The sequence below is a fragment of the Henckelia pumila genome, chromosome 1, assembly GCF_033568475.1.
Source record: "Henckelia pumila isolate YLH828 chromosome 1, ASM3356847v2, whole genome shotgun sequence".
In the NCBI taxonomy this organism is placed as follows: Eukaryota; Viridiplantae; Streptophyta; class Magnoliopsida; order Lamiales; family Gesneriaceae; genus Henckelia; species Henckelia pumila.
The window spans coordinates 124,590,902-124,662,990 of NC_133120.1; the positions used below are offsets into that span (position 1 = coordinate 124,590,902).

The 72,089-nt window shown below is 34.2% G+C and overlaps 5 protein-coding genes, 1 long non-coding RNA gene and 1 pseudogene across 6 annotated transcripts; 4 read left to right on the forward strand and 3 right to left on the reverse strand.

The window, feature by feature from the left end:
* Nucleotides 1-6,491: 6,491 nt before the first annotated feature.
* Nucleotides 6,492-9,880, forward strand: LOC140877183 (probable WRKY transcription factor 3). Its single transcript, XM_073280716.1, has 4 exons — nucleotides 6,492-7,045; nucleotides 7,998-8,614; nucleotides 8,700-8,858; nucleotides 9,249-9,880. The coding sequence occupies exons 1-4, from the start codon at nucleotides 6,605-6,607 to the stop codon at nucleotides 9,526-9,528; spliced, it is 1,497 nt and encodes a 498-aa protein (XP_073136817.1). The 5' UTR covers nucleotides 6,492-6,604; the 3' UTR covers nucleotides 9,529-9,880.
* A 462-nt stretch (nucleotides 9,881-10,342) lies between these two features.
* On the forward strand, nucleotides 10,343-16,757 carry LOC140875387 (uncharacterized). Its single transcript, XR_012148427.1, has 2 exons — nucleotides 10,343-11,194; nucleotides 15,981-16,757. It is a non-coding gene; the product is annotated as an uncharacterized lncRNA (long non-coding RNA).
* A 4,992-nt stretch (nucleotides 16,758-21,749) lies between these two features.
* Nucleotides 21,750-22,493, reverse strand: LOC140873936 (uncharacterized). The gene has a single exon (XM_073277218.1). The coding sequence runs from the start codon at nucleotides 22,491-22,493 to the stop codon at nucleotides 21,750-21,752; it is 744 nt and encodes a 247-aa protein (XP_073133319.1).
* Nucleotides 22,494-22,543: 50 nt separating this feature from the next.
* On the reverse strand, nucleotides 22,544-25,146 carry LOC140873937 (uncharacterized). The gene is made up of 3 exons (XM_073277220.1): nucleotides 24,559-25,146; nucleotides 23,363-23,832; nucleotides 22,544-22,985 (listed from the first exon to the last, which is right to left on the reverse strand). The coding sequence occupies exons 1-3, from the start codon at nucleotides 25,144-25,146 to the stop codon at nucleotides 22,544-22,546; spliced, it is 1,500 nt and encodes a 499-aa protein (XP_073133321.1).
* Nucleotides 25,147-36,316: 11,170 nt separating this feature from the next.
* Nucleotides 36,317-37,027, reverse strand: LOC140873938 (uncharacterized). Its single transcript, XM_073277221.1, has one exon. It carries the CDS (start codon nucleotides 37,025-37,027, stop codon nucleotides 36,317-36,319), a length of 711 nt encoding a protein of 236 aa, XP_073133322.1.
* A 3,098-nt stretch (nucleotides 37,028-40,125) lies between these two features.
* Nucleotides 40,126-43,990, forward strand: LOC140887169 (PTI1-like tyrosine-protein kinase 1; annotated as a pseudogene).
* A 3,076-nt stretch (nucleotides 43,991-47,066) lies between these two features.
* LOC140889647 (uncharacterized) lies at nucleotides 47,067-49,773 on the forward strand. The gene is made up of 4 exons (XM_073297385.1): nucleotides 47,067-47,280; nucleotides 47,733-47,973; nucleotides 48,503-48,680; nucleotides 49,058-49,773. The coding sequence occupies exons 1-4, from the start codon at nucleotides 47,082-47,084 to the stop codon at nucleotides 49,475-49,477; spliced, it is 1,038 nt and encodes a 345-aa protein (XP_073153486.1). The 5' UTR covers nucleotides 47,067-47,081; the 3' UTR covers nucleotides 49,478-49,773.
* Nucleotides 49,774-72,089: the final 22,316 nt, after the last annotated feature.

Here is a 72,089-nt window from a genome sequence, read left to right on the forward strand (position 1 = left end):
TGTTTTTCTCGCATGATTATTGTGCAGGATTTTTGAAAAAGAGATTACAAAAAAACTAACCGTTGGATTGATTCAATATTTATACCATATGTTCATAACATCTAGACACTCATACTGAATGGTAGATATCATGATCGGTTGCTGTTTTTATTCATTTATTTGGTTAAAAAATAGAATATGATGTCTTGCCATATATCCAAAGTCATGTCATCGACAAAATGAGAGATAAGTATTTCAATTACTCTTATCTTGAAATTAAATTATCAAAGTTTTTATTTTATAAAATTTATTATCTCTTCTAAAACCTCTCATACTATCAAAGTTCTATGTTTGTTTTTTTATGATTAGATTTATTGGACTTCTATTGTTTGATATTTTTGTTTGGGTTACTTTACATATACATGCAATCCCGCTGTAAGACCCTATTTTACATCCACGGGCATGCAATCTTGTTGTAAGGCTCTGTTTTACATCCATTGACATGCAATCTCGCTATAAGGCCTAATTATATTATATCGAGTATGCAATCTAGTAATAAGACCCACTCTACGACTTGACACTTTATAAGCCCAACAACGCCGCTGGGCAAATTACAAAAAACCCGACCACTTCGGTAACGTGTAAGCCCACTCCACTAGTGGCCTCCCTCAAAAGCCCGACTAGTTCGGCAACGTGTAAACCCACGCCACTCGTGGCCTCCCTCAAAAGCCCCACCAGTTTGGCATAATGTAGTTCAATGCCACTCGTGGTTATCTCAAAAGCTCGATCAGTTCGGCACCATATAAATCCACGCCACTCGTGGTCATCCTAAAAGCCCGACATCGTGAACGCTCAAAGAAAATTGCAATCAACCAGAATATTTTCTTACATGCTCTAAAATATAAATTCAACCACTTCAAAGTTTCTCCCCATTTCACTTGTCGTCACTTCTCTCTGGGATGTAGTATTGATGATATGATAAAAAATCCAATTATATATTTATTTATATTTTAAAGATATATTAGAATATTGCATGGATCTTGTTACCTTATGCATTAAAAATTCTATATGGACTGAACTCTCTTCCTATAAATAAGGGGTATCTAACCCTTATTACGGAATGTATTTTTATGTTTTTACATGCTTAAATACGCCTCTCAGACCTTTTTGACACATCTTACATATGTTTTTTACACTCTTCCATACGCCTCCCATGTGGTTTTACACGTTTTTTATACGTCTCTTACACATTTTATATATGTCTTTTCTATACATCTCATATATGTCCTTTTCATACCTTTATCTTGCAATTTCCATACTTTTTCTATTGAATCCTATACTGACTTGAGTGTCGGAGTGGCTTCGCTTCCGGACGAGCCATCTCATATATTTTCTTTGATATACAGAAATATTTTGGGATCATTCGACTCGGTTTATTGAAAAAATTGGTTCGTTGATTACCGGTTCAAGGTAATTTATTTGATGTGAAATTTTTGAACACTTCAAATTGATTACTAGTTTAATGTGCCAAATGAATTATGATTATTATTTTTGATAAATTGGATTAACATGTGGTTAGACTCTTTTTTTCTTTTTGAATTTTGGATAACGTGTCTATATTATATATTATATATATATAATTTTTCATCCATATAAAATATTTTCTCTCGTTAAACACTTTTTTAAAAATAATTCTAAAAACTGCCTAGATGTATTGGGTGAGAGACAAAAAGTTAGGCAAATAAGACGAACGAAAGCATGAAGTACTGAAACTAAAATTAATATTCATTATACGACGTCGTGCACGGTGGTGGGCAAAAGCAACTAATTACCTAGTTGGGAGGGATGTCAATAACCCAGTTTGAGAGGGCTATAATCGTCCATTCAGTTATATTTTGACATTTATATTATATTTGTTTAATTAAATATCAAAGCTGCCCCTCTCAACTCCTGTCCTGTGGGTGGTTTTCTAATTAATGTAAATCAGTACGCATGCCCAACTACTCTCGACGTGACTACGTTGGGATTTTATGTTGTCCAAAATAAGCGTGTTCACAATTTTACCGCTAGTTAAATGCTACATGTGACTTGTGAGGATACTGTTTTGACATACATTTAATAATTGACATTTATAAATATATGTGAGATTCATTAGTTTTTAGTGGATCCATATGTATTAATGAATGATCACCTTTAGTTCTATAATGGAGGTAGTGCATTTGTAGGCAGAAAGAAATATTCCCAATTTTACGGTTGTTTTATAAGGAATTAAACCCGAATTTCATGTGTGGTCGGTTAGTTTTTTTTTTTTTTTAAATATTGTGATTTTACATATATAATTAGATTTTAGGATTTCGAACTATTGGAGTTGGTTTGCGGTTTTTTTTTAAAAAAAAAATATTGGAAGTTGGGGTTGTCAAGTCTTGAACCCAAGACCTCTCTCATTTATGGGAGCATGGTGCCACTTAGGTTAGAAGCCTTATGCGGTTTGCGGTTTTTGGGTGCATGATCAAGTGAAATTCAAAATATTATACATATATTCAAACTAATTCGAAAACAATACCAAAAAAAAAAAAAACAAATCAAAATTCAAACCCAAGTTAATCAATTATAGTATGTTTGGGCACATTGAGACACTTACTGAAAAATGACATTTGGATTATGATATCATTTTTTTCAGTTCAAACTTCAAATAAAACATTTGTAGTAAAAGGGATAATTATTCTAACAAATTATTATAATCATAGATCAAATACTATGAAAAATGGTTTAAACAAGGTGATTTAATTTGGTATTGTTGTCGACAGAAAAATAACTGCACTTTATATACGATGGTTTATGATTAATCACGATTTTTTTTTAAAAAAAACGATGTGTTGAAATTTGGTTTGAGTGGTTAATAAAAAAGAAGGATGACCTATGTCCCTATCCCTTGCAATTCTTAAACATCAAAGGAGAGGTAACAATTTTGAATGTTCCTTATATCTACATGTCGAATGAATTATATTTACTAATTATCGACGCACACGCGCTGCGTGTGTACAATAAATGAATAAATCGACATTAATCTATTTAATACGTGTAAAGATGAGAAGACATAGTGATGTAATGGTTTTTTTTTCTTTCAAAAATTTTAAAATATAGAAGTTTTTCAAACAGTGTACAATGGATTCTCAATTGAAAAAATTTGCAAATGAGAAGTGCAAATTGGGAAACAAAATTTTGGTGTGTCCAAGCCATACCAAAAATAGTTTTTCTAATACCCTCAACTCTTATAAAATAGTAAAGATTTTGAGTAGGCGGTGAGACGGGTCGACTCGATCAAAATTGTTGCTATGAAAATAATGATACTTTTTCACGAGTCAGGTCAAAACTTTGTCACACAATATTGGTCCGTGAGACAATTTCATAAGAGTTTAAATGAGTTAGAGTAAGTTTTCTGTGAGACAGTCTCACGAATTTATGTTCGTGAGACGGGCCGACTCGATCGATACAGTAAAAAATAATATTATTGACATAAAAATGATACTTCTTTCATGAGTTTGGTCATAGATCTGTGTCACAAAATTACTATGTGAAATGATCTCATAAAAATTCTTAGTGACTAGCGTCCATTGCACGCGATGCATGCATATACATAATTTTTTTTATGTTAATTAGTTTTCATATTATTTTTAGAACTCATATGATGAATTAAATATTAAAAGTTTTAATGCTGATAATTATATAATCTAAATATTCCAAAAAAATATCTAATCTAAAAATTTAAAAATATAAACAAATATAGCGATTATCATTTTGGTAAATAATATTGTTTCTAGTGGCTAAAAAAATAAGAGATTATATAAAATAATTTATCAAATAATTTTGGTTTCATTGGAATTAAATAGGATATAATCGTGATTTCATCTCAAGCTTCACCAATTAATTGAAATTTAGTTAATTACAGGGTCTTTACTATAATAATAATAATATATATAGTAAGATATTACATTGTATGCAAAATTAAATTTGGAATATATATCCTATATCTGTTTATTTTTTTGTAAAATCAATACATATCTTATATCGATATTTCATTTATATTTTGTTACGAATTCGCTACTTTAAGATCTTATCAATTGTGACGGGTTTTGGATAGATTCAACAAAAAATATGTTAAATCTGTCAGTGGAGGAGGATTACCTGTTGTTTTGGAGTAGGCCTGAGGTGGCTATTCGGTCTGTCAAGATCCGTTTTGCGAAATGGACACCGGAATTTAAATTTGAGGAGGAGTCCTCGGTTGTTCCGGTCTGGGTCAAGTTCACTGATTTGCCTTTACATCTTTATGACAAGCAAAGTCTCTATCCGTTAGCTAAGATCCTTGGTAAGCCAGTTAAGATGGATGATATCACTTTTCAGGGTTCCCGGGGTTCTTTCGCTAGAGTCTGTGTTGAGATGGACGTTCTCCTGGCTTGTCCGGAGCAGATCTGGGTTGGTTGGGGAGATTTTTGTCAGATCGTTACTGTGGTGTATGAGAATGCACCACATTTCTGCACGCACTGCAAGTTGCTGGTCATTCCCTAGAGTTTTGCTCTCGGAATGGCCCATCTCGCCGTAGGAGACGACCTAGAGGTAAAGGTAAGTCTACTCAGGTTCCACAGGCTTCTGCCCCGCCTTCTGGGGGCCAGTCACAGGGTAGTCAGCAGGACTTGGTTCCTCCCTCCACCGGTGGCTCTTCGACTGATGTGGATGGGTGGTCTTTGCAGAAGGGTAGGCAGCGACGTCCTCAGGTACATGGTCGTGTGCTACCCCAGTCTTTGAAGAACCCATTTGAGGCCCTCCGGGACTTGAATCCTCACTTGGGTCAGAGTTCTTCTGCGGCTGCTACCACTTCTGTTCCGGATTCGCAGCTGATTATTGACGAAGGGTCTGGACAGTTAGATGGAGTTCCGCCTCAGATAGATATTTGCTGGGAGGACCAGGGTTCTGATACTAGAGTTGGTCAGTTGCCCTTGGCGGTCCCTCCTCACCATGTCTCATCTTCTGTTGTTACTGCTGTTACTGTCAGCTCCTCTCCGGACTCTAGTCTTACTGAGCGTTTGGATGCGTTTGAGAGAGAGCTGTTGAGAGTGAATTCCTTTTCTTCACTTCGGCATCATGATCCTGATACGGTTGATGTTCCTTCAGCGAGAGAGATTTGGAGACAGCAGACTGCGCAGGCTCGCCGACCTCCGACTTGTCGCCCGAATCCGAAGTCGCGTCTGCTACTGTCGGTCGGCCCCCTTGACTTGGGGAACATTGCTGATGCTCTCCCTGTGGCGCAGTGGCGGTATTTGATGGGAGTTACTTCAGGTGGGCGCTTACTGCAGGCTTCTCCTTGCCCACTGGTGTTTTGATATGTTGTATTTTGGACCTTTATGGTCGATTATGCTCTTTTGCTTTACTGTTTTGATGCTTTGATGTATAGACATTAGCCTTAGGGAAGGTCTTGGTCTAGTCTCCTCCTTCTTTAAGTTTTTTTGTATTTTGCGTTTATGTTTATATATTGGTAGGGGTCTGTCTAACCCCGCTTCTGGCGGTGTTTTCTTTTAAAAAAAAATATGTTAAAATCCTGGAAACTTCTCTTAAATAGGAAAAAAAATATATATGACAAAATGCCAATTCCCATATGTTTCATCCTAAATTTAAAGCATTCCCATAACAGTTGATCCAATGGTGAAACATATACCATCTGAATTTTCAGATTGTCGAAATTATAATGAGCAATAAAAAAAAACATGCGATTTATTATAAAGAGTTAGATCAGATTTTAAGATATTATCTTAAGAATGCGATTTAACTAACTTTAGGATGAATTATATATATATAAATATATGTAATACTACTGTGATTATTTCAATGTATCATATATTTTTTAGAATATAATTACAATATGAAATCAGAATACAACGAAAATAAGAAAACTATTTGTATAATCGACGAGACTTGAACATGAATTATAATACGATCTAACTAACTTTAGGATGAAATAAATATATATATATATATATATATATATATATATATATATATATATGTAATACTACTGAGATTATGTCAATGTATCATATTTTTGTTTGAGAGCAGAGTTACAATCTAGAATTAGAGTATAACGAAAATAAGGGAACTACTTGCACAACTGAGGAAACTTGAGCATGAATTCGAAACTTGCTTATATCGAACAAAAAAATTATAAATAAACTACTAAATCTACTTACAAATAACGAAAATCGAACTTGAGACCATATGACTCAGAGTAAGGAGTTTTATACTACTCAATCTATCAATATGATCACGCAATCAAATGTATTATACTTTATCTCATACATGTCTGCACACATACACAAAAATATATATATATTATATAATAATAATAGTAAGGAGTAAAATGTAATATGTGAAATTTACAAGTACTAAGTTGTAATAATAGAAAGATTTAGGCAACACCAAAAAATGGAAACTTGACATAAAAACAGAGGCGACGACTTTTCTGAAAGAGCTCAAACTGAAACACAAAGACCTTTTTTCTCTGTATTCTTGCGAACCTTTTATTTTTTTCCTCTTGCACGATTGGGAAAACGGAGTCAAAGTCAACCTGAATCCCATGGCGGAGCACAACCCCGCGCCGCCGACTTCCTCCAATCTCCGGTCCACATCTGCGCGACCGATGATTACCTTACCCACCACCAGCTCGATTGACAACCTGTTTACCGGTGGCCCGGGGGTCAGCCCGGGCCCGATGACTTTGGTCTCCAGTTTCTTTGCGGAAAATGATCCCGACGCCGACTGCCGCTCCTTTTCCCAGCTTCTCGCCGGCGCTGTGTCGTCTCCTGCCGCTGTTCTTGATGTTAGGCTGGGCGGCCTTGCCGCGCATCAGCAGCAGGAGGCCAGTCGGGAATCTGGAGGTGGGAGTGGTGAATTCAGGTTTCAGCAGAGTAGGCCGGCGGGTTTGGCCGTGTCTCCGATGGCCGGAATGTTTACGATACCTCCAGGTTTGAGCCCTGCCAGCTTGCTCGATTCGCCGGGTTTCTCTTCGTATGCACAGGTTCTTCTTTGGGCCTTTGAATTTGGTGCAAAGTTCTTTTTATCTAGAAATGATATATGTTTGCTGTGCTTGACATGAATTTGATTTCAGTTTCGATTTAGAAAAGGCTTTTTAATTATTTATTTTACCGGTGAGGGTAGACGAGATACCGAAAAATCAGAGATAATTTGAGCAAATGATTGGTGAATCTGAAAGGAAAAAAAATGAAACAATGAAGATTCGAAGATTGGTAATAAATACTTCTTGATTGTTATCTTATCGTTTAAGACTTGGTTTGACTTTTCTTAAGAGCTACAGAAAAATACTGTATATGCGGGAGCATATTGAATTCATAGAGATTTTTAGGGAAAGATCTCGTGGACAAAGTTTCAAGATCAATGGAATTTTTTTATAGGGAATCGGAAGCATCATTTTTGTTGGTGAGTTACAAAAGTTTTGTGTGGCATATGTCAGAACATGCTTCATTTTCGAAGCAGTGAAGTTTGGATATTTCAGAATTAAGGATTATAAGTGGAGGGCTGCGGGGTCAAATTTGGATGCAATCTGTTGAGGGCGCCTGTTATGATCCTGTTCAAAGAGTATTTTCTACCTTATTAGATTCTTTTTGAGTGGTTGCTTCTCTTGAATGCTTTGTCACTCTGTTATCTACCGATCAATGGATCTCTGTCTCCATCGATGTGTAGATGGAACGCTTCTTGATGATTCTACTGCCTAGGAGTATTTATATTTGGGTGTAGATATTGGAATTGTGGGGAGGAGGGCGAAACTTGTAGTTCAGCCCCTCCTCTTAGGTATTTGTTACGTGGGACAGTAAAATTTGAGTTGTTCTGAGACGATTTTTGATTAGTTTGTCTTTAGTAGGTAGAGCTGGTATTTATGTTGATTTTTCTGAGGATGTTATTCAATTATCTTATGTGGTGACGTTTGTTTGTGATTTACTTGATTGCGTTAGGGCCTCTTTGGATCATCGCATCAACAAATCCTGGCTCAGATTCCGGCTCAATCGCAGATGCTGATCCAGCCCCCATACCCATCCTTGTCCTCGGCTCCGGCTTCGTCACTTCTGCATTTGCAGCCCTCACTTTTGCAGCAGCAGATACCTCATATTTCAGATCCCAACAATATAAAGGAGTCATCTGATGTTTCTCAGTCTGATCAGAAACCTCAGCCTTCTAACATCACTGTCGATAAACCTTCAGATGATGGATACAACTGGCGGAAATATGGACAGAAACAAGTTAAGGGGAGTGAATATCCTCGGAGCTATTATAAATGTACACATACAAATTGTCCGGTCAAGAAGAAAGTCGAACGATCCTTTGATGGCCAAATAACTGAAATTATATACAAAGGCCAACACAACCATGCCCCACCTAGTAAGCGTGCCAGAGATACTGGAAACCCAAGTTCTGAAACAGGATTCGAGGTTCAAATCGGAAATAATAGGCCTAGGCACGAAGATGAAGTTATTCCAGAACAGACATCTGCATCCAGTGACAGTGATGAAACAGGGGACGCTGAAAATAGGTTAGATAGAAGAGATGAAGATGAACCCGAATTCAAAAGAAGGTATACTGTTTTCCACAGGATTATGATCTTAGACTCGATTGTTCTTCATTCCCCTGATAAGGATTGTCTGATTATACTCGTGCAGGAATACTGAGGTCCAGACATCAGAGCAAGCATCAAACCATCGCACGGTTACTGAGCCTAGAATCGTAGTGCAAACGACAAGCGAAGTTGATCTTTTAGATGATGGCTATAGGTGGCGAAAATATGGCCAGAAGGTTGTTAAAGGGAACCCTTATCCAAGGTGAAATCTTCTCTCACTCAAAATTTTTCTTTTTTTTTTTTTCATTTTTAATACTCTGAATTCTTGTAAATGGGTGGAGCTCAAGCTCGCGAGCCCAACATGAAGAATCTTGTGCTTGTGTCCACGAATTAATCTTAAATCCATGATCTGGCACCCAAGCTCTTGAATACTTGAACAAACTCAAATCGAGTTTGAGCTTGCCCAGCAAACTATAGCTTAAAGAATCTTATACTCGATTGAGCTATAGTGGAACCTATTCAACTCACCTAATTTGCTTTAGGGCAGATTGAACCATTTTTGAGATGTGGACAATTGACCACCTTTTTACTATGCTTTCATCCGCTTGTTCTGTGTTTGCGGCAACTTGACATTGTTTGCTCATATTTGCAGAAGTTACTACAAATGCACTACTCCCGGATGCAACGTCCGCAAGCATGTTGAAAGAGCTGCGAGTGATCCAAAAGCTGTCATAACGACTTATGAAGGAAAACACACCCACGATGTACCAGCTGCTAAAACAAGCAGCCATAGCACCGCTGCCGCTGCCTCTCAGTTAAGATCACAGAATGCTCTAATCGACAGAGCAACATCAAACAACAGGATTGAATTTGGGAGCAACGAACAACAGCCTGTAGCACGTCTCCAATTTAAAGAAGAACAGATAACGTAGCTTCCTTGAAAAATGACACAAAAAAGGATTGGGGAAAATGAAAAAGGTGATGACGCAGCAGCGGTTGACTGGAATACTTTCTTGGAGGTCTAATGTGCGATGTTTGAGCTGTGGTTTTTATTCGGTATCGATCATACAGAAGATACAGAAAGTAGGTAATACAAATGGATTACACCACAGGATACAAAAAACATGAGTTGGATAGGGTTGCTTGTATATTTAATGGATAGGAAACATTGGTGTTTGTGCTCTTGTATGTCCATTCTTTGTGTAAATTACAAATATTGTGTTGTGATATTGTTGCATTTGAAAAATAATTATGGGTTTTTGGACACTTTTTTGTTTGTAAATCCAGTTATTCTTTTTGTATTTTTTTTTGGTCTAAAATTTTTATTATTGTCTTGGAGATTGTCAATTTTTGTCCGATGTTCTTGGCATGAGTCTCAATGAAGTTGAAAACTTGAAATACATCTAAACATCTTGTGCGTGCTTTTTTGTAGGAAATTGGTTTGATTTAATAAAAAATTGTGGGTACTGTTGAATAGTAATTGGATGGACCAGATTCGTGTAGATCGAAGAAAAATTTCACGAGGATCATGTGTATCTTCACGAAAGTTCAACCGAAAAGAATATCACATCAAAAGGTCGTGACCACTTAGTTCAACCTACCTTAAGGATGTTATCTTAATAGGAGATCTAACAACCCATGATTTGTCACGTCAATCTTATAATATTAATTATGCATATGTGTTGAAATGTAGACCTTCGGATCAATGATTTGAGTATTGTCCATACTGGGCTTTGGCCCAACTAACTCTTATTTCCCAGCCCAATAATTTTAGGCCCTTGTATATAGCCTATCCCCAAACCTATTCTGCAGATTTGATCGAGAGAGTGAGATTAAGAGAGGAGCGAGAGGTTGAGCAGCCGAAGAAAAGAACGTGTGCGTTCTTGGCTTTCTTCGTGAACCGAGTGTGCATTCCATCTTCCTCTCAGGTGACTTTGTGTCCTCCTTTTCTTCTTGAGCTTTTGTGCTGCTCTGCTGGAGTCTTTCTCGATCGATCGCGCTGGGTCTTTTCTTCTGTGTGAAGAACGGTGGGCGTGAGCTTGGGCTGGGAAATCCTTTTGTGGTCTTCGTCGATGTTTGCCGGTGAAATGGAGAAATGGTTCTAGTTATCTGAGCCCGGAGCTTGCGATTTCTTTACGATTATTCTACTGTCATTCCTTTATTTTTTCTGTTCTTTTCTTTGGTTTCCTTTCTTGCTGCTGTTGGTTCATTTCTTTTGCAGGTAAGGGAAAAGAAGGAAAGAAGACAAAGGAAGATAAGGGCTGGACGGTGCTGGGACAGTGGATGCCTAACAGTGGTATCAGAGCCACTGTCGCCTCGCCGCTGATTTTCGCCGCCGGACGCTGGGTCAGTTCGGCCATCTCTAGTTGCTCGCCGTGCCGCTGATTTTTGTTCGACTCGCACCAGCTGCCCGCTGCCTTTCTTTGTTTCTGCTGCTGCCTTTCTTTGTTTCTGCTTTCTGCAGGTGCAGGTTCAGAAACGAAGAGCCAGCCATCGCCTGGACATCAGCCGGACCGCCTGGACAGTCGCCTCCTATCGTCATCGTTGCGTGTCGTACTGGTTCGTGGGATCGAAACTCTTACTTAGAGTTTTGCTCTGGTAAATTGGCTTGAACCTCTTTTATCGCTTTAGTAGTAGCCGCTGGCCGCGGTTTAGGTTCTGGGATTACGTGCTGGTAGAAACCTAGGACTTTTGTGATTCTAGTTGCTTTCGCTGTGCTTGCTGAAATTTGTGGTTTATTGCCGTGTGAATATTTGCTTGTCCTTCTTTTTGTGTGAAAAATGTCGTTCACTGGTTTTAATCTTGAACCTTTTAACGGGAAAACTGATTTCTCAATTTGGAAGCAGAAAATGAAAGGAATTTTAATACAACAAAAAGTTTTCAAAGCAATAGATTTGTCGTATCCTGCTGCCGAAACGGCTGAGAAAAAAGCTGAAATGGATGAATTTGCTTACTCCTATATTATCTTGAATTTATCTGATTATGTGCTAAGAAAAGTGGGTAAACTGAAATCGGCCAAAGAACTTTGGGAAAAATTAGAAGAGCTCTATACGGAGACTTCACTGCCGAGTAAATTGTTTTTACTTGAAAAATTTTTCCGTTTCAAACTCGATTTGAACAAGGACATTGATGAAAATATTGATGTATTTACCAAATTAATTCAAGATATTAAGCAAACAGGAGATAAACACATTGATGATTACACACCTATTGTTCTCTTGAATGTTATTCCTGATTCATACAGTGATGTTAAATCTGCTATTAAGTATGGTAGAGATAATATAGCATTAGAAACTATTGTGAATGGTCTTAAAAGCAAAGAGATTGATTTGAAAACGAATAGGGGTGGTAATAATTCCGGTGAGGCTATGTTTGTTAGGAGAAGGTCTAAAACTCGTTTTCAAAGACACTCAAACAACCATAACCAACCTTCTGTGAAAAATAGAGGTAAGAGTAAGCAAAGATCTCAGTCGAGGCCTAAAAACAGAAAGTGTTTTAATTGTGGTGAAACAGGTCATTACATTAAAGATTGTTCAAGGCCTAAACAAAAACAAAACCAGAATTACAAAAATCAGCATGATGATATTGCTAATATGGCTTCTTCTAGTGAAAACATGGGTGATGTTTTTATGGTGACTGAAGTATGTGATGTGCCTACTGTGAATTCAAGTGCTTTGTGTGAAAATGAATGGCTTGTAGATTCTACGTGCACTTTTCACATGTCTCCATTCAAAAATCTGTTTTCTATTTATAAAGAAGTAAAGCATGGGTCTGTTTCACACGCACCCTGGAAAACTTCCCAGGGGGTCACCCATCCTATAATTGCCCCAAGTCAAGCACGCTTAACTTTGGAGTTCTTATGTGATGAGCTTCCGTAAAGAAGATGCACCTTCTTGATATGAGTTGTACATATCAAATCTTTTGTACCTCTCATTCCGGTGTGGGATCGGTTCATTCATGTCACCTGTCGTCCATTCTTTGGTGGGGTTTTCATCTTTCAGGTATTAACCACCCATATTGCGGACCATGTACCGCCCTAGGACTTTTTGACTTCGGGTGTCACATGCCCACCACCTTCCGCTTGGTTCGTCCCCGAACCACACCGTACTGGGAGAGGCCAGTCTCTGATACCATTTGTAACGCCCCACTGTATCAAGACGGGTCTTTTCAGTGTGCTTATGTCCTCACTCACACGCACCCTAGAAAACTTCCCAGGGGGTCACCCATCCTATAATTTTCTCAAGTCAAGCACGCTTAACTTTGGAGTTCTTATGTGATGAGCTTCCGAAAAGAAGATGCACCTTCTTGATATGAGTTGTACATATCAAATCTTTTGTACCTCTCATTTCGGTGTGGGATCGGTTCATTCATGTCACCCGTCGCCCATTCTTTGGTGTGGTTTTCATATTTCAGGTATTAACCACCCATATTGCGGACCATGTACCGCCCTAGGACTTTTTGGCTCCGGGTGTCACAGGTTCTTTGGTGATTTTCAAAGCTGAAAAATTGAAAAACTTGTATGTTTGCCATGCTGAACCTGAATCTTGTATGCAAAACCTTGTGAATGCTGTTTTGAGTGATAAAACTGATTTGTGGCACAAAAGACTAGGTCACATGAGTTCTAAAGGTTTAGAAATTTTGCATAAAGATGGTTACTTTGGTACTGAAAAATTGTCTTGTGTACCATTTTGTGATGCATGTGTTCTAGGCAAACAATCTAGAGTCAAGTTTCCACATTCCCCAAGTCCCAAACAATATGTCACTTCTGAAATTCTTGAGTATTTGCATGCTGATGTTTGGGGTCCTGCTAGTGTGCCCATGCATGGTGGAAATCAATATTTCTTATCTGTGATTGATGATTTTTCAAGGAAAGTTTGGGTGTTTTTATTGAAAAACAAATCTGATGTGTTTGAGAAGTTTAAAAACTGGAAAAACTTGATTGAAAATCAAACTGGTAAGAAAATTAAAATTCTAAGAACCGATAATGGTCTTGAATTTTGTAACAAATTGTTTGACAACCTGTGTGCTGAATCTGGTATTCAAAGACACAGGACTGTCCCTTATACGCCTCAGCAAAATGGTGTTGCTGAACGTATCAATAGAACTTTACTTGAAAGGGTGAGGTGTATGCTTGCATGTTCTGGACTTTCAAAAAAGTTCTGGGGTGAAGCTGTTTGTACAGCAGCTTATTTGATAAATAGATCCCCTTCTGTGCCTTTGAATGGTAAGTGTCCAGAATTTGTATGGTCTGGTACGCAAACTGATTTGTCAAACTTGAAAGTTTTTGGATGTTCTGCTTTTGTGCATCAGAAACAAGATAAACTTGAACCTAGATCAGTAAAATGTGTTTTTCTTGGCTATCCTGATGGGGTTAAGGGTTATAGATTGTGGTTAAGGGATCAAACTGGTTTTAAAGTGTTAATCAGTAGGAATGTTGTTTTCAATGAATCTGATTTTCCATGTTTATCTGCTCCCTTACCCATTCCCCAAGCTGCCACTGCTCCAAACAAGGTGGAGCATTTGCCTGGTCCAAGTCTTGTTTCTGAAAATGTGCAGAATGTGCCTGTTGTGGATGAAGTGTCTGATAATCTGTCTGATAATGCTAATGATGATTCTGATATGCATGAGGAAACTAGTGAAAATGTGCATGAAAATGAATTGAATGATTATCAATTAGCTAGAGATAGATCTAGAAGGAATATTAGGCCTCCACAACACTTTGATAACTTTCACATGACTTCTTATGCATTCAGTGTATTTGAATCTATTGATAGTGTTGAACCCAAGTCATATGATGAAGCTTTAAAATCTGAAAATTCTGGAAAATGGTTAAATGCGATAAAAGAATAAGTTAATTCTTTGCATGTTAACAATACTTGGATTCTTGTGCCTAAACCTGAAAATTGTTCTGTTGTGGACTGTAAGTGGTTGTTCAAGGTCAAGAATGAGTGTGAATCTATCAGATTTAAAGCTAGGTTAGTAGCTAAGGGTTTTACTCAAAAAGAAGGGATAGACTATACCGAAATATTTGCTCCTGTTGTGAAATTTACTACTGTTAGAATTATGCTTGCTCTTGTTGCTCAGTTTGATTGGGAGTTGATACAATTAGATGTTAAAACTGCTTTTTTACATGGTGAACTAAATGAGAAAATTTTTGTGAGGCAACCTGAAGGCTTTGTGAACTCTAAGTATCCTGATCATGTCTGTTTGCTCAAGAAATCTTTGTATGGCCTAAAGCAATCTCCTAGGCAATGGAATAAAAAGTTTGATGAATGCATGCTCTCTTTGGATTTTACTAGAAGTAATTATGACCATTGCTTGTATTTCAAACAAAATGCTAAAGTTCCAGTTTTCTTGCTTATCTATGTGGATGATATGCTATTGATTAGTTCTTGTGTGAAAACTGTTGAGCATGTCAAAAATTTCTTGAGTGCTAAATTTGATATGAAATTCCTAGGAGATGCTAAACGGATTCTTGGCATGAATATTTATAGGGATAGAAAGCGATCTATCATTTTATTGAATCAGGATACTTATGTTAAGAAAGTTTTGAGTAAATTTTCCATGTCAAATGCCAAACCTGTCAATGTGCCTCTTGCTGGTCATTTCGTTCTAAGTAAAGAGCAAGCTCCTAAAACTGAATATGATGTTAAATGCATGAAGAATGTGCCTTATTCTAATGCTATTGGTTCTGTCATGTATTTAATGGTTAGCACAAGGCCTGATATTGCATATTCTGTGAGTTGCTTGAGTCGTTATATGTCTAATCCCGGAGTTTACCATTGGGAAGCTCTCAAATTTCTGCTGAGATATTTGAATGGTTCTGTGAATCATGGTTTAAAATTTTCCAGATCTGAAAATGATGTTAAATTGGTTGGATATGTGGATTCTAACTATGCCAATGATAGGGACAATAGAAAATCAACAACTTCTTATGTGTTTACGTTGTGTGGTGCTTGTATTAGCTGGAAATCTCAATTACAACACATTGTAGCCCTTTCAACCACCGAATCTGAGTATGTAGCTGTAACTGAAGCGTTAAAAGAAGCTATTTGGTTGAAAGGTCTCATTTCTGAAATTGGTTTTCTTGAAGGTGAAGTAGTTGTATTTTCTGATAGTCAATCCGGCATCCAACTGTGTAAGAATCCTATTTTTCATGATAGAACTAAACATATTGATGTTAGGTTCCACTACATTCGTGATGTGGTGGCAAAAGGTATTGTCTATCTTGAAAAGATTTCTTCTGAATTTAATCCTGCTGATATGAGAACTAAATGTTTATCTGTTGAAAAATTTAGATCGTGTTTGAAAATTTTAAACTTTGATACTTCCGACTGATACTGACTTTGTGTTTTTTGTTGTGGGGCGATGATGATAACTATAGGTGACTCTCCAAAACCAGTGAACCGGCGTTGGACCAAAAGGTGGAAAATTGTTGGGTTTTGGCCCAACTAACTCTTATTTCCCAGCCCAATAATTTTAGGCCCTTGTATATAGCCTATCCCCAAACCTATTCTGCAGATTTGATCGAGAGAGTGAGATTAAGAGAGGAGCGAGAGGTTGAGCAGCCGAAGAAAAGAACGTGTGCGTTCTTGGCTTTCTTCGTGAACCGAGTGTGCATTCCATCTTCCTCTCAGGTGACTTTGTGTCCTCCTTTTCTTCTTGAGCTTTTGTGCTGCTCTGCTGGAGTCTTTCTCGATCGATCGCGCTGGGTCTTTTCTTCTGTGTGAAGAACGGTGGGCGTGAGCTTGGGCTAGGAAATCCTTTTGTGGTCTTCGTCGATGTTTGCCGGTGAAATGGAGAAATGGTTCTAGTTATCTGAGCCCGGAGCTTGCGATTTCTTTACGATTATTCTACTGTCATTCCTTTATTTTTTCTGTTCTTTTCTTTGGTTTCCTTTCTTGCTGCTGTTGGTTCATTTCTTTTGCAGGTAAGGGAAAAGAAGGAAAGAAGACAAAGGAAGATAAGGGCCGGACGTTGCTGGGACAGTGGATGCCTAACAGTCCATATGGTAGGATCTCATTGCAATATGAACCTCTTATCGGGTTTGATCCGGCACTAGCACACATTGAAAGCGTCAAGGAAATTTAAATTTTTTTGATCTATTGATCCTGAAAATGATTAATTGACTCTGATTTATAAAATAAAACACTTGCACGAATGCATAATAGAGTTTACCTCATGACCTTAGGTCGTGGATGAATACGCCTGTGTTCATGGGCGGAGCTTGCCCACACTAGGCCTCCCAAAAAAAAGCCTATATAGCCATATAGGTTGGACCAAAAAAATAAAATTAATGTGCTTTAGTAGAAATAGGCTTTACAATTGATAAAAAAAGAAAAAAAACAAATAAATAGGCTTCAACCCATCAAAAAAGAAATAAGCTTTATAAATGTGTGAGATCTAGAAAGACCTACCAAAATTTTTGGATAATCACATCATACAAACAAACCAACATGAGAATAAATACATAAATTTTACTAAGATTTAGGAATTCAAAAAAAAAAAAATCCGACATAGATTTATTTTATATTTCAATTTTTTTTTTAAAAAAAGAAACAACATAGATATATATTTATTTCATGCACATAATCATTAGTTTTAAATATGATTGAGTGGCATATGTGCATAACATAAAGATTAAAATTTTATGATGTTTTGTGTTGAACAAAGAAAGAAAAAAAATCAAACAACATTGAGCAAAATCTAATGTTTTTTTTATTTTGTATGAATTTCGACACTAGCTAATGTCTAAATAAATAAGTTGAAAATGAAAAATATTTTAAATTTTTTTTAACAATAAACTATTGATTTGAAATGTATCATTACAAAGATTAAGAAGAAAGTATAAAGTCATTTTCACACGGTTAATAACATAGATAAATTTTTTAATAAAAAAATTTAAGGTAATTATTTTGTGATGTTTTAGAATTTTTTTTTTTAGTTTTTGCTTTATTATTTATAGTTTATAATCGCCCACACTAAATTCTAGCTTCGCCCCTACCTGTTTAACCCAACTGGGACTTTGTAGCAACCAAAATCCGCCAAAATCCAGTTCATCAATCGAACGGATCTACAATGAATAATGGACCTAAGCCACTAATTCAGATCTCAAGAGTGAATAACAACTCGCACTCTTTGCACATGTTGCGTGCATACATATAATTTTTTTTATACATATATATTTTTTTACGTTAATTAATTTTCATGTTATTTTCAGACTGAAGTTTTGAATTAAATATTCAAAAATTTGCATTACTATAAAAAAATAAGGATAGTTTTTTAATTAAATAGTAATAGATATAAATATAAATTCTAAAAAGTATATAATATAAAATAATAAAATATGATAATCAATAATGAATAAGTGATGTGATATTGTGATAATTTCGAGGGAAGGGTTAAAAAAAAATAAGGATTTGGGGATATTTCTGTAAACATAATTAAGGTTTCAGCAAATTGATTGAAAATTAGTTAATAAATGAGTATATTTTTAATTAAATAGGAAGATGATTATGCTGATGATTGTGATAATAATAACAAGAACAACAAATTAATTAATTAGCTTAAAATCTATCTAAATAAGATTTTAATCAAACAATTAATTAAAACATTTTCCATAAAATATTTTTTAATTTTTATTATAGTCCAGAAAAATAAACCAAATTTATTTTTATGATGAGTATGTCGAGCTCCATACGAATATCAATGTTCCATTTCCAGAATTTCCAAGTGGAAACTTTCCACAAGAGAGAATCTTCATTGGATTTTCGTGCCAACTTGGAATTGACTCATAATCAATATTACAAGCTTATAAACTTAGGGGAGTGTTATTTACATTCTAAAAAATGTTAATATCACTCTAATTTACCTAATTAATTTAATATTAGACAAAATTACTCTTATCATATCTTTTCTTATATAATAGAATTTTGACTTACCATAAAAAATCATACACTTTTGTTTTAACTACTATATACAGTATTAATATTTTAGAAAGTTTGTTTATCGGATATAAATAAAATATAAAATAATAAAAATATTTTATTTTGATATTAAAATTTAATATTATTTATATTTTATCCTAAATTTTAGATGATATACGAATGGTTATCGGATTTTTTAAAAACAAAATATATATCTATATATATATATATATATATATATATATATATATATATATATATATATATATAATATTGGATGTAAAAATTTTGATTTACCAAAAGTTTATTAAAATTTAAGACTAAAATTTAAATTTCTATGTTATTTTATACTTTTTATTTTGTAATATATTTTCTCGTTATTAAAAAAATAAATTTTATAATATAAAAATTTTATGTAAACTCAATTCTTATAATGTAAAAAAATAATAAATATTAAAATTAATTTGTATTTATTTTGGTTTATGCTAATATACAAATATATTAACTATAAATTTATAAAAAATGTTATTTTAAAATAATTTTTTTTATTAAGTTATATATTTTATAAGATATTATAATTAATTAAAAATTTAAAAATTTTAAGTTATAATAAAAAAATTAAGGAGTTAGGTTATACTAAATAAAAAAAACTAAAACATAAAAATGAACTATCATTTTTTCGAAAAATTAAAAGAAAATATAAATTTAGATGAAAGTAAAATTAATAATTAGTTTTTGATAGTTTTGTGTGTTTTTATTAACAAATTTAACTATATTATTTTGAGTAATTAATGTTATAGATAACATATTTTAAGAATAGAAGGTTTGAAACTATGAATGAGTTTGCTAAAAATAAAGCCAATTAAAGGTTACAATTGTCAATTTTTAGTATTAAATTAAAAATGAAGTGTATTTAACAAAAATGTGGAGTGTAAATAACACTCCCCATAAACTTAATATGATTAATCTTTTAAATCTTAAAATTTAACTCATTGAATTTAATTATTTTGTTCGGATAAATCATAATCAGTATTTGTATGATATTCAAAGGTTCAACTGTGTGCTAGCTGTGAGCAGTGAGATCATGACTATTTGCGATTTTAGATTAAACACATTTAATCTTTTGTGGACAAACCAGAATTTCTCCTATGTTGACAATGAGACTCTTTTAATTATTGATGTCGAAACTCATTTCGGTTTAACCTACTCACTGATGATTAGCGCCTAGCAACATCGCTTCACGTCCTTTAGATATAAACTGATAGTGTTTGCAATAACATTTATTAAGACATACATACGATCCTTTCAAGCTTCAGATCATATGTACCCTGATTCGATATGGGGCATTGGTATGTTAATACCCTAATTGATTCCAATAACATGCTACGTCCCGGAATGCAATATCTCGTTTGCTGCAAATAGATAAACTCGTTTCTCTAAAACATATATTCTACTCCGACTAGAAATTCCTCGAGATATTTATTTGACAGAACAAATAATATATCAACTAAAGTAAACGAGCTACAATACATCGAACTTGTCACCTTATAACCCTCGAGAAGTCAGAAAATAAGTCACAGTGAAGTACTCGCCAAATAGAGCTACAGTGGTGTATTAGGTCGTGATTGATGCACACTTATAAATTCTCCACTCGGCCATTGGAAACCACCTAGAGAATTGAGGTCAAGGGACTAAGGGTAGTTCAATGTACTCATCCATTAAGCAACTATTTGAGTACATGGATGTCCATGCATCCATGCTAATGAAATGTGGCATTTCCACAACATGTTGGTCTCGATTGAGTTTGTATTATCCTTCTTCTTGAGAGCTCATGAACCAAGAACTAATTCAGGGATCACAATCACTTAGAAATGTGCTTTACAAGTACAAACAATTACGTAATCACATTTTTTATGGACTATAATAATCTCGAGGTCATTTTATCTATAATTTCTATACAAGCGTGTGTTTTGCATTGCGTCATTACTATTGTCTTTCCTAGGTTTGTTTTCCTTATTTGTGTTTTTTGGGTCCAATATTCTTCATCATCATCATCTTCTTCTTCATCATCATCTTCTGCTTATTATTATTATTATTATTATTATTATTATTATTTAATTTTTTTTGTATTTTTATAGTTGTTTTCTTATAACATTGATGTAGCAAAAAATTGATATTATCCGATTAGAGAAAAAATCTGGGTAATTTGTGAAAATCCGGGTGGCCGAATTAATACTCGAACGATTCCGGAGAACGAAGTTCATGAGTTGTTATCTGCATCACAAAGCAAAGTGAGTGGTACCGGAAGTTGCCCGACGAAGACACTCTGACGCTCAAGTTAGTATTTGCCCAATAAAAGTTCTAGATTGGAAAATATTCTATTGCATTTAGAACGAAGTGGTTCAACATAATTTATATTTGACCTGCATTCCAAAATTAGGTGCATCAGTTTTTTTTTTTTTCCAAAAGCCGCATGTTGTGGCGGGGGGTTAGGCGGACCCCTACCCGTTTATTGATAAATTTAGGTGCATCAGTTGTGTATCAATATTTATATGCAAATACTATTTTCACTATAATAAGAAATTATAATGTCTCACCTTTTTTATTATCATCATCTATGTGGTAGCAATACATCTTTGTATACAACATTTTTCGTATACATACCAGATAGATTTTGTAACTTTCTATCTTTGACCAAAAGCTTTGTGCTATGTTGAGAAATTCCTCTTGAAAGTGCCACATATAGCTGACCATGACTAAACACGTTATTACGCAAGAAAATACCAATATGTGGTATTGTTTGCCCTTGTGCCTTATTTATTGTGAGAGAAAAACTTAACCGTATTGGGAACTGTCTACGTGTCAACTCAAATGGTAGTCCAGAATTTTTTTCACTCTTCAATGGCATTCGATGAAGAAAATATCGTGTACCTTTATAAGGACCTGTTATGATCTCAGCATCTAGATAGTTTCTCCCAAGATTGCGACATATTAATCTCGTTTCATTACATAGACCAAGTTCAGGTGCAACATTTCTTAACAGCATAATTGGACAACCTATTTTCAATGTGATCTTATGGGGTGGTAAACCACTGGGACAGAGCGAATTTAAAAACTCTTCTTGGAAAAGTTTATTATTATCATCAGCAACGAAGTCCCAAGAAGTGTACTCTCTTTCTTCACCAGGAAATTTTGAAATAAGAACTTCATTAATCTCATCGACATCTTTATTTTTTGGGGGTAATAATAGCTCTGTCAACCATGTATTCGGCATCATTCACATGATCTTCCATTCTAGGGAAAATAGAATTAATCAACTGGTGAATTGATTGTTCACCTTCCCATGGTATGATCATCGAATCTGACAACCTTATAAAATTATCTTTTACAATGTCTTGCATGCCATCACCTACACGTAATAGGAATTGAGAGAACTCAGGATCTTGGGCAGATCTCATATTTTGGTCGAGATGTAATATTTTGACATGATGCCAGAATGTCGATTTTGAAACACTTGCTGCAATTTGATCTCTCATTGAGCCTCGTTTCACAACCGGTAATACTTGTCTAAAGTCTCCACCAAGAATAATAGTTTTTCCACCAAATGACAATTTATTTTCCATAATATCTTGGAATGTTTGATTCACAGATCCAAATGCAAAACGATTTGTCATTGGAGCCTCATCCCAAACTACAGCTTTTGCACGTCGAATTAACTCTGAAAGATCTGTCTGTTTCTTAATCTTGCATAATGTCGATGATGTTGGTGTAAGTGGGATTTGAAAACGTGAGTGTGCAGTTCTGCCACCTGGCAACAATGTTGCAGCTATTCCGAAAGTTGCTACGGCAATTACAATATTACCATTCTTTCTCAAGTGTGCCAAAATTGACCGGTACAGAAAAGTTTTACCAGTTCCTCCAGGACCATCGATAAAGAAAAGGTTTGAGCGGTTATTCATAATACTTTCCATTATAGTGTCAAAAGCTATCCTTTGTTGAGTATTCAAATATTCAATAGATCTCAAATCTTCTTCAGGTATTGAATACAGAGTTCATCCTCGATTATTCTTGGGAGAGACGATTCACCCAAAAATTCGACACTTATTGATGGCAAATCAAAATCCTCTAGTGTCTTTTTGTATTGATGCAACAAATGTCGTATCTCAAGAAGCAATTTGTTGACGATGAATAGACTACTTGTCGAACATGATCTACCATAATCTTCAGACATGTACATGTGAAAATCATCCCAAAGTTGTCTAACCCTTGTTGGTTGACAAAACACCAATATGAAAACGAACAACCTTCTTAATGAAGATGGCATATTAACATAACATGCTTCTTGTAAACATTGATGAACATAATCATCATGTTCCAGAAGCCCTCTCATTTCAGCCGCCTCTTTGAATGTTGCATATACAACCCCATCTACTGTCATGAGTTCTTTAAAAGAACTTGGTCCTCTAACATGATTTAAAAGAACACGCAGATAAAATCTTTCACCTTCAGATGGTGACACAACATATACTCTTCCCACTATTTTATTTTGGCTTCTTCGATGAATCTAATTTTTTTGGATTGAATCCATGTGAAGTATTGTGGAAATTCTCGATATAAGTACTTTCCAATGATGGTAGGATCACAATTCATTGTGAAAAATTCTGTAAGCATAGTCTTTGAATTACCTTCATCTGCAAGTATATCGCTTACCCGTTGAAGTGGATCAAAATTTATTGAATTTCGGTTTGGTAAATGTATTTTTAGCCTAATAACTGAAGGATACATCCTACTGAATTCATATGATTAAATTCGCCACAATGCCTCAGGAGCGCAAATCCACCTTCCGTCAATGAACTGTTGGATTTCATCAATATTATTTCCATCACGTAACTCCAATGCGGCTCGATCATGTCCTTTATGAATGTATTTGTATATATACTTGACACATTTAATCCCTCCACATACTTCAACTTTAATATGACAATCATATTTCAACAGAAGCCACGGATTGTAAGGGACAATCCAACCATTATCAATCATAACTTGATCATTATTGATAGCAAATGTGTGTGCACATTCTCGTCTCCGATACAAAGGATATGAATCATCTTCTCGAGAAGTATTTAGTACAAAAGGTTTTGGAAAGTTCTTCTTACATTTACCATCTTTCATACATGGACTTCGAGGATTGATTAATTCACATGGCTTATGTATCATATGGTGTGTAACTGCTTCAAATAGATTTGGTTCTTCTGTCGGTGAAGGTATTTCAGCACGCACGATTAAGTCAAAGTCATCTGGAGTACGCAGCTTATCAATATTTTCAAATATAACCAACATGTGGACATGAGGCAATCCCCTCTTTTGGTACTCAATGACATATGAGTAAGAAAGAACTTTTCTAAAACTCCTTTATCCACAATATCTTTCTTGAATTCTTCAAATTTAGATCTAAATATTCTCGTAATCAAATCTGGACGGTCTTGAGGGGATTGTCCGGGAAGTAGTTGTTCTTTTATTTCTCTCCAATTCGGATTGCATGTCATTGTAAGCATCAAATCTGTCTTACCATAAGTTTGTACCAATGTCATGGCATCTTGGTACCATTGGTACATGTCATGGGGGCTTCCTTTGAAAGATGATGGAAGTACCGTTCTATGACCAACATTTTCTGCATAGTGTATTTTGGAAATTTATCAAAATAATAAATTGTAAAAAAGATTATAAAAATAAATTTGTTGTACCTGCATTATTCTCACCGCCTTGTAAACAATCTTGCAGTCCTTGATAAAGTTCAGATCGAATGTGTTGTTGATTTGAACGTATCCATCTTAGTCTATGTGTTTCGATCTTCACATAATTGTCTACTACATATTGTTGTAGTAGACGACCTCCTTGAAGCAGTAATGACGAAGAATTACATCTGATCTGGTGTAGAAGTTTGTTAATGAAATGATTTTTGCATTAAACTTACAATAATATATTATTATAATTAATTAATAAAATATAATATAATGTTATGATTTTTTTTCTCACCTGTAACATATGTGCATAGTAATCTAAACATGTTATTGGAGTTCCGTCAATATTTCGGCTATTTTTGTCCCAACCATATGTACCATGTGGCAAAAGGAGTGGATATTGTAGAGGATCATAATAACCAACAATATCTTGAATATTCATCAAGTTTCCACCGATTCCCTGTACGACAATGTCACGACTTTTCAAGTTGTCTGTACATTCATTGTCAACAATTACAGCTGCAACCTGAGATGTTGTCGGTAGACTGTACTGATGTGAATGAGGTTGTTGTTGCTTGATAATAAGCTTGATGTTAGGAATGTCCCCACGTTGGCCTATTTGTCGAAACACACGAACAAATGGATTGTATTTGTCCAGAATGTTTTGTATTTTTATTATCAACTCTCGTCTTAATTCATGATTTTCTTGAAGTCTGTTGTCAACTTCATAGTCTGTGTCAAAAATCCACATCTGCATGTACCTTGGCCTATTATGCTCATGTGGTAAAAGACTTCCGATCGAATGATATATTGACCCATGAGCTCGAAATGTATAAATTCCATTCGCGCCGGTTGCCAATGATTCATCTATATTCACTTCCATAGATGTAAAAGAGAACACATGATTATAATCCCTTATGTACTGCATGAAATGTCTACCTTCTTCATTGTTCGCAGCAAATAGTTCTCGCAATTCACATGGTGTAGGTATCGGATCTAATTTTGTACGTCCATTTCGACAACAAAATTGAGACTTTTCACCATGGAACAATAAAGCTTGACAATGTAAACAGATCGTTGATTGAGGTAAAATCCATCTATCATGTTGTTGATTCTCATTAAAATTCCATGCTATGTTATGATATCGACGTGGACGTAGATATCTTCGTGTGTTACCGACTACATTGTTTTCAATATAGTTAGTCCCTGTAGTTATTCACAAATAAATTATTTGAAGTCAATAATATATGCATACTTATATGCATGTCAAATCATATAGTTAGAAAGAATAATAAATTCGAACCAACATCTTCTAATGCATATATGAATGACATCACCTAAAGTTTATGTAAAAATTATATATGTGAAACGTGCGGTGAAATTCTATTAAAAAATTTATATATGTAACATATATATTCATATATATTGAAGTAATTATTTATTGAATTTGATAAATGACCTTGAATAACATCATTTGTTGGTTGTTGATGGGTGCTAGAATTTCCACGCTCAAAATTTGATGTTAAGATGTGATAAGGTATTGGTTCCAACTGACATGTTTGTCGCACCGTAGTTGTATCAATACCTAAAATGTTAAAACTTAATTTTTTTTAGGATAAACAAACTAATAAATATATATTTTTTTAAAATAAAAATGTGGAAACAATATTATATATTGTAAAACGTACTTACATCGTTCACTGATGTTATGAGTTGATTCTGAAATGCCCGTGTTTTGTGTAATAAAATTGTTATTGGAAAGAGCAGATGCTTGTCTCCCTCTTTGGTAAGTTGTACGACGATGAGCTAAATAGTTGCTTCTTGCTTCCTCATTCATTGATTGTCGTCTATTACGTTGTGCAAATCTCCAACGTTGTTGTTGATCTGTCCAAAAATATATGGAGATTTGAAATGTCTTGTATGTCAAATAATTGAAGCAATATTTATATTTGTATTTTAAATAAATGATATATGGTGCAATAATTTGAGAAAAGTAAAAAAAATAAATAAATAAACAGATTAAATGTAAAAGTATTATTTTATTGCATATCATACGTTCATGTGATGTAGTATTGGAAGATCTCAAATCCATTATTCTCGTTTGATATCTTGATCGGCGCTGAGCGAGATAAGATTGTCGTTGTTCTTCGGTCATAGATTGCCTTCTTTCACGTTCATTCAATAACAACAATCGACGTCTTTCAACACTATAAGAGATGGAGCTAGAAATATTTGTGTTCTGCATAATACAATAGATGACGACTAAGTAACATAATGAAATAATTTATATGAAAGTCTCGGCATGACTAAGATTGAACATAATACTAATGTCTAAATTGGTAACATTAAAAGTTTTATTTTTTTTATTAAAATGGTTAGTAGCATGAAATTGAAAGGTAACTGACCTGTGTTGTGCTTTCAATGTGCAGCGTATTATTGACAATATTCATGGGGATATGGTCTCCTGCATTCACGTGATCCATTGTTTCCAACCTTCTAGTGGTTGCAAAAACCAGGTACCATGTAGTATACAGTATGTGGAGATTGAGTTAGATATTCCGTTCATAATTTAGATATGTGCGACAATATGTTTTAAATTGAAAAATTAAAATTTAATTTCAAAATGAAAATACATTATTATAAAATTATTGAAATTCATTATATTTCATTAAAAAATTATATATTTGGTTGTCAAAATTATTCGTTATGATTATAAATAAATAATAGTTTTAAATATTGTCAACCAAATATATAATTTTTTAATCTGATTCCACCTTGGTGGGGAAGAGGATGAAGTTGATCCAGGTTCTGGGCTCACTTGGCAAATAGTTGATGAAGCAATTGGAGCTGATGAAAATATACAACCCCGAAGAAGCTCTAGAGTGAGAGAACTTCACGAGGATGATTTTGCATCCGAAGAAGAGGATGATCACAATGATGATATTGAGCTTGTGTCCGATGAAAAACAAGTTTTTGAAAATTATGGAGAAGAAGTAGACTAGTAGCGTAAATTTGAGACATTCTATTAGTTGTGTAATTTTTGAACTCATTTTAAAATTTGATGTTTTTTTATGTTGGAATTATATAATGTGATTTTTTTAGTTGATAACGTGGAATCCACCTAGCGGCGCTTAGTCCCCGCCTAGGCGACCTAGGCGCTGTTCAAGCGCCCGACTAGCGCCTAGCAAATTTTAGAACCTTGGTTCAAGCTATGTTTTAGACTTGGTTATTGGAGTTGCATTTAAGAAACATAACAATACATTTTTAAAAAAACAATTTAAATAAACTTACGAGCTGTGCAAAGTGTCTACTATGCTCTAAAGCTTCTTTTTGTGCTGAACCCGTGTAGATGCTACGTGAAGCCACACTTGCAACTATTTAATAAAAATAACAACAAATCAATAAAATCGTTGAAATTTTGAAAATTTTCTAGGTGCAACTAATATTGAGTTTAACAAAACTTACCAGAACGAAGGTTTCTCGTCAACAAGAATTTAAACATCTGTTCACACATAGAAAAACAAATTTCAGAAAAATCACTATATAACAAATTTGAACTAGTCAAGCACATTTACAGAATGAACTTAGACTGCAAAAATCAAACGTATGTAATACTAAATGTATTATCCATATCCGGTTGAGTGTCGTAGATTCTCATACTTCACAAAATCAAGAATGAAAATAACAAGTACCCGTGAATGAGCAAAAAGAATGCAGCGTGTATTTGTTCTTACCGGGCAAGAAACAGGCCCATTTTGAATTATTCCGGCTTTATTATAAGTAGATAAGTGGGATAATTAGCCATAAAACCATAATAATTGATCATTACATGCCAAAATATAGTTTCAACATCCATAGTCTTTTTCCACGTTAAATGGACCCAATCTTATTTGTTTGGGCTTTTAATTTTAGTCAAAATATGTCAATTATATGTCTTCAATTTTTGCCCGAATAGCTCACGCTATTCAGAAAAAAGCGCTATAGTGTACGCTATTTGCGCTATAGCGCGCTTTTCTTGATAATAGCGTGTGTTATTTGTGCAAAACACTAAATTAGTAGCGCTATGTAACGCTACGTCAAAAAAATGCGCTATTTAAAACACTGATTGGCAAGCTTTCCAAAAGTAATATCATTGTACAATTCCTACACCGAACCAAACAAAACAACATATGTTCAGTGATCAGCCAATAAAATGTAGAATGACTCCCGATCAACTATGTTAAATTCAGTTTCTTCGCTCGTGAATTACAAAATCGTTTCAAAAAACGTAAGATAAACTCAATTGAAATCTCATATGTGTTATTTTCCCAATTCAAATCTGATTAATATTAGGTTTTGGACAAAATTGATGCGATTATCGCGTAACACATGAAAAACGAAGGAAATCCTACAGTTTGCAGTGCAAAACACATAACTAATATAATACACCGATAAAATCATAGGAAATAAGCAAATTTTTGAATGAATTTATGCCAAATACCTTGAGATCGACGAAAAATGACAAAATCAATGAATTTATGCCAAATACCTTGAAATCGACGAAAAATGACGAAACAATCAAAATCCAATAGCCAAAATCGACTGCGAGCAAAAAGCCAAAAACGAAAACGGAACTCAGAGGCCAAATGTATTGAATGAAACGGTGATTAGAGAATAGAATTTGGAATCGAAATCCTTGGGGCTCCTTTGCGAGGCGGGAAATTCCATGTTTTGAAATCATAACCTCTCATTTTAATACTAGCCTAGCTTGTTTGCACCATAATACTAAAAACAAATACTTTTTTATGGACAATGCTATATGTACACTCTTACATAGAGTCGTACACGCCCTATTAAATTAGGAAAGAATTTCAAATTCTTTTAAAATTTCTTTTTTTTTCAACCTACAATTTTTTGTCTTACTCAAAAAACTTTTTAAGAAAATATTATTATTTTTTATTGCTTACTTGTAGAATTAATTTTACTTAGTTCCACAAAAATAATTATTTTATAAAATTTTAAAATATAATTATGAAAATATAATTATTAATTGAGTTAAAAAATAATAATGGTCTATTTTCTTATAGAAAATATATTTTAAAATTTTTAAAATTAAAATTTCAAATTTAAATCATATATAAGCGAGATTTATTATTATATATTTACATTTATTATGGATAAAATATATATTTAAACTAAAATATATTTAATATTATTATGTGTAATAATTAATTATTTTGTTAAAAACAAAATAAAAAATCAAATAATATAGGTTTATGTTGACCGTGTTAGTCGAGTTTGAGTCGATCGCTATTGATTTATTCGGATTTGGTTTGAGAAATTTATAAAAAAAAAATTGTACTTATTTGTAGAATTAAGAAATAATTACTATATTTTTATATATTGTATGTTTGAAAAAAAATATTGTATATTGTATCATAGATTTTAAACATGTAATAATTATTTTGTAAAAAATTGATTTTTAAAAATAATTTTTATTGTGTGTAGTAAGTTTATTTTAAATTTTGTATACTTGGACTTTCAAATTTAAGTTATATAGAAAAATATAAGTGAGATTTTGTTATTATGTATTTAAATCAAAATATATTAATTATTATTATGTGTATTTAATTATTTTGTTAAAAATTTTAAAAAAATCAAATATTTCGGGTCTAACTTGAACCCCAAAAATCAACCTTAATCCGATATTAATTGATCAACTTGGGTCGGGTTCAATTTTGACACCCTTAAAATTTCACAATAAATAATTATATTAATAATAATAATATTTCGTTAAGAGTTTTTTTGAAAAAAATAAAAAATTGTAGGTTGAAAATAAAAATATTTTTTAAAAAAATTAATATATTTCTTTGAGTAAGACAAAAAATTGTAGGTTGAAAAAAAAAGAAATTTTAAAAGTTGAAATTCTTTCCTAATTTAATAGGGCGTGTATACCTCTATGTAAGAGTCTATGTACATATAGCATTGTCCCTTTTTTATATATAAAAATCCATCCTCACAAAAGAAAATTTTCATGTTTTGAAACCATAATCTAGGGAAATCATTCTCTTGAGAAAATAAAATAAACATATAAAAAAATGTTATTACTCACATTTTGATTGATTTTTTTCCACATTAAATGGACACAATGAAGAAATTTGCCGTTGCAAACATTAATAAGGCTTCAAACGTTCAAACAATCAGGAATTTAACATATATAATTGATCTACACAACATTTTCAATTAGAATATCAGTGTGGCGAGCATTCAAATAAAAGCAGTCTTCCTCAAATAAAAGATAAGTAATCAATTCATCAAACAATGGAAAGGGATCTAATACTATTATACTATACATCTGAACAGTTTCTATCCTTGCCAAATAGATAACTACATTAAAGTGGACAGCATCTCTCGACCGTAGATGAAAACTGGTGGTTCATTCCACTATCCAATTTTTTCTTTATGCAAAAACATGACTCTTTCAACAGACTATCTCTTCCCAAAAATGCCCAACAGGATAAGTTTTTCTGAACTACAAAATCCTACTCTATGTTTCAAATCACATCCTCCTTAAGCAAGCCCAATGTTTCTATGTACATCCCTTTCATTATAAGTTTAGGGACATTCCAACTCTACAGTTCTTTTCCATTTGAATGTCACCACAATCTTGTGCATTTGTTCTAGCATGGTATTCATATACACTTCGTTAACTCGATTACAAGATTCATGATCAGACCAAAACTAGAAACATTATATGTCATGCATAATTAAAATCCTTGGTTAATCTTCCTAGACATTTACAAATTTTTTCTCTAGAATTTCATGCAGCCAAGGAATTGCAAATAGATTCCACTCATACTGCAGCAATGAAAATCTTCATGAAAAAGAATAATCAGGCACAGACAAATCTAGGCATAAACTGTTTGTTACCCCTTCACAAAAAGCCATAGAATAGCATCACTGGAACAACACGGCAAACACGTAGTGAGCAATGTAGCAGGCATTAGAAAATCAAAAACAGGGACTCTAAAGGGAGATTTGCAAGCGACTGAGTAACTGACCTTTACTCAATTCGAATCACATCGCCATTTTCTTGGAGTACCAACCGATTGATATCGACACTGGATTCGTGGGTGGGAGAATTAGGAAAAGGTACTCGCAAATTGCTATTTTGAAAAATAACTCTCCCTTTGGTAATACCCGATCGGTTCGGGATTTTTGTAGGAAATAATTGGGTTCGGGTATTCGGGTAATACCCGAACCCAAATTGTGTAATTTTACTGCCCGAATAATGCAAGGGTACCCCACACCCTACTAAGGTAGTGTTTGCAACACCCCTACTAAAATAATCCTCACAAAAAAAAAATTTCATGTTTTGAAACCATAATCTAGGGAAATCATTCTCTTGAGAAAATAAAATAAACATATAAAAAAATGTTATTACTCACATTTTGATTGATTTTTTTCCACGTTAAATGGACACAATGAAGAAATTTGCCGTTGCAAACATTAATAAGGCTTCAAACGTTCAAACAATCAGGAATTTAACATATATAATTGATCTACACAATATTTTCAAGTAGAACATCAGTGTGGCGAGCATTCAAATGAAAGCAGTCTTCCTCGAATAAAAGATAAGTAATCAATTCATCAAACCATGGAAAGGGATCTAATACTATTATACTATACATCTGAACAGTTTCTATCCTTGCCAAATAGATAACTACATTAAAGTGGACAGCATCTCTCGACCGTAGATGAAAACTGGTGGTTCATTCCACTATCCAATTTTTTCTTTATGCAAAAACATGACTCTCTCAACAGACTATCTCTTCCCTAAAATGCCCAACAGGGTAAGTTTTTCTGAACTACAAAATCCTACTCTATGTTTCAAATCACATCCTCCTTAAGCAAGCCCAATGTTTCTATGTACATCCATTTCATTATAAGTTTAGGGACATTCCAACTCTACAGTTCTTTTCCATTTGAATGTCACCACAATCTTGTGCGTTTGTTCTAGCATGGTATTCATATACACTTCGTTAACTCGATTACAAGATTCATGATCAGACCAAAACTAAAAACATTATATGTCATGCATAATTAAAATCCTTGGTTAATCTTCCTAGATATTTACAAATTTTTCCTCTAGAATTTCATGCAGCCAAGGAATTGCAAATAGATGCCACTCATACTGCAGCAATGAAAATCTTCATGAAAAAGAATAATCAGGCACAGACAAATCTAGGCATAAACTGTTTGTTACCCCTTCACAAAAAGCCATAGAATAGCGTCACTGGAACAACACGGCAAACACGTAGTGAGCAATGTAGCAGGCATTAGAAAATCGAAAACAGGGACTCTAAAGGGAGATTTGCAAGCGACTGAGTAACTGACCTTTACTCAATTCGAATCACATCGCCATTTTCTTGGAGTAACAACCGGTTGATATCGACACTGGATTCGTGGGTGGGAGAATTAGGAAAAGGTACTCGCAAATTGCTATTTTGAAAAATAACTCTCCCTTTGGTAATACCCGATCGGTTCGGGATTTTTGTAGGAAATAATTGGGTTCGGGTATTCGGGTAATACCCGAACCCGAATTGTGTAATTTTACTGCCCGAATAATGCAAGGGTACCCCACACCCTACTAAGGTAGTGTTTGCAACACCCCTACTAAAATAATCCTCACAAAAAAAAAAATTTCATGTTTTGAAACCATAATCTAGGGAAATCATTCTCTTGAGAAAATAAAATAAACATATAAAAAAATGTTATTACTCACATTTTGATTGATTTTTTTCCACGTTAAATGGACACAATGAAGAAATTTGCCATTGCAAACATTAATAAGGCTTCAAACGTTCAAAAAATCAGGAATTTAACATATATAATTGATCTACACAACATTTTCAAGTAGAACATCAGTGTGGCGAGCATTCAAATGAAAGCAGTCTTCCTCGAATAAAAGATAAGTAATCAATTCATCAAACCATGGAAAGGGATCTAATACTATTATACTATACATCTGAATAGTTTCTATCCTTGCCAAATAGATAACTACAATAAAGTGGACAGCATCTCTCGACCGTAGATGAAAACTGGTGGTTCATTCCACTATCCAATTTTTTCCTTATGCAAAAACATGACTCTCTCAACAGACTATCTCTTCCCTAAAATGCCCAACAGGGTAAGTTTTCTGAACTACAAAATCCTACTCTATGTTTCAAATCACATCCTCCTTAAGCAAGCCCAATGTTTCTATGTACATCCATTTCATTATAAGTTTAGGGACATTCCAACTCTACAGTTCTTTTCCATTTGAATGTCACCACAATCTTGTGCGTTTGTTCTAGCATGGTATTCATATACACTTCGTTAACTCGATTACAAGATTCATGATCAGACCAAAACTAGAAACATTATATGTCATGCATAATTAAAATCCTTGGTTAATCTTCCTAGACATTTACAAATTTTTCCTCTAGAATTTCATGCAGCCAAGGAATTGCAAATAGATGCCACTCATCTGCAGCAATGAAAATCTTCATGAAAAAGAATAATCAGGCACAGACAAATCTAGGCATAAACTGTTTGTTACCCCTTCACAAAAAGCCATAGAATAGCGTCACTGGAACAACACGGCAAACACGTAGTGAGCAATGTAGCAGGCATTAGAAAATCGAAAACAGGGACTCTAAAGGGAGATTTGCAAGCGACTGAGTAACTGACCTTTACTCAATTCGAATCACATCGCCATTTTCTTGGAGTACCAACCGGTTGATATCGACACTGGATTCGTGGGTGGGAGAATTAGAAAAAGGTACTCGCAAATTGCTATTTTGAAAAATAACTCTCCCTTTGGTAATACCCGATCGGTTCGGGATTTTTGTAGGAAATAATTGGGTTCGGGTATTCGGGTAATACCCGAACCCAAATTGTGTAATTTTACTGCCCGAATAATGCAAGGGTACCCCACACCCTACTAAGGTAGTGTTTGCAACACCCCTACTAAAATAATCCTCACAAAAAAAAATTTCCATGTTTTGAAACCATAATCTAGGGAAATCATTCTCTTGAGAAAATAAAATAAACATATAAAAAAATGTTATTACTCACATTTTGATTGATTTTTTCCACGTTAAATGGACACAATGAAGAAATTTGCCATTGCAAACATTAATAAGGCTTCAAACGTTCAAACAATCAGGAATTTAACATATATAATTGATCTACACAACATTTTCAAGTAGAACATCAGTGTGGCGAGCATTCAAATGAAAGCAGTCTTCCTCGAATAAAAGATAAGTAATCAATTCATCAAACCATGGAAAGGGATCTAATACTATTATACTATACATCTGAACAGTTTCTATCCTTGCCAAATAGATAACTACATTAAAGTGGACAGAATCTCTCGACCGTAGATGAAAACTGGTGGTTCATTCCACTATCCAATTTTTTCTTTATGCAAAAACATGACTCTCTCAACAGACTATCTCTTCCCTAAAATGCCCAACAGGGTAAGTTTTTCTGAACTACAAAATCCTACTCTATGTTTCAAATCACATCCTCCTTAAGCAAGCCCAATGTTTCTATGTACATCCATTTCATTATAAGTTTAGGGACATTCCAACTCTACAGTTCTTTTCCATTTGAATGTCACCACAATCTTGTGCGTTTGTTCTAGCATGGTATTCATATACACTTCATTAACTCGATTACAAGATTCATGATCAGACCAAAACTAGAAACATTATATGTCATGCATAATTAAAATCCTTGGTTAATCTTCCTAGACATTTACAAATTTTTCCTCTAGAATTTCATGCAGCCAAGGAATTGCAAATAGATGCCACTCATACTGCAGCAATGAAAATCTTCATGAAAAAGAATAATCAGGCACAGACAAATCTAGGCATAAACTGTTTGTTACCCCTTCACAAAAAGCCATAGAATAGCGTCACTGGAACAACACGGCAAACACGTAGTGAGCAATGTAGCAGGCATTAGAAAATCGAAAACAGGGACTCTAAAGGGAGATATGCAAGCGACTGAGTAACTGACCTTTACTCAATTCGAATCACATCGCCATTTTCTTGGAGTACCAACCGGTTGATATCGACACTGGATTCGTGGGTGGGAGAATTAGGAAAAGGTACTCGCAAATTGCTATTTTTAAAAATAACTCTCCCGAAAAATTCTTCATGGGAATATTTAACCAATTAGACTTCGTTTGACTAACATTTTGAAAAATGACCTTCATCTTTTAATTCATTTAGTTTTAATTTTATGCCCTTCTAAATGAAAAACAAATTAAAAACGTTTAGCAGATAGAAAAAATCCATCATCTACCTTTCTCTGTTCACCAATTAAAATAGTGCAACACATAAATTAATCTCATTAGTTAGAAAAAAAAAAGAAAAAATTCGATCTAATTATTTTATTTGTTATATGCTTATCGTACAAAAATTTCAAAGGCTCGGGACCCAAAAATTTGAAATTCACACACTACATGTAAGTCTTTATTTCAAAATGAAAAAATAAAAATAAAAAATTATATCGACATGCAGATTTAGTTTGAAGAATAAAATTCATTGGAATAATTTAAAATTGCATCGACATTCATATATTACCAATTAAAACAAGTTGTTACAATCTAAAACTCATCAACAAATGTTAATTTCAAATGATCAGAGATTGATACCTTCAAATGCCTTATTACACGTTTTCGAAAATTGAAAATTCCAATAATAAATTACATGAAATAAAATCACAATAATATATCTATCTTAAGGCTTTTAGCTAAAGGCCTGCATCATATAAAATTTACGTAACTATTCGTAATTTAAGGATTCAGATTTAATATGTTCAAAATGTAGAAAAAACCCATAGATGAACTACAGTTGGCCATACCACAGTAAACCATGATTCAAAAGGGACAAAAACATGCAATAATCATAAAAACATCCACCCTACAAAATCGTGCCTTCAAAATAACATCAAAGTTAGGTTGGTTAGCCTCCACTCGCTACTGCCTTTATAAATGCATGAGACCCATCAGATAATAAACTTTAAACAACCGACTTCTTCCTGCTCGCAAATTCTCCAACGGAAGGAATTCTTTTTTTCTTTGTTCTTCCTTTATGTACTTTAACCACATGAGGTAGTACAGTCATAGAAGCAATATCTGCAGGTATGTTCCATTCATTAGAGGGGGGCACTGGATAAACTATTTCTGTATAGGCCAACGTCCATACATTTGTCGTGTAATAATGCGAGCACAATTCATAAATATTAATATTATGCTGACCTGCAGCTGCTATAGCATGTGAACACGGAAGTCTATCAATGTCAAAAACTCGGCAACGACATGTTCTTCTATTTAATCCCACAACCGCATCATGACCAACTCCAGTGACATGATATTCAAAGGTATTCAATTGGAAAACTTCCATTTTTTGTGACTCGATAAATCTTGATCGAACCGTTCTCTCAGCCCATGGAGTAAGATGTCCGGTTGAAGCAACAGCAGCTATGCGGTGAGTATTAAACCATGATGAAATAAGATTTTGAATTGCATCCAACATAACAACTATTGGAAGTTCACGAGCTTGTGCCAACTTTGCATTGATTGATTTTGATCCATTGGTTGTCATTATATTATATCTTGAACCATGAAAATACGATCTTGCCCATTTTTCTCGATGAATGCTGTCTTCAAGATACTTTGTGATGCTTGGATAACTGTTATTCATCTCACCGTATAATTCATCAAACTCCATCTATGTGTAAGCTTTAGTTGTTCGCATAAATAGTGCAACTCCACCCGCTTTGGACTTCAGTCTTGTCTTGATGTTTTGTCCAAGATGCCACAAGCAATGACCATATTGTGCTTTCTTGTATACTGAGGCAACACCATTAATGATTCCTTTATGCCTATCAGAAATAAAAACCAGTTCATCATCATCAGGTATCAACTCATGCAACTTCTCAAAGAACCAAGTCCAAGATTCTTCACTTTCTGAATCAACAACTGCCCAAGCAATGGGATATTGGTAGTGGTTTCCATCTTGTGCAGTTGCTATAAGCATAAATATGTTCCATCAACCGATATGTCCTTTCTCATGTATTTAAATCCATCAACACATATCCGGTATGCCAGGAACATGCATTTGAAGCTGTCATCCGGGTTTACCTTCAAATATGTTGTTGACCCGGGATTTACTTGCTTGAGCATATATAAGTACGCAGGGAGTAACCTAAAACTTTCAACAGGATCTCCTCTCAATTGATTTATAGCAAGTTGTTTCCCCTTCCACGCTTTGAAGTAGCTAATCTCTGCACCATTATTTTGCATCATTGCTCTTATTGCTTTTAAAGAAGGCATTTTTTGTTGCCCTCTAAAATTTTCTACTAATGTATCTGCTACTATAACTGCACTCGCTTGCCGGTGTCTCCTCCTCCTATTAGCCAAGTCACAAGTATGATTATTGCAATAAGTCCGGATTGAAAAACGCGATGACTCCTCATTCTTTCTCGCTACACGAACTTTCCAACTGCAAGTATCATCTACACATCTTACCCAATAAAGAGTTTTTGTGGATCTTACAACTCTCATCTCAAATGAAGCTTTCATGGCTATATTATGCAATTCTCTTTGAACATCTTTTTTTGTTGCTGAACTCTTTTCCAACTGAAAAATTAGATTCATCCGTAAAACTAAATACCTGCTCGTTGCTAGAACTAGACAAAAAAGAATTATGGTCATCACCGACTACTAATTCACACTGATGGATCTCAAGTTCAGCACTTTGTGTGACACTAGAATTCACATTCTTAATTATATTTTCTCCAACGCCGTGTTCTTCATTCCCATTTTTCACATGCTCGGATGGTATCTCATCACCATTACTTAATATAAAGACACCCTCAAAATGTTCATCTCGATAAATATCAGCATTAGCATAATCATCATGTTCATCACAAAAATTTCCAACACAATGATCACCTCCATGTAGGCAGAATTCAGAATCACCAATACAATCGTTTTCAATAGATGCACTTAGTTTAGAACCACCACAGTCATTACAATCAAGCAAATCATTTGTAGAATCGACATTAGTGTCACAATTAATTAGAATTTTTTTCGCTATTTCCACGTGAAGCAAAGGCCTATGATGTGCATCACCAAATAATAGATATGTTTGTAGACACTTATCACCACTGAAATATATAGGACCAAAAATATCATCACCAACATGTGTCAAGTAACTGAATATCAAATCAATCTCACTTTTGTTCAGGCCGCACTTCTCAAACACTTAATGTTTCAAATTTTTTAAGATTGCTTCAGAGTCATCAATATTTATTGCTGCGGAGCCACCATTCAACCCCGAGCTCCATTCAGGTTTTCCTTGCTCGTTAATTTTCCATTTTCCATCATATCGAAACAAAATAATACTTTGTCTCATTTTCCTGTTACAAATTAAAAAAAAATGAACGAAATGATTTATGAATCCTAATAAAATTAGCTACTATTAACACAAGCAAAAAACCTCTCAAATAAAACATTAGATTTGTTTTCGAAATAAAAAAATATATATTTTGTTTATTCAAATTTCGTTCGTCTGTTTCATATATCGTAATGATGTTGACAATTTCACCTAGAAACTAAAGAATGTCACCCAGAAACTAAATAAAAAACATTAAAAAATAATTAATCATATGTTCATGAAAAGCAAAATATTATCATATTCTAATGACATCCATAAACTATATAATCGAGAAGACCCATGAAGTAATTCAAATGTTTAATAAATAAATATAATACTCACACAATCAATCAAACTTTATGAAGATAAATAGACAGTAGTTTTTTTGTTAAAAAAAATTTGACCAAAATTTAAGTTTTATAACCATTCAACAAACTAACTCTAGCCACAACACATTTAATTTTTTCATTTTAATTTCATGAATTAAATGTTTTTAGTAGAAAAAATAAATGATGCTCAAAGGCTCACCTACTAAATTTGCTGTAGTTTGTAAGAGGGACTTGACAACCACCAACTGAATTTGATATATGGAAAAAAATTGTGGAAAGAAAACGAAGATATTCAAGATGAGAAGATTAAGAAATATATCAAACAAATTGAAGATTTTTTTTAAGAATTGTAGAAGCTAGCAGTGAAGGAGAAGCGGGAAGGCGCCAAACAATCGGATATGAAAGAAGGGAAAAGTCAAAATTTGGTTAATTAATTAGGTTTACGTGCAAACGATTAATAATGGTATAAATAACCATTAATTTTTAAATAAAGGTTACTTTTAAAACAAAAATAAACGAAAAAGGTTAGCAATCTAAAAATTAATTTGTCCAGAGTTATATTTCAAATTGACCTCCTTGTCTGTCTCCCCTCCACCTTCTTAAAAGAAGATCTAATTTGCCCATTGAATCCATTTCTTTGGTTCGTTTGCCTTTTGCCTGCCTGTACGCTTACCTGTATTTCCACCCTCCCTTTTCTTCGATCTCCCTTAATTAATCTTGGAAAATCCTACGCCCCATTTTGATATATTCAATTCTATACACACAGGGTTGCGTACACGCTCAGATTAGAACCAGTGGAGAGGGGAGGGGAGAAAAGAGAAAGAAAGAAAGAAAGAAAGAGGCCTATAAATTTCGGTGGGTGGTGATAATCTTTCTTTGGCTATCTTGTTATCGTAATCTGATTTTCAATTTCCTGTCTCTTTCTCTCTCTTATCTTTGTCACACTGGTTGTTTATTTAAAACTAGATTAGATCTTTGTTTACGTTCGTCAGCTGTGATTGTTCCTGGGCTCTTTAAAATTATCGTCTTTTTGACCTACCTATTTTGGTGATTGTGGCTATGGATGATAGTTATATTCGAGGGCGTGGTTTGGTGGTAAGATTTTGATTGAAAATTTGAAATCATCGAATGGGTTTTCTGGGATTATGGGGTTTCTTTTTTTGCCCCTTTTGTTTGAGGAATTATTGTTTGTGGCGATGGTTTTGGTTTCAATTTGTGGATTATGATTATCTCAGGCCTGGAATCTGATTTGTCGTTTGCCTTTCGTTTGTCCAGGACAATGAATGTATTTTAAATCCAAGGGCGACTCAATGTGTTTTTGGTGAACCTATGTCTATTCTATTCAGATAAATTTAGCATAAATTCGATTTTTCTATGTACTGGTCTTTGATTCCGTACATATCTGTGTTTGGGAATGATGTGTAAAGAAAAATTATTTCTGATGTGCTAATGAGAAAGCTCGATAATGCTTTGAATACCTCCCGGAGAGATATGATTCTTTATGCTAGTTTTTATTGAATATTTTAACTCTACAGGCAATTTAAAGTACTCTTCTTTTTGCTGTAAATTTGTAATCAAACCTTCAAAGAACTTTTCTGTTTAAAAAAAACTGATGCTGCTGCTGAATTGATACCGTTGTCTGGTAATGAATCTCAATAAGAAGTTTATAAGTGCAACGAGGTTCCTGAATCCTGTGGCATATTGTTTTTGCCTGCACTAGTGTGGATTTTACATTACAATGTCGGTCTGTTCACCTAGTAATGACAGCTTTATTTGGCTAACATGTTAGGCTCATGCACCTCCTCCTGGTTACTTTGTACACTTGGAGAACAGGAGTGCTGAAGACGATCTTTATCTGAGAAAAAGAACAAGGATGCGTAAGTGGCTGTGTTGCACTTGTCATGTAGAGGAATCATACGACTCACATGAAAATGAGCATCTTAAGAGCCCAAGGACTCACACCGATGGTAAGTTTTTTGTCTTTTCTCCTTATTTCCCACTGTAAATGGAATGAAAATTACTTTTAATTATTTTTTTCTGACGATACCAAAGTAATGAAGCTGCTCGATATTGCTGTTGATGAAAATGTTGATATCTGGACTCAAAGGGATGAACTGAGTAGTGCTCATGTGAAATTGAATGTGCACCTATTCACCAATGGTTAATTATTCTCTCTACGACATTTGTCTCTTGTTGGTGTTTGGCATTGACAACTTCATCTATGCTGTGTAAAAAACAGGAAATCAAAGAGGCTCGAGGGTAACAGCTCCTGTGAGGTCTGAAGTTCAGAAGTCCGTACCTCTAATTGAGGTTCCTGAATTGTCTATAGAGGAACTAAAAGAGAAAACTGATAATTTTGGATCAAAGGCCTTAATCGGTGAAGGATCTTACGGAAGAGTGTACTTTGCACAGTTAAACAATGGCAAGGAGGTTGCTGTCAAGAAGCTCGACGTGTCATCTGAGCCCGATTCAAACAATGAGTTCTTAACTCAGATATGCTGAAATTTTGGGAATTTGATGCCACCTTGAAGATTCTGTTTCCCTCTTTTGATGTGTATTGACCAGTCTTGTTGCTACTAATACCTTCCCAGGTTTCCATGGTGTCAAAATTGTAGAATGAAATCCTTGTTGAATTGCTTGGTTATTGTGTTGATGGAAATCTCCGTGTCTTGGCTTATGAATTTGCAACTATGGGATCTCTTCATGAGATCTTGCATGGTATGTAAATCAGAATGTTCTTGATTTGGTTTTGGATGTGGTGTGCGAACCAAGATCACTTTTTTGTAATGATCCTTGCATATACAGGGAGGAAAGGGGTACAAGTGGCGCAACCTGGTCCTGTACTTGACTGGATGCAACGAGTAAGAATTGTTGTTGATGCTGCAAGGGGACTTGAATATTTGCATGAGAGAGTGCATCCTTCAATAATTCATAGAGATATCAGATCCAGCAATGTGCTTCTGTTCGAAGATTACAAAGCCAAGATTGCAGACTTTAGCCTTTCAAATCAGGCCCCTGACATGGCTGCTCGCCTTCATTCAACTAGAGTTCTTGGAACCTTTGGCTATCACGCACCAGAGTAATCTTTCCTGACTCATTTGTCTATCATTAGGTGGTTCTGACGTATAGTCATGTATCAACTTACGGTCCTTATATTTCACCTTAAATCGTGCCTTGAAATCCAATTTGATATTTACAGCAATTTAATTTGCGAAGTATAAGCACGGTTATCTTTGTTTGTTTTTCCTGGTTGAAGTATTAGTCTGTAGGATGCGGCTGACTTGATCTCATTTGAATGAACTTGATAGCAACTTGTTTGTTGGGAACAGAATTGTTGTGTAGATAACAGCTCATGCATCTGCTTGATGGTTGTTATGTGTTGCTTGATTATTCCTTTTCAGTATATACCCTTGCATTCCCCTTTATGAAGTCCAAGAATAATGGGGTGAAATGTTATATATTGCATTTAGGCGAACAATGTTTCTGTTCATATTTGTATACTTGTTTCAGTGGCTCATGCCACTTGAAAGGCTTTTCATTGAATTGGGTGTCACGAGGTGTATGTTCATCAGAGACTAAATCACCTTGTGAATTGTGATAGCTGCATCGAGCCTGAAGATTCTCTTCAGATAGCTCGTGGGTCATGTATCTGGTTTATTTAATCCACGCAGTCCTTACTTTGTAAACTCATGCATATTTCCTTCTTGATTCTTAAAGTTTTGTTTATATTGTAATTTCTAGAGTGGTACGCAAACTTTTTTTTTGGGATTTGACATGGTTAGTTTTTGGTTTTTTTTTAAGTGCTCAGTACACAAAATTGAGGCTGTTGCCTCGGATATTCCAACCATGTCTGTGAAAATTTTCCCTATATTGATGGAACTTCATGGTTAAAGAATTGATTCTGTTGTAGTTGCACTATAAAAACTTCAATTGCACTGTGCCTTCTTTGTTCTGTTGACCACGTCCTCATGATTTTATGTGATGCCGTTTGCTTGCTGCCATGTTCAATGTAATCTGAACAATTGTTCTATCAATGGAAATTGTTTGATTTGCAAGCTCTTTAGGCCTAATGCAGAACAGCTGTATATTATAAAACAAGTTCCAGCTGCTTATAGTAGATGGTATCAGAGTAATGATGTATACTAAGTTGCCAACGGAAATATTCTAGATATGTTCATGTAGAGGCTAAAATAGATGGTAATGCTAATGTAAGAACTTGTTGCTTGTCTTGTAAAAACTCCTGAACAATTCCAGTCCTGTTCTTTAGACATCAATCCACTTGAATCGAACAACCTCTTCCTCTCATAGATCAAGGATATTAATTTATTTGAGGGAAAATAATTTACTGGTTTTTTCTTCAACTTTTTGCAGATATGCAATGACAGGGCAGTTGACGCAAAAGAGTGACGTATATATCTTTGGTGTTGTTCTGCTAGAACTTCTGACTGGAAGGAAGCCTGTTGACCACACGATGCCTCGTGGTCAGCAGAGTCTTGTTACTTGGGTGATTTCCATAACTGTATTCTGCTGTCTCCATCCCAAGTTGCTGATGTAATTGTACACATTTAAAATGTATTTTCTTTTACTTTTAGGCCACTCCAAGATTGAGCGAAGACAAAGTGAAACAATGTGTTGATCCAAAACTTAAGGGCGACTATCCTCCGAAAGGAGTTGCAAAGGTGACCCTACCCCCCTCTCTTGTGCATTTTGTCGGTTGATTGAGGATTCATGTTTATGAATAATTTCGTTTTTATAAAAAAAGTATTGTAGAAATTATAAATATCATGAATTTTTTTGTCCAGCTTGCCGCTGTGGCAGCATTATGTGTGCAATATGAAGCTGAGTTTCGACCGAATATGAGCATTGTTGTGAAGGCTATGCAGCCACTGTTGAAGTTGCGCCTGCCCCTGCTCCGGAGATTTAGCACCGTTGCTTGTTGTGTTTGAATTCTTTGAGTTTTGCACAGAGCTGTTCGCATGAAAGTTCTTGTTGAAAATTATGAGTTCGTTTTTTCGTGGATTTGAGACATTTTGTATTGTTCTAAGTGATTTGGTCGGTTTGTTTAGTACGGTGGTCTGCCGATATTGCATTATGGCAGTGATGTCTTATGAATCCTCAACGGAATGTGGAATTTGATGTTCTCCCGACACTAAAGATTCTGCTTTTGCTTTCAGATTTTAAATACAGACGATATGTTCTTATAAGTCCTTATGTAATAAGTAATAACGCGTATTTATTTATCAAAGGGAAATGAATGGAAAAAAAAAATTTAAAGTGCAATATTGAATTTGTGTAAGCTTAAACCTAGGAATCACATATTAATTCGGTTGTGTTTCAGAAATTCAAGAACCTATATATTTGTCTCAGCTCACGGAATTCTCTCGGAGCAACAGTTTTCCGATTGTGTTTCAGAAATTCAAGAACCTATATATTTGATCGAAGATGCTGGGCTGATTGGATCTCCCGGTGGCAAATTCAGTGACGATTATACACATGAGAATATTCAGGAGCTGCGGGAAACAGAGAAGAAACCCAGGCGGCGATGAGCGAAGCATAGGAAGAACAAGGACACGACAAGCTGTATTATTACCTTCGAAAAGGAGTAGACCTGGCCACGGTCCGGGTCCGGGTTGGCATTTAGCCAACCCTTAACCGGCCCGCCAATGGCCGGTTCGGGTCCGGGTCGGTGAACCGGCGGTTCGGGTCCGGGTTCGGGTCCGTTTAACCGCCGGTTCAGGGTCCGGGCTAAACCGTGCCATTTAAAAAAAAAAAAAAAAATTTCAGCGCCCTAGCGCTGCATTGGCTCCAAAGATTCATAATATAATGTTAACATGTCGCTTAAGCCATATAATTTAAGTCTAGGATCTAAAACAAAAGCACATAAAAAAATTTCAGGAATGAGCAAAAAATATTTTTTCCATTTTGCTTTCATGACGATAATACATTGAGATAAAACACTATCATTAGAATTAACATGTTCATGAAAAATACAAGCAATGTTGTAACAATGTGTTAAAACTAAATGTGAAGTAGGGTAATAAACACCGGATAATTGGTCACTAGCATCATTAAAAACTTTTAAAATTTCACAAATACTAGTGCATATGTTTCATTGATTTGAAAACAAATAAATATCACGAGCTTGAACAAATTGATGAAAAAATGTACATAATAAATCTTTATATTCAAAAGAGGATAATAACAATTTATATGTTGAATTCCAACGAGTTGGAACATCTCGTGCAAACCGCTTAGGCTTCATACCATTTACTCTACAAAATTTTTCCCATTGCTTCATAACTTGAGGATGCGTCTATAAATAATGAATAGCGTTCCTAATTGGTTGAATATGTATGCCTAAAATTTTTAGTCCATCTTGAACACATAAATTTAAAATATGACACGTGCATCTAATATGAAAAAATTTGCCACCTAGTGATGGTTTACATATTTCAATAAGCTCACTAATACTAGAAGTATTTGCACTAGCATTATCAAAAGACATTGAAAAAACTTTGGTAGTTAGACCATATTCTTCTAAAATAACAAATATAAGTTGCGAAATATTGTGCCGTGTGTGATTCGTTAAAACATCTATATGCAAGCAACCTTTTTTGAATGTTCCAATTATTATCAATCCAATGACATGTAATACCCATATATGAACAACTTTGCCAATGATCACTCAAAATATCGGAACACAGAGAAACTTTATTATTCAAACTATAAAATTCCTTAATTAATTCTTTCTTTTGATCAACGACTAACTTTTTCATTGTGCGTTTGAGACTATTTCTTGGAATACGTCTAATAGAAGGATTTGCACTTGTAGAAAGCCAATTTTCAAAAGATAATTTATCGCTAAAACTAAAAGAAAGTTGTTCAACCGCACAAAATTTAGCCGTTTCTTCTCTAAATCTAGCTTCTTTATATTTAAATAGTTGAGATTCATTACCCGATTGAGAAGAGAATGCCGGAATTTGAGTTTGACCACGATCAATACCAATTTCCACCAGATGATTTTTCTCGATATGCCGCGTCAAAGTTTCATAACCACCTCCTTGTTTAAATTTGTAACATTTTGAACAATATTTGCATTTAGCTTGCAAATCACCGGAGGGAAGCGTCACCTTGTCGAAGTGTTTGGTGAAGATATCGGATGTCGGGCGAGGCACCGCTCGAGTTTGTCTTTGAGAGGCCGCCGGATCGTTCATACTTTTTTGACTTGCATGATGACGTCGTGATGGTGGTGGTTGTTCAACTTGTTGTCTTTGTTGCGCCTCTTGTCGAATTTCTTGAATTTCATCATCGGAATATTCAAGATCAAATCCATCGACATTGAATTGAGGATACTCGACCTCGGGTGGTATGATGCTCTTTTTCTTTCCTTTTCCTTTGTCACCCCTACGACTTGATCCCGCTCCGGACATTTGTAATTGTATAAATATGAAAATAAATCAACAATTGAAAATAAACCAATAATCGAAACTTGATATTTTTGATAATTCAAGAAATTAAAAGAAATTGAAAATAGAGAGAATGAAGAGATAATTGTGTAAACAAAATGAAAGGAGGTTGGGGGTATTTATAGACAAAAATTATAAAAAGTAGGTTTTTTTTTTAAAAAAAAAAAAAAATTAGCCGATTGACTCGGCGGGTCGGGCGGGTCGACAACGGACACAAGATCAACGGCCACGAAATCGTGGCCGTTGAATGATCCAACGGCCACTTGCTAGTGGCCGTTGGATCATGTAGCGCCCTGATGGGCGCCACGTGTCCAACCCGCCGGGTTGGACGGTTCCAACCCGGCGGGTCGGACCCGTTCAACCCGGCGGGTTCGACCCGCCGGGTTGCCGGTTTTCCCTTAGGAAAACCGAGACCGGACCGCCTAGTGGCCGGTCCGGTCCCGATTCCGGGTCGGGCCCGTTGACCACGGGCCGGTTCCGGGCCCAACCCGGCCCTTGGCCAGGTCTAAAAAAGAGGAGAAGAAGGGACTTGTCTATCCCATAAAGGAGATGGAAGCACTGAGGTTTGAGGATTTGAACGGCCAACAGAAGAAGTGGCTCGAGGTTTATTGTGGGCTCTGTCCATCGGTGGCTCTGAAGTATGATGACCTGCTTCATTCTGATAATAATCTCGAGCCTGCCATTTCCTTTGATTTTGATCCTCGGCCACAGTTCCAAAAGGCTTCTTCTACTCCCCCCAGGTCTATGGGTATGCTTGTTATGGCTTCTACTGCTTGCTACTCTTTCCTGATTCACGTAGTTTTACTCTTGGCCATTTGGTGATCAAATATTTTCTTGTATGTTGTCCCTACATAGGCTTATTTCACGTGCTTTTCATTTTATGGTGTAACTAGTAATTGATCCAAATAGTTGTTAAATGAGCTTTCCTTAGTCACAGTTTATTTTGTTTGACTTACTTAAAGTATTTTGTAACTCGAGAGGTCCTTGATGACTTCAATTGTGGAACTGAAAAAAATAAATGACGGTACACTGGATTGGTTTGAGTGTTGAGTAGTCGTTTCATGAATGAAGTGACATTTGGTGGTGAGAATAAACACCTTAGAAGACCACTGTTATTTTATAATCATCTATCTTTTTTCATTTCTCTTCTTAATGTCACGAAATTTTGATGAAGTTTCTTGAAGTCTTTATTTGTTTCAGGTTTAGAGTGCTGCCATCCTCTAGACAAAAATAGTGAACATCTTGTTCACTCAAACTCTACGTGCTGTCTCCCTGTCAATGATGAAACACGCAGCTCGGGTGCTGAAGAAGAGTACAGCTCTGTTTATAGTAGTGATGAAGACTACAGTAGCATTCAAAAGCCTGCATTTTTGGTCACAGGAGAACCTGATTTTGATTCTGGCCCTCCACAAGATGGATTGGAATACCTTAGGCGTGTAAGGTGTGATTTATAACTCTTACAATTTTTTTTTCAATCTTATATTTTGAGGGCTTTTAGGTGTCTGTTGCAGAGGTGCATAGATTTCTTTTTTTGACGAAAGCCGGTCAAAGATGATTTATGCATTTCTTTTTCACGAAAATGTTGCTAAAATGTGACATGCATTTCACCTGATTTATGGAGCAAATTTTGGTTGGAGATGAAGAAATTTGTCATTGGAAAATTTTGTATTGAACTAAAACCCAAGCCGATCAATCAGTAATATAGGAAAGAAAGTGATGAATACCTCACAGTTCAAGGACCATATCATTTATTTACCAAATTAGACTACTATTGGAAGTGTAGGTTACTCTTACTTAGACGTAGCTAGCCTAACATTAACTGGGAATATAAAAGACTTAAAGTGGTTCTTAATTGCATAAATAATAATGATTATACCTAAAGAAAGACTTGACCCATTTAATGAATTGACGACTGCCAGTGAAGCATGAAAGTTCTGGGATCTTACTCATGAGGTGCTTTCTCTATTTAGGTGGGAAGCTTCGCAAATTCCGGACGTGACGATTGCCAAGATTGAAAAAAGTGAACTTGGAAAAGAACAAACTATTTATATGCCACAAATTCCTGTAATTATGGATTGTCCGGATAACTTACTGCCGCTCAAACAGTGGGAAGACACCTTTCTTGCTTATTTTTCAGAGCTTAGACTGGTATATATCATTTTGTCCCATTATCTTGTCTTTGCCTAGGTCTGTATATACATTTATTTCTATGAGAATCAGATGTGAATTACTCCTGTACGTCGGTATTTCTGTCTCTTGAACTCATGCAAGATATCACTTTGAGTACTTCTGAAACTTGAGATGGTATTTCATTTTTAAGTTTGCACATTGGTCAGAGTTTCTTGGCAACTTGAAAAAAACAATGTTTGATTAAATGAGCCCCGTAATTTTATCTTTTTGTTTAGTGTTCTAGGACAGAAGCCATACTTGAGCCCCCCAAACAAAACAGTGTGGTCTTTCACACCAAATTTGCCATGAAACTTGTACATGCCATTGACCTGAATCAGTTTATTCCCTTCCTGCAGGGTTGTTTGCAACTCGACCTTCAGGGATCTAAGGCAGAAAATTCTATCGAATTTCAGTCAGTTATAATGGAATACTTGAACAGTTCCTTATCTGGATATGGTTCCTGCCCATCTGAAGCTTCTTCCTCCCCACATGCACTGGAAGAACCACCCAGTAGGACAAGTGACTGTCTGGCCTTATCTTCAATTTTAGAAATAGATTCAGCAGCTCGAACATCAATGTTAAAAAAGCGTATAAGTTTAATTGAGAAAGGAAGCGCATTACCTCGCAATGATTATTTATGGCTCTTTGCTCTTTGTGTCGCTGTTGATAGTCCTCTTGATGCTGACACAAGTGCATCTCTTCGGTCGTTACTTATAAAATGTGCAAGTTTACGAGCTGCGAGAAAGCATATGCAGATGATGAAGTTGTCATGCTAAATATTATTGCAACAATTTCAGGCAGGTACTTTGGACAGTCAGATAAGTGAAGGCATATTGGGCTTGCTTTTAATTAATTTCCATGGACTCTGTATGATACACCTGCAACAAAGACTCGTCTAGTCTTTTTGGCTGAAGCTACGTCCCTCTATTTTTCAAATACTTTGCGTTTTGATTATTGAGCAGTGGTGATCGCTTGTGGACAGGATACACACATTTTCATCCCGGTCTCCATATTTTCTTGGCTTAGCTTCTACCAAGGGAAAGGACGTCTTTGAATTTTGTATGTTTACATTTAACTAGTAATAGGCACGTGCATCGTGTGAACATATATGAAGTAAAATAAATGAGAATGAGAATGAGAATGAGAAAATAAAAATAAATTTTATTATAATAAGATTCATGAATTTAATTTGAACGTCACATCATACTACAATTGACAAAGTAAATATTCATTTTTTTCACCCTAACGACTTTTACATCCGATCCATTCGTTTGTGTTGTCACGCGTCTTTTTCTTTGAGTAAATGCAGACAATTTTTCGTCATCTTTGATATCAATGAATTCAGTCGTTGCTTGTTTTGGTGGTTGAACATATTTCATCTTGTTCATAGATTTTGGTCAATTTTTTTTTTTATTTCTTTTTTCTCCCCCTCTTTGGTGTCTTTTGTTCTGTCGGCGTTTCAGCTTCAAAGCTTTTTTGCAATGGTTTTTGGAATGCTTCCACCACAATAGTGAGGGATTTATTTTTAAGAAGTTCTTTATCCATTTTGAAAATAAATGTATGTTTTTTTTGATTGGGTGGTCAAGAGTATTTGTGATTTTTGCTTCGCCTTCATCCTGTCATCATATATTTTCAATGAGTTTTATATCATATAACTCGTAAATATGAAAACTTGAGAATTGTAATTTGAAATCATGTACACCTTATTGAGCAACACAATGTATTCATTCACCGAACAACCTATATACTTTGAAGCCGCATCTTCAAATAATGTAATCCTTGCCGACGTGTCGTTGACTTTCACGATCATTGTTAATTGAAATCTATAGAGTTTTAGTTGACATCAAAATGTAAGAACATTTTTTAATATAAACCACTAAGTAGTTGAGAGATGTACGTGTATTCCATGTTCTTGTCCCATGTGAAAAGTGGTTTCGCATCTTCAGTGTTCAGAATTTTAATAGAGTTTGATGACCAATGTCATATTTTCAAGCTTTATAAATAATCGGAAGAAAATGGAAAAAACTACCTAATTGAGTCTAATGAAGACTGTTCTTTTAGTGTGCAGGCTACCACTTCTGAATTTTTATGTTAAATCAAGGGTAATCAAGTGTGTAAGTCTCAAATGCTTTTTGAAAAACTATGGTGTTGTTGATGATGTTGGCAACATGAGAGGCAATACTATACTTGTCAACATATTGTTTTGCTTGTGATTGCATTTTTTTATTTTATGTTACACTCTGTTTAGGCATAAAATAGGACATGCATATGCATTTTTGGTAATAGGGTTCTGTTTTTGGGTAAGGTTCTTCATAGACAAATTTTGATGATTTACCCTATTTACTAAAAATTGAACTTTTGTGATTAACTTTTGTTTCAGTGGAGTTAGGCTGATGTGGAGGTAATTCTGGAAGATTTGAATTGAAATATTTATCTCAGATTATTGCCTTATTTATGGGATTCTATCTCTTTAATCTCGTTTTTAATTTTTGGCCGTTGGAAAAAAGTTACCGTTGGCAATTTGATGGGATAATAAAATCAGGGTAATTATGGGTTTGTTAGAATTTTGTTACCGTTTGAGATAAGAGTTCTATATATATGATTTTTAATAATTATCGGGCATTATCATCTTCTCACAATTTCTTGTTCCCGATTGTTTTTCTCTGCAAACCCTACCCTTCTCTCACTCTCAAATTTCTTTTCAATGGCAGGATTTGATCCACAGGATATACGAAGTGAGATGGGACACAAAGAGCCTGATGTTGCTGCCGGTGTTACAACACCAGAAAACCCATCTTCCACTCCTTCTCTGCCGATAGTTCCAGTACCTATGGAACCTGTTCCTCTTGCTGTTCTCATGCCTGGAGAACCAGGGAACGCAATTGATGTGGAGAATCTTCTTGATTTCTCCGTTTTAAATAGGGTGAATCCTGCTGCTCCAATGGCTCGCCGATCAAAAAGGCAAGCAGGCTACAACCCTGATTTCACCCAGTCCAAAAGATTTTACAAGGGTCCTCGCATCTCCATGGCTGAAGAAGATCGTAGCTCGGGTGACGATTCTGATGATGCAAATTTTGAATTTGTGGCGAGGAAGAAACCTTCCAGTTCTACTACTGCCAATGCCTCCGCTCCGATTGTTGAATCTGCTTCTGATAGCAGTGATTCGAGTCCATCTGATGGTGTTCCTCCTAAGAAAACTTCTGCAGCTACTGCTCCTCAAGCGAATGCTGATTCGGATGAAGATGCCACTCTGGCACAAATTTTGGAAAGCCTCAAGCAAGGAAAGGCTTCCACTTCTGTTCCTTCCTCTGCTCATCTCTCCGATGATGAGCCTGATGCTGAGATGATGGAGGAGTTTGCTGCTGGCAATGCTCATCAAGATTCTGCCTCTTCCTCCTCTTCCTCCTCTACCAATTCTGCTGCTGACTTTTCTGATAAGAGTGCTGATATTGGAGAAGAAGAAGACTCTGAGGATGTTTCCATCATGGATGCTGATGAAGACCCTCTGGACCAAGAGGATGTTTCTGCTGCTGCTGCCACTGTTGTTGTTGGTGTCGTCAACACCACGGACAACACTGTTGATGAGGATTATGACATGGATGCTTCCCATTCCCTCATTTTTTACTCTGGTGATGCTGCTGCAACTTGGCCTCTTCTCGCGCATAGAGGTCTTCTGGATGAAAGAAATATAGATATACGCTCCTACGATAGGTACAATCTAATTGACTTTTTGAAGCTTCGACAGCTATATTCTACTATTGTTGCCGTGGTACCCTACTGTAAGAGGGTGATTCTGGAGTTCTATGCAAACTTGACCGCGAGCATTGAAGATCCAGAGTCTGCAAAGTATGGCTTGGTGTATCTACGGGGTCGGCTGTTCGAGTTCACTCCCGCTGTGATCAACTCTCACTACTCAACCCCCGATGTTGATGAAGGAAATCCTCCAGAGATCAATGAAGTGATCAGTGTGCTCACTGGTGGTATGGTCAAACAATTCTCTGACCATTTTTCTGCAGCTAAGCTTACCTCTTTTTATTCTGTGCTGCATAAGATAGCTGTGAGGAATTGGACTCCGTCATCCAACTCAACAGTTATCACAAGACCACAGGCGGTCATTTTGTATGCCATAGGGACTGGGAGTCCTTTCAATTTTGGGAAGATGGTATTCAAGACAGTGCTCCAGTTTGCTGATGGAGGACTTAAGTCTACAAAGCTGCCATTCCCATCTTTGATCTACGGCATTTTGGAATCTCAGGCTTTCATCCGCAATATTACTGAAGATCTCACTGATCAACCTGAGATTTTGAAGTTAGCAGCTGGACTTCTCAAGGGAAATCGTGTTCTGGATTTGCCCTGGACTGCTACTCCTACTCCTGCTGCTGAAGCTGCTGGTGTTGCACCCGGTGTTGCCAACACGGGTGACAACACAGACGAAATAGTGTCTACCCCTACTACCCTGGAATTCACCACTGCCACTATTCAGCTGCTGATGACTCGTGCTGAAGAGAAAATTGCGCAAGCACAAGAAGATATTGCCTTCTACAGCATGATCTTGGCTGATTGTCTGAGACAACTTGGCATTTCTGGCCAAACAGGGGGAGATAGTGCACAACAAGATGAAGCTGGTCCATCTGGGACTAAAGATGATGAGGATGAAGCCTCTGATCAAGATGACTCTGATAGTGATCAAATTTATATTTTGCTTCTTCTCTCATCTTTTCTTTATTTGCTTCATTCTGATTTTAATATATTTGTTTTTGTTCGTTCTAGTTACGTGCCTTAATTGCTCATATATGTGTTAACTAGACTAACATCTTCTACCCCACTTATGCTCTGATATATGAATTAAAGAATCCCATGTGTTAATGTCCATGTTATCCACCGTATTACGACACGAGGGACAACACTTCAGGGGGAGACTTTAAAATTCAGGGGAAGAAGATTTTTTAAACTCAGGGGGAGTTTATGAGTATCTCATACATGTGCAATGTGTTGTCCAGAAAGCAAAAAGAAGGAGACTGAAAGGAATTTTATTCCTTGAATATTTCGGCCCTAATTAATTGGAAATTAGAAGATTTTGCTTTCTAGACAAGATAGTTTATTTGGTAAATATTCCGTGTATATCTCGTATATGTTAAAGATATATTTTCCAAGTTTAAATCATGTCTTGATAATGTGATTATTTGATAAAATACAATTTGATATTATCATGATTTGATTTCCATGTTTTGATAGAGTTTATTTCCTACTAAAAGATTGTTACCTATTCTTGTAGGACTCTCTCTAAGGAAATCTTAAAAAGCCTTGATGATGATCTATAAAAGAAGATTTCCACGCACAAGAATAATGACGCTTCAGACGTATAATTCTCTGCGCAAGCTCTGAAGAATTTATTGAAGAATCCGAAGAATTCAGAAGCAAGGTTTGCAACCATCGTTGTTGCTTGTCCCCGTGTTGCCGTTCGTGTTGAAGACATCAAAGACAACATTGTGGGAATAGTGTTGTTCGAAGATCTTTACTGTTTCTTCTATTTAGGCTGCGGGAGTTGCATTTAATTTTTTTTATACCTTGTCGTATTTTAGGATGCAAGTTTGATTTCTCAACGTGTTGAGAAATTTAGTATTTAATGACTAGGATTGTTTTGTAAGACTGCTCTTACGTTTACTAGTGATATTTAACCCTAAGGCACCCGCACGAGTTTTATACTCGTGCAAAATTTATTACTTGTGTTTTTATTTACGCTTTAAATTTCCGCTGCACTGTGTTGTCTGTGGTGTTACGACACGAAGAACAATACTGCCTATTTTACATAACTAACCACGTACACCGTTTCTTTCATATCGGAATCAGATGCTGGTCGAGGACAACTTCCAATGATGAAAGCTTGTTTGTTCTTCGCGCAAAGTGCAATCAACATCACGCGGCTCCATACTCCATAATTCTCAGTACCAGTTAGCTTTTCTGTAACCAAGTTAACTCCAGGTGCATCTGAAGGATGAAGATACAGGGGGTGATAAACATCAATCGTCGATCCACTGGTAGATCTGCCTGATGTATCCACGGTTTCCATTTCAGAAAAGTAGATCTCAATTGAAATTCAGCAGCAGAAGGAAAAACTCAATCGATTCACAAAATCGATGATAAAAAAGAAAAAGAGAACCTAGCTATCTGATACCATGTTGAGAAATCCAATAATGCAAAGAGAATAAGCTGGGGAAATTTTCTCCATTGAATAAATGAAAATTCTTCTATGTCTCTGTTCAAAAATGAGAAAGAAAGTGAATATATACATTTCTATTTTCCTAAGCACTTCAATCAGAAACACGCTTTTTACAAAATAAAATGCGACTTCTTTACAAGGTCAGTTTGTTGATTTGTTGTAAAACATGGTTCAGCTAATTGTGAAGATAAATTAAATGTGTATATTTGATGATGGAATTGCATGGGGATATGTTTGTTGATTTTTGAAGTAATTACATGTCGAAGAAGCAGCTTTGTGAGCTAGTTTTAAGTTAATTTCATAAAAATTCAAGTTCAAATCGATTGATAGGATGGCAGGATTGGCTTATCTTGTGCTTAGCTTCTCCATTTCAGTGATTGAAACCATTCACAATATATGAACCTCTGTTTCCCTTTTGTGAGAGGGGATTGTGAAAAGCCTTGACTATAGGTGCTTGATCCCTAGCTATAACCCTATATCCGACTTTAGGACGTGATACTTTACTTATGGTAATATTAGTCTTCATTTTCAGGGGCAAATGAAATAGTGGAGCCTGAAACAGTGTCGTCAATGATAAACCAGATGTTCACACTGGACATCAGTTCCCAAATTGGGACCCAGATCCACAACATGGAGATGCGACCTGGCCAAGGAGGGAAGCTTGTTCGTGCGGCAGGAACCTCCGCAAAGATACTTACTGTCCCGAACAGGTCTACAAGGTAAAGTATTTATATCTGAACTGAAAGATATTTTGATAATGTAAAATTAATTCATTTGTTATTATTTCGATTAAGTTTAGGTACTGTGAGGTAAAATTGCCATCTGGAGCCAAGAAACAGATAGACACAAGATGTAGGGCGACTATAGGGATGGTGTCAAATCCAGGGCATGGATCAAAGAAACTGCGAAAGGCTGGTCAAAGTGATGAGAGGTGTGGCCATGAACCCTGTTGACCATCCTCACGGTGGTGGTGAAGGAAGGAGTAAGAGTAGGTGTGTCTGTTTCACCCTGGGGGAAGCCTACTAAAGGCGGATACAAAACTGCTAGGCCCAAGAGAAGGAATTAGGGATTTTGTTTCTTTTTAATTTGGCTGAGAAGGTTTGGTTTATTAATTTTTCACTCGATCGGAGCGTCTCTTTATGTGACATGATGATCTTTAAGAGGAAATACATGATATTCTCCTTGCTAGTTTGATGGCCGAAAGAGTAGAATATAGAGGATAAATTAAATTGCGCTGCCAATAAACGAAACTTGAATGACGAGTTAAATCCGATTATATACCCATTAAATTAAATAAAAATTTCAGTTGTCTTATATCTGTCTTATGGTTATTAATCCGACACTTGTTTTTCCAAATTTCAAACATAAATTCCTCTTTCCAAACCTTTTTTCACCTTAGTTTAGCTTTTATCAATTCTCATAATGAAACTATAACTTGGTGGTTGATATACGCTTACAAAAACCCAAGCTTAAAACTTGATCGGAATTTTATATTTTAACCTCAAAAGTACAAAGCAAGAAATCGTCTTCCTCCTCAACCACCACAAAATCCCACAACTAAGCACGCAAACACATGCAAATACATATATAACATGATCGCTACGTGCCCACGCCTTACTCATGAGACACAGTAACGAGCTGCTTCCCAGTATTACGACCTGAGAAGAGTCCAATTAGAGCCCCTGGTGCGCCCTTCTGCTATGTCTTCTACATAAGTGATCTTTCCTTCCTTTATATGAGGCAGAACCAAATCAAGAAATTTCGGGTATAGGTGGTAGTAAGCTGCTACGAGAAATCCTTGCACACGGAGTTGTTTTCCGATAATACTCGTCAAATTATAAACAGCTTCAAGCTTATCCAGATTGTATTGTGAGATCATCCCACATGCCCCTATGCGGCCATGGACTCTCATGTTGAGTAAGACTGCATCAAGCATCTTTCCTCCGACATTTTCAAAATATATATCTATGCCTTCAGGGAATTAAGTACCTAATTAAAACAAGATTGGAATCAGCCAAGAGAGACGAAACACAAAAACTTATAAGTTGTTTGAAATATAGGGGGTGGTATCATGTTTTTAACCCGTACATAGAACATAAAAAGCATGCACGGCCACCGAAAAGTTGAGGGATAGGGTGTACTGTCTGCCGGCCACCCCTTTCCCTCTGCAATTGAATTCCAAATCATGGGTCTAGCAAGATTTTTATTTTTAAAAAGGATTCCAACTTTCAGAATTTATTGAGGTCCGAGGAGAAGCTCACGAATGGAGATGAATTTATAAAACAAATACAAAAACAAAATTCATCGTGTCTCGAATCATTCCATGGTGGCAATATCTGTTCGTTTAGAAAAAAACTCACTTTTTCAAAGCAGCAACCAAGTCTTGTTGATCTTCTTTGTAATTAAATGCATCATCGAATCCAAATTTGTTCTTCAAACGATCAACCTTCAACAAAAGGAAAACGGCATGTTGATTCCGGAGCCTGATCCAATATTCTTACGCCATTGAACCACTATGGATTAGTAGACAAAAGAATACAAGCTGCCAAGACATAAGCCTAGTACGGAACTTCAATACTAATTCATTAGGTGAGAGGGCTTCTTAATTTTAAGTGTCACTTGTATATTCTTTCTGGAGCTGATGCGAAATAGTCAGACTGACCTTGTCTTTGCTTCCTGCACTTCCAACAACATAGCACCCCGTCAACTTTGCAAATTGGCCGACAAGCTGACCTACAGCTCCAGATGCAGCTGAAATGAACACGGTTTCTCCCTTCTTGGGAGAGCAAACCTAAAAAAAACCAGCGTAAGCGCAAGATGATGTCCATTAAAGCAACAATGAAAAGAAACCGAAAGAAAGCCACATATACAAATAAATTTCTCACATCAGTAACTGAAGCATTATTCCAAGTTCTTTTTAAAAAAAATTGTGTTGTTCTATAAGGAGGATAAGACAATAATGATGCAATGATCATGAAGAAAACATGAATAACCAATCTAGCCCATCAAACTTACATTATTCTGGCATCAGAGTTTCGAAAGCTTAAGTTGATCATGTGATGAAGTGGAAATATATATCGTGTGACAATATTACGTTATGGTATGTTGGTAATCGACCTTCCTGAAAAAATAACTTAATGATATGTATGCGTTACCAAGAAGTCCTGTATAGTAGGAAAGTGGCACATCTGTGTCTTGAATTTTAAACAGTGATTTTGGATCTGTGGTAACGGAGTACTCCTCCCATACCAAGTCATCCTTCTTGTAGTTGGGATCTGAAGAATCCACTACTTTGGACACTCCATATCCCACAATAGGTTGTTATCAGTTTTCATAAAGTTAAAAATAAAAAGAAGGCAATTAAAATGATGGATAACAATCAGTAATACCATTTCCTTAAAGTGGTTAGCATGATCACGCTACAACTATTTTCTTTCTACTTTTTGCCAATTAATTCATCCACTCTGCCATGAAAAGGACAGAAGGTCAAAATGAATTGTTTTGGTCTTCATCTTGACACACTCACACGCAGAGAGGCAAACATGAAGTTTGAGACATTTTGAACCCGAGGCGTGTAATTTACTTTTTTTTAGTCATTTTTATGACTCTAGAACGAACGACTTCGACAAAAATTGGGATAAGTTTCGTGAATAAAGGCATTCAGCTAGGATCATGACAAGATTTAATTAGTTTTACGCCACGTAAGGCAATGCACAAGCAAAGCAATTACTTATATATATATGGATTAAAAAGTATTTTAAATCACCACTTTATTGGATGCATTTAAAATCCATCATAACTATTATTAATTACCATAAAAACATAAAAGAAGTAGATTTGATATTTGTGGTGCTACTTCTCTAATCAACAAAAATGCATTTGAAATCCATGGATTTGAAATATTTCAATCCAAGCGGAGCCTCGAATGAATTTGTGGATATTTTGGAAATGAATCGTGAAACTGTGGAATCAATTTATGTGAAAGGTGTGTGATCGCGAGAATATGACGTCTTTGATTACGTATAAGGCAGCATCGATTTTGGATATTTACTATTTTATCCGTATTTGTCATTTTACGATTTTTAACACGAAACTAATGATGACCAATGTAATATTGATAAAGTGCTGATATGAAATAAAAAAAAAATTAAAAAATTAAAGTTAAAATTCGATAACATATAAGATTAAAATTTTAAAGTAACAAAATTATAAGTTTTTTTTACAAAGAACAAAATTATAAGTTCAAAACTGTGATTTTCCCACATATCGATATGTACATATAAATTTCGATTAATATAAAATTAAGTTATTGAGAGAGATCTTCGTCCGATCGAATACATAAATAATGATATTTATATTAAAAGTCTTATTTTTCACTACTAATATAAGATTTTTCATACACGAGCCCAACAGTTTCTTTTAAAGAAATAAAGAAGTCTGGTATATATATTTTTTAAGTTGTTTAGATTATTTTGACATATATTTAAATATGTTCGCTCGATTTCTATTTGATACTAAGTTTTGGTCACTACATTTTCGACCATTTTCTCCCAAAATATCATAAATCCACAATATTAATAGCGTCTAATGGATTTGTCATGATATTTTATTTCGAAAACTATTCATCGTTTTAATTAATTATAGCAACGATAATTTGTGTAGGGGCCGAGATTTAATCTTCATTGACATATGATTACCACATTTCTAACTCATTAATTAACATCGCCATTCCCCACTTAATTATCAATGTTATTTTTTATTTTTTAAAAAAATATTAATAAAATAAAAATGACAAGCAAACCATATATCTTGGGTGAATTTCGACATCAAATATCAGCAAATCTTATTATAAAAATCAAATAATAATTGAACAATATTTAGACTAACGAAAATATTGAAAGTCCTAGAAAATCTCATGGTTTACTATTGTCAAAATAAATAAAAACCCAAAGTAAATATTTGGATATATGTCAAGTGTGATTTATGTAATAACTAATCAATGATTATTTTACCAAAACAAATTACTATTTCGCTTCCCCTCCTACTGCTATACCAACTCCTAACTTTTCACTTTCGAACCATATTATTAATCAGTAGAAAAAAAAAAGGTCCATAGAAGGGTGAGCTAACCCAATACATTTACAATCATCTAAATTTAACATTTTAATCTACTGTAAACAATATCATCGAGAATTTATAAAAATCATCCTACATTTTGCAATATTGAAAATTATTATTAAAAAATAAAATTAAGAGGAACATGTATACTTCATTATTAATTCCATAACATCGTTTAATTATCCAATAAGATTAATCCATACAACCTCATGATCACAATAAAAAATATATATATATGAAAGATATATGGTTAAATATTTATTGAACATATATGCAGGTAGTTAGTGACTACAATTATTAAAAGAGCAAGCGCATCGTGAAACCAATGTAGTAGTGTCACAGCGAACATCATAGAGATCTGACCCAACTATTCTCAAGCATTCGTGTTCATTTGTGTTACGTACTGTTATATATAGATATAGATTAATTAGAAGATTCAGGGTTTTATTATTTTTTTTTTCCCAAAGTGAAATTCGATTTTATGGAATGATTTTCTTTAATTCGGGATCACAAATTTTGGTTCTGTACATTTTAAGAAGATTTAAAAAGATATCATCGTCTTTCAAAATAAGAACCTACGTAACCCAAAGTACAAATCATCGTTTTATGAAAATTATTAGTCAACAAATTATATTATTTAAGATTAAAGACAACATTTTATGTCTTTTTTTTCCACGTGAAATTTTTTTTTTTTAAAAAATAATTAATAATACAGTATTCCGTTCAAAATAACCATGGGATTAGTATCCATTATTTATTAATTATCTATTGAGGTTTAATTAAAAAATTAAAGTTAATAAATCGTAAAACATTAGATGAATTATAAAATATTAACAATTAAACATAATTCATTCAATGCTGAATATTTTGAGTAATTAAGGATGATTGACCAACTTACTAAAAAAACAATCAATAACAAGTACAATTGCCAAAAAATTAAAAGTGGATTGCATTTTAACATAAATTGGATTGTAAATATCATTCACCAATAAATAATACTAGTAGTCTATGCACTCAAAATTTTACATTATATTAATAAATAATTTATGTTATATTTAAAAAATAATAAACATTTTTTTAATATTTTTAAATTAAAAGAATAAAGTTGAAAGATGATAGTCATAAATAGTAAAGAGCATTTTTGCTCATCTATTAATTTGATCAAGATGATTTCATTACACGCGTTGCGTGCTCGTACATTTCGTTTTTTTAACGAATAAAATAAATAATAAATTGTAAAATTAAAAAATAATAAAAATAAAAAGTTTTCATAAACAAATATTCACAAAATATATATATATCTTATAAAGTGAGTGTCATTTTTATAAACAAAATAATATCAAAGGACATAAAGTGAGCTTTTAGTGGCTAAAAAATAGGAAACCATATAAAATGACTATTTTGCCCAATAATTTTGGTTTTATTGAAAATTATGTTTGGAGATAATGGTAATTTCAAATCAAACTTCACCAATTAATTGAAATTTTGTTAATTAGAGGGTCTATACTTTAATAATATAGTAAGATATATATATATATATAATAATAATAATAATAATAATAATAATAATAATAATAATAATAATAATAATAATAATAACATAAATGGTATGTAGATGATGATGTATTAATTTTTGGACTAATCTCAAATATGGATCTATAAATAAGTCTTCATTTGTGAATAAAAATACATTTGAATTGAGAGAGAAAAATTTGTGAATTGTAGAGTTTGTTATATTTTGAGTTTTGGAGTTTTTACCACAACAACAACAACAACAACAACAACAACAACAACAACAACAACAACAATAATAATAATAATAATAATAATAATAATAATAATAATAATAATAATAATAATAATAGTATTTTAAGAGGTTCTTTTATTTATCCAAGATAAATTAATTGTTAATATTTAATTCATGTTCTAAATCTATATTTTAACATTTTTGATAATTAATTTACAATTTAATTTGTGCTCATTATTTCATTTAATAATTAATATTTTAACTCTTTCCAAAAAAATTTAAGATTTTTCATGTCATTTTATAGATTAGTCAATTTATTAATTCAAGTTTATTAATTGTTAGTATTTAATTCATATTATTTTGTGTATTCATTTATTTATTGAAGGTAAATTAATTGTTAATATTTAATTCATATCATTTTCCCTTCGTCTACTAGTTATGTTCCTTGGAAACTACAGTTTCATACCTCGTTCATCGGCTATAATCTTATGGGGTAATGGGGATACGTAGGTGGCTCCTTACAATGCCCAGCTGCTATCCTCACACAACACCCAAATGCAATCGTTGGCTCACTATCTCCTACCACAATTACATTCATAGCACAAGCAAAACCCCCCCAAAAAAAACTTGGATAATATTAGCCGCCACCTATGTGACTCCCTCTCGAGGACGAATCAAGCAAAGTGAAAACTCACCTCAAGAATCTTACCAAGGGTTCCATGTCTATTACTGAATTCCTGCCGACCATCAAAGCGAGAGCAGATGAACTTGTCATTCTGATTGACGATGAACATGAGAAGGTAGCACGATTTTCATCATCAATCAAGTTTAGAAACCTTGAAAAAAACACACCACAATGTGTTTCTATACAAAATGGAAGGGTGCGTATCCGTAGCATTTCCATCGGCACGACATAGGATGTTAAATCATATTCAAAGATGACCTAGAGTTGAAAGGAAATATTGCATGTAGTTCGAGATAAAGAAATCTAAAACACACTTTCACTAGTATTATCTTGATGGAAAGACTCATTCCGTGGCGGAGCTTTGCCCTTCGTTGCGATTTTTCGATTTTTCGCGTCATTCAGGAATTTTGGAATTGCTATCCTTTCATTCGCAATTCCTGATTCACAATGAACATCGCATGACTAATAATATAATTCTGGATTTAATTCAAACCAAGTAACTAAGCAAATTTAATAAGCACACAAATTGACGGACACTAAAATTCAAGTTGATTTAATATAATATATTGAGTTAACATAAGTTGCTTACCGTTGAATTTAATTCGCAAAATGCCATTTACAGGGCCGAGACATAAGAATGCTTCATTAAGATGATCAAATGGCTCGATTGCTTTTCTCGGAGAATCATAATCCCCAAGACACACTCGGTTCATAACGTACCTAAGCTGCAAAATCTCATCATAATCCCCAGAAAACACATTTTCACATATTTTACATGTGCTAACATAATAATTACTTCTAAATTAAAATTTCATCATTTCTCAAAAAAAAAAAAAGTCCACTATTATATTACATTTTAATCCATAATAAGTTATTAAAATTTCAAAATAATTTCATACTGTAAATATTTGGAGTGGCATCCATAGTTGTCAAAGCGAGCGCCTGGGAGCTTCCCAAGGGCGGCGAAGTGGCATCCATAGTTGTCAAAGACGATTGTCTCTCGCCTGGCGAGAGTCTCTTGCACCGGGGAGCTTCCCAAGCGCCGTGATTTACTATGGCAAGCCCAGGCGCGGAAATTCACTCAGGCGCGTGCTTTGAGTTAATTTTTTTTAAAAAAATTAAAAAAATAGAGAAGACTTGTTTAAATAAAACAAAAAGCCCAAACCCAAACCCAAACCCAACGCCATTATCAGAAGAAGAGTGTGAGTAAGAAGATGAACAGAAAGAACGACTAAGAAGACAGGAACGACTAAGAAGCAGAATATGGCAAGCAATCAAGCTCCAAATAATCAAGCAAGATATTTTTTAGGTTTTTTTTTTCAAAATTTTTTTAGGTATTATATTCTACATATCAATTTATTTCAAGCATATGGAATTATGAATATACAAGGTTGCCGATTTTACTCGAGCTTTACACTTTTACTTCAGCTTTAAATTTTAATTATGTAATGTTTTTGTTTGGTTTCTGCATGATTTATTAATTTATGTTATCAGTTATTAAATTATATATATATATAAACTGAATTACTGATACAATATACACATTCATGATTACAATATTTTCTCCAGATTAATATCATCTTCTGAAAATTTGGACAATCGAAAAAATCTTGGCTGGAACTATGGGAAATTAATCAATCCAAAAGACACAAATTACGTGCAATATGTTATTTTTTTTTGTCAAAACTGCCTTGAGAGAGGAATTTTTCGCCTCAAACATCTTACTGGAGGCCCACGAAATGCCAAAGCATGTCCAAAATGCCCTGAGCATGTTAGAACTGAAATTCAAGTTTACATGTCCAAGAAAAAGGAGTCAGGCAGCAAACGGACATGAATCCTAATTTTGAAGAATCCGCTGAGCAATTGGAAATTTTGAAAGATGATGTTTTCTCAAGTAAAAAGCAAAGACGGTTGATCAACTTTATTATTTATTTGTCAATAACATGGATCAAGTTGTGAATCAAGGAAAGTAAAAAGAAGAAAAATTCAAAGAAATATATATTTTGTTTAGTCAAAAAACAACTGACATCACAAAGATTTAAAATTGTAAAAACTTAACAAATACAATTTAATTAAAAATTATAAAATTTATAGCACATTTAATTTTTTTGGAAAAAAACATTATTCTACGTTTGTAAATAATATAATATAAACACATTTTATTGTTGCGTGAGATTATTAAAGCTTTGTAAAATCAAAATTTTCAACATCTCAATATATTTATATATTCTTTGCAAGAAAAAAAGAAGTTATCAAAATTTTATTACCTCGAGATAAATTATTTGTTATTTTATATAAAATAACAAAATATAGGAATTTTAAAAATACTAAACATTTAGTAGTTTTTTTTGTAAATAAACTTTTTTAGCGATTAACGTTTATATATAGATTTTGTAAGATAAATAAATTTTTTATAAAATAAAGAAATTAATCAGAAAGGTAAAGTTGTCTAGCAATTTATTAATTTATGAAGTGAAATGTTATTTCACACTTTTTGGATTGAAAATAACACTCTCATAATTATTATTATGAACAAATAACAATTCATGAAGAATGAATTTATTTTAAAATTTTTGGCTTTTCGCGGCTTCATTCGAAAAAAAGAAATAGGTTTACACAAAAGCATTTGAATGATCATTAAATATAAAAGGGAATTGAAACATCGATATGATTTGCATGACAAAATTGAACATTTTTCATTACATATCGATGATAGCATTGAACAGTCATAGGAGAGTTGGAGGACATTGAAGAAAATAATCTAGTCTTTGGGGATGATGATTTGACATAGGGTGATGTAGCTCGTGCGTGTTGGGTTGGTGAACAGACTTACGGTTTTAGGGGTCAATTCGGCCCTGCAGAGGGGGTATTAGACTTACGGTTTTAGGGGTCAATTCGGCCCTGCAGAGGGGGTAGCCCTGCAGAGGGGGTAATACCCCCTCTGCAAATGGATGGCCCGGATTGGCCAAAACACAATTTCCATCCGGGCTGATTTAAGTATTCTAATCATGTTACTTGATTATTTTGTTTTGTGTGACATTGTAACTTAATTATTTCATATTTTAAGATATTTATCTAAAATAAATATATATTTTTAAAAAGTTTAAAAATGTGTGTTTTGCTTCGGTAAGGCGCCTGAGGCTCCAAGGCCCTTGTGTGGCTGGCTCAGTGCGCCTTGCGTCCTTAACAACTATGGTGGCAGCGCCTTAGGCTTCAAGGCCCTTGTGCGGCTTGCGTCTTTGACAACTATGGTGGCATCTCAAGTTAAACAACCACAACTAGCTTTACTCTAAACTTCATTGCAATAAAAGGCTTTTAGATGTGTGCACTTACCAATTCATCAGACATAAGACAAAGACCTACACAAGAACAAAAGTTTATCATTACAAGATTCTGTATCAGAATGGAAAGCCATTTTATAATAGGTGAATACTATTGAGAAAAAATTAGTGAATACTTTGACACTTACCCATGACATAATCCTCAAAATCCAGGTCAAGCACCGACGGATTTACTGCATACATGATTTAAAAAATGGAATATTCAAGCAAGGTCATTATATAATAGGCGTCTCAAGATAGTAACAAACGACCTAGTTCAAAAATCATTATTCACATAAGAATTTAAAATGGAACGTGAACATACGTGCAAGTTTTTCCCTAGCTTCCTTATGAAGAAGAAGCCTATCGGTTTCCAACCAATGGATGACAGCAAGTTGTGAGACCACCTTTTGTGTCGCACCACTCCAAACATCGTGGTACCTAAGAATAACAAACTATAAACATCTATTTGAAAAGCTGAAGTGCAATCAATTCTCCTACCGGTAATATTGCTCTGGGCAGTGCTTGATATTTTCTGCAAGTTTGCTGTAGAGTTCCCTTAGGACATTAATATGGTTTTTCCCCTTCTCTAAACCATCTAACAAGTAAAAATTAAGTAAATGAATTTGAAAAGTTCGAACAAAGATTGCACATTTTCAAGAAAAACACACAACAAAGGCTGTTGAAATTAACTCATCCCAAATTCAGCTTCACATAGTTTACATTCCTCTACTATATGTCATTGTTTGCGATTTGAGAAATATCTATAAAAAAACTCACATGTTGCACTTCGTACCCAATATTACTATACATTTTTGTAAGCTCGAATTTTGATATACTCAGCTGCTAGAAATATTTGATCAAGTGTAGACCCGTACACTATGGGCTTCACTCAAAAACATGTAGTCTAATTCTTTGTCCAGTAATGAATTTCTGCAGCCATCAAACTAAAAATTTCCCGAGGTTTATTATATCCTTTGGGAATTTTCAGCATTCATTTGCTGATCCTAAGACTGAATACAGGAACTTTTCTCCTCGGCATTTTTGGAGCATTATAAGAGGTAGAATCTTTTTTCCCCAAATTCGTGCTTGGAATTTTGTTAAACGGAGAGAAGAAAATACTGCCGTACGTTTTTCCGTTTCAAGTGGAAGTTTATTGATAATCGGCCTCTCAACAATGCCAGCATTCATCAGCACATAAGATCTAAACTTATATGTTTTGGCTTATTTCAAAGCAAAAAAGAATCATACAATCTATAATGTATCATTTTGAATAATCTCGTAATCACTAATCACCAACGTGCTAATCTTACACTGAATTCAACAAAATTGAAAAATACAATCGAACCAGGTGTGGGTCCAGACCCATGAATGAGATGTAGATGTTTTCGAAAAAGTTTTTATAAAAAAAAAAAAAATTAAAAAAAAATTATAAAATATTTTAAAAGTTATTTTTAAAAAATATATGTTTTTAGAAAAACAATTTTAAAGTTAAAAATAATTAAGAATGTGTTTGGACATCTATTTAATAAAATTTTTTTTTATACAATTTAATAAAAATTATTTAATATTACTTTTTTCTCATTTTTTTTGTAAAGGAGAGATTTTTAATTTTTCCTTTTATTTTTTATATGCTTGTGATTGATTTTATTTTTTTCATTTATTTAGTTCATAATTATTAAATATAAATATATATAATTTAAACCCGAGATTTGTTTATCTCGAGCAAAGAAACTACTTAAATCTACCTAAATAAATCAGAAAAAATCCCGCAGTCAACGGAAATCGAACCTGAGACCAATTTGTCTCAGGGCCTCACTCTTAACCGTTGCATCCGAGACTTCCATTAACGGGGATATCAAATAAATATTTTAGATTCAACTAGTGTTATTTTCACGAGATATGAGCATATATATATATATATATATATATATATATATATATTTTGGAAACCATATATTTTTTTTAATTTATTATCTTCTTAATTTCAAGATGATATGATAAATAAAATATTTAAAAAATTGATTATATAAAACAATATTTAGTAATTTAAAATTTTTAAAAATTAGATAATATATATTGAAATTATATTTAAATTACAAATAAGTTAATTACTTTAAATTCATTAAACTTTTTAACATATTGAACGTATAGATGAGGATATTTTCACGAATAGGGGTTCAAATTATTTTGAATACTTTTAAAACATCTGATTTTTAAAAAATTTAGTTAATATGTTTCAAATCCTTAAATCTAATACAACAATCATCGTTAATTTTTTTTAGTTGTTATTTTTATTATGTATCAAAATTTTAAGAACTCTGATATTCAAATTATGTATCAATATGCAGGTATTCAACGTACCAAAAATCCACCTTATATGTTGCTTAAAAATATTAGGTATTATTTCCACTAATTTTTCTTTTTACACATATTTTTATTAATAATGTACATCATTTGATAATCAAATTTTTTTTAGAATTTCAAGAAAAAAAATCCTAAATCATGATATGTTTGAATCAATATGAGAAAGGTGATATTAATTGGATTTTAAATTTTGTTTTTGGATGTTTTCATGAAATTTAAATTTATAAGACGCACGACGAATTCATTATTTTATATTTTCTCTAAATTTCACAAGTTTTCTTGGGAAAACAATTTTATGCAATAGTATTATTTTAATTTTATTTTGAAGAAAAATGAATAAAAAATATTGCACTATGGAAGACCAAAATTATTCGTATTTATAATGTTCTTTTATACGTTATTTGCTATTTTTTTTACATCTATTTTCATTTTATATATAGTTTAGATTTGAAAAAAAAAAAGGAAATGGTAAATTTGTAAAACTCGTAAAAGAAGCCAAATTGTTATATATATATATATATAACAGAAAGAAATAATCGTTGTAAAGATGATAATCGAAAACCAAAATAGAAATTTAATTGACTGTCATGATCGAATTTGAAATTAAATTTTTTTATATTTCAATAGTCCTGAGATTAAAAGTTGAATTTTAATAAAAATTTGAAAAGTTCTATAATGCATGAAGTGTTATGTTATAATTAAATATTATAATTAGTAAGTGTAAGTGTTTGAATATTTTTTTTATCGATATAATATAATGAATATGCTTAATTATTTAAATTTTAAATGCTGTTATAAAAAAAAATTGTCATTTGAGATAATTAACAAATGAAGATAACAACATACTTATCAAATTGAATTTTTCACCCTTATATTCAATATCTTGACTGAATAGATTGGTTACTAATAAAAATAAATTAGAAAATTATATTTAAATATCACATATTATTTTATTTATCAAAATTTTACAAAACAAATATTTTTTAAAAAATAAAATTCAAAATCAGGACCAAAATAAATGACATGTTATAATAAATGTAAACACTTAAGTATAAAATTATATTTTCAAGGAATTGATTCACATTTGAATTTTAAAATAAATCGAAATTGCTTAACACTTAATTATGTTTTTATTTGCTATTCATTTTTAAATATTTAATATGACAGATATAAATATATATTTTGATAATTAATTTTAAAAAAAATTGTGATTTTGAGAAAACTTATTATTTTTGACATATTTTTAGCACAAGAATTCTTGCATTATTTAACTCATATTAAATAATAAAAATTAATTATATATTTTTGCGAGCTTCGACGACGGTTGACTTCTGCGCCTGTGTTGGCACTACCGTCAGGATCTGGAGGGTGTGTGTTTTACACGGATGCTTCTCTTCAGGGGTTAGGCTATGTTCTGACTCAGAATGGGCATGTGATTGCATACGCTTCTAGACAGTTGAAGATCCACGAGAACAATTATCCAGTGCATGATTTGGAATTGGCAACTATTGTATTTGCTTTGAAGATCTGGCGTCATTATCTCTATTGTTATGCCTTAAACGCATACAAATCTCGTGATATGAGATTAATGTTTTTAATGCATTAACAAGTCTCATAATATTATGTTTTGATGATTACAAAACTCGGTTAAATGTTAATAACTATTTAAAGTGAGATTTTACAGATTAGATTTATTGATGATTAAATTCTTGAAAGCTATTTTGAAGCTATACATATATTTATAAAGTCTTGTATTACTCATTGAATGGATGGAACATTGTTAAGAGATATGAAGAAAAATACAAGAAGAAGCCAAAGTATGGAGCAGCAACTTTCGAAAATTACTGGAAATTTTCTATGACTCCAAATCAAATCTCCACCAGTCATAATATAGATAAAGAATATTACATGTACTGTCCAAATTTGATAGCAATCCAACGGCTAGAATGAGAGATATGAATTTTTTCATATATGCTGCACAGTACCCACTTCTGCAAGGAACGAAACCATGAAGATTCGACTTCAGAAAATAACTGGGAATGTTTAAGAAATACAAATCCAATCTCCACCAATCAGATACAATCTTATGATGTTATAAAGCTTTTGTCCAAATTTCAGGTCAATCCAACGGATGGATTGAGAGATATGAATTTCTCAAATTTGTTGCACAGAACAAATTCGAAAACATGATGAAGCGACTTCTGAAAAATACTGGGCATGAATTTTCGTTCCAATCAAATCTCCACCATTCAGAATGAAGATCCAGATGTTTTAAAGCTTCGGTTTAAATTTCGGATCAATCCAACGGTTAGATTGTGAGATATGAATTTTCCACAAAATCCGCTCAGCGTTGGGAAAAAGTAGGCAGCGGCGCCGAACACTTTTTGTCACTCATTGACTTCTCAACACACGCCTCATGCACTCAAATCAGATTCAAATATTTGTCAACTATAAATATAGGTCATCCAAGGTCATTTGGAGACATCCCAACTCATCTCTTCTCTCCTTTGCAAGTAATTTCTCACTATCAAAGTATTTGTGTGATATATTTGAGAGTGTTTGTAAAAATAGTTTGTGAGTTGGTTGTGCTATTGTTGTAAGCACTTGAATGTGAAGCCAAGTGTTCAAGTTGTATCGGCGCGGTGATCGTGTTGAGTTGTACGGCTATCCTTGGAGCCATCAAGGCCAAGAAGTTGAAGTGCTAGTGGATTTTTGGTTAATCGATCTTAACCAAGAAGGGGAGACGTAGACGATTTATCGTTGAACTTGCATAAACATCTCTTATCCCTTTTACTGCTTTATTTACTTACGCATTTATTTATCGTACTTATTATTAATTGCTTTAAGTCTTCCGCTTGCGTACTAGCATAATTGCTTTAAATTACTAAAGTTGTCAATAGAACCTAAATCCCCCCCCCCCCATTAGGTTCTAACAAGTGGTATCAGAGCCACACTTATGAAAAATCTTTCAAAAGGTTCTAATGGCAAATCTAGCTAGCGATTATGCTCAAGGGCAATCTACCAATCGTCCTCCTCTTTTCAACGACATAAACTACGGATATTGGAAAAATCGAATGTCCCTATATATCCAATCCGTAGACTATGACCTTTGAAAGTAACTGTGAAAGGTCCCTACATACCTACGAAAGAGGTTGAGGGAGTCAAAATTCCTAAGGGAATGGACGACTTTTCAAAGGAGGATATGAAATTGATATCTCAAAATGCTAAAGCTATGAATATTCTTCATTGTTCTTTAGATATAAACGAGTACAACCGGATCTCAATGTTTTCATCCGCAAAAGAAATTTGGGACAAATTGGAGATAAGCCACGAAGGGACAAATCAAGTCAAGGAGACAAAGATCGATCTACTTCAACTCAAATACGAGACATTTGAGATGGATGCTAATGAGGATGTTGATACCATGTTTCGAAGGCTTTCTCAAATCATCAATGAGCTAGCCCAACTTGGTGAACAATATCCAACCAAGCAAGTGTGGAGGAGAGCTCTACGCGCCTTACCCAAGGAGTGGGATGCCAAAAGGACTGCCATCATTGAATCTAACAAAGGCGAAACCGCATCCTATGATCTTGATCAACTCTGTAACGCCCCGTTTTTATCTTAAATGAGTTTATTTGAGTTAATCAGAGATTACAGAGTTCTCGAGCCGGTTTGATTTTGATCAGGGTCCTTTTTGAAAATTTTGGAAATTTCAGGGACTAAAACGCAAATATTGATTTTCATATATTATCTACACTTGGATTTTATTGGAGAAGCTTTCTTCTCCTTTCTCAAGAACGCCTCCTCCATTGTAGACGCCACTTTTGAGCTTTTGAGCTTTGTGATTTCATCCCGGGCTCGATCCGTCCGTTGGAAATTATTTCTGAAGGCAGATTATCGATCACTGCAGTGAGAGCTCTATTATATCGTA

Coding starts and splice junctions, on each gene's coding strand:
- LOC140873937 (XM_073277220.1), bottom strand. CDS start 25,146: ATGGAAGTGAATATAGATGAATCATTGGCAACCGGCGCGAATGGAATT. Junction 23,833..24,558: donor ACTATGCACATATGTTACAG/GTGAGAAAAAAA, acceptor AATATTGATAAG/CTGCGTACTCCAGATGACTT. Junction 22,986..23,362: donor CAACAGTTCATTGACGGAAG/GTGGATTTGCGC, acceptor AAATCATGTTAG/AGGACCAAGTTCTTTTAAAG.
- LOC140873936 (XM_073277218.1), bottom strand. CDS start 22,493: ATGGAAAGTATTATGAATAACCGCTCAAACCTTTTCTTTATCGATGGT.
- LOC140873938 (XM_073277221.1), bottom strand. CDS start 37,027: ATGGAGTTTGATGAATTATACGGTGAGATGAATAACAGTTATCCAAGC.
- LOC140877183 (XM_073280716.1), top strand. CDS start 6,605: ATGGCGGAGCACAACCCCGCGCCGCCGACTTCCTCCAATCTCCGGTCC. Junction 8,615..8,699: donor GAACCCGAATTCAAAAGAAG/GTATACTGTTTT, acceptor ATACTCGTGCAG/GAATACTGAGGTCCAGACAT. Junction 8,859..9,248: donor AAAGGGAACCCTTATCCAAG/GTGAAATCTTCT, acceptor TCATATTTGCAG/AAGTTACTACAAATGCACTA.
- LOC140889647 (XM_073297385.1), top strand. CDS start 47,082: ATGGAAGCACTGAGGTTTGAGGATTTGAACGGCCAACAGAAGAAGTGG. Junction 47,974..48,502: donor GAATACCTTAGGCGTGTAAG/GTGTGATTTATA, acceptor TTCTCTATTTAG/GTGGGAAGCTTCGCAAATTC. Junction 48,681..49,057: donor ATTTTTCAGAGCTTAGACTG/GTATATATCATT, acceptor CCCTTCCTGCAG/GGTTGTTTGCAACTCGACCT.